The following is a 72,089-nucleotide window of genomic DNA, read 5'->3' as shown; positions in this document are numbered from 1 at the left end:
TAAACTTGACTAAAACGGTAAGCAACATTTTTTTTCACATCATTCTCATTACTTTATTGTCGCACCTCGTATGTCATCCACGTAGAAAAAAATAAGGACTGGGTAAAGGAAAATAAAATGAAAAGGAAAAAATAAATAAATAAAACCCGCGCATTTAGGGTGCGCTCTCCCATCCGCGAAGGCTGGAAGTAGAATCAATCATAGGCGGCTTAAACTCAGACACGGCCGGCCGAGGGGTAGGTGCCCTCAGCTCCAGGCACACACAACTTAGTGGACGTCTAACGAAGAACCCTCGAAGATACTTGGTGAGTAATGTTCGGTAACGTGGCGTGTGTTCGAGCATTGCATGGGCTGTTCGTAAATAGGTTCAGAAGTCGAGGCGGGATTTAGGACCCTCACGGAATAGGTAAGCGACCGCCCACTCATTGACCCACGTAACTGCACGATATTCGGCGGCTGGAAAATGTTTGTCCTCCAGTGATTTGCTGCACGAATCGCCAGACGTCTTGCGATAAGGCGCGGGTCAGACAGTGGTCATCACTGCCGAGTTGCTGGCAAAGGAGACAGAGAGGGGAATCCGACAAAACAATGTTGCGCAGTCACTGTTTTGTGACAAATTTCCTGTTGACTACGTGATTGCCCGGACATCTTTAGAGAGGAAGGGCTGGTGGATGGTATTCCACACTATAGACCACTGGATGGAGGGATATTTGGTCTCCATCACATTAAGAGGAAATGGCGCAATAGTAGGTTGTGAACCGAGCGTATCTGGCAGATTGGTATGTGTGTAACTAGTCGACGAAAAAGGTAGAAATGTGAGACACATGAGGCACGATGTGCCCCACAGACATCGGTGGTAAGATGGACGCAGGAGGACCTCAAGCAAGCTGCATGTTAGGGATGTGCCCCATCCGGTCCACTGCCTTCCCATGGTGCTCATATACAACGTCGCAGCTCGCGTGCGGACGTCGACAAGTCCGAGGTCACCATCCCGCGGGAACAGGGTAAGTATTTCATAACGGACTTTAAACATGGAACCAGCCGTGAGACAACAGCCAAAGGCAGCCTGAAGGTTGCACCCAATCGCCGTCGGCAGAGGGAGAATGTGCGCGACGTGGACCAATTTTGATGCCACGTAATGATTAAGACACTCGATGCGTTGAGGTGTGTCCAGGCCGCGCATGAGGTACTGGCGAACACCGTTACGGATGACATACAACAGGCGACGGAAATTCGTTGCCTCTATGGGTGTGATAGTGGGGGTAAACGTAAAGCCCAGGTACCGTAAAGCCTGCACGAACGGCACGGGTGCCACTTCACCTTCATGGAGGCCTCGTCCAATGTACATCGCAGGAGATTCGGCAACATTCATGGCACTGCTAGCAGCAGCTCCATAAAGTGTAATCAGTTCGAAGACTGTTCAAATCTCAGAGCCGGAGCCGATGAGGAGGAGGATGTCATGAGAGTATGCCCGACAGCGAAAAGTGTGTTGGCTAAGTGTGAGGCCAGAGGGCTCGGTCGTCAGGCCCCCAATGAGAGGCTCTAGGGCAATGGAATACAGGAGGGTAAGAGGGAGTACCCTAGCGGAATTGAACGGCGGATGGGTAGCGGACCTGCTAAACGTCCATTGACAAGTACTCGTGAACTGGGACTGCTGTAAAGTCGCCGGAGAACGTCGATGAAAGCAGGCGGGATGCCCATCCGGGCTGCCACCAAAAACAGGAAACGGTGGCGCACTTTATCGAAGCCGCTATCGAAATCTATAGCTACGACCACTGCACGGAGTCTGCAGGCCGCCGGAATCGCAGTTAAGTCGCGGCGTTCCCCCGTGGCACTTAGCTACCCATGCACGCCTCACCGCCGGTCGCCACAGTTTCAACTCCGCCACTCCCTCGTCTCCTACCTTCCAAACTTCACAGAAGCTCTCCTGCGAAGGAAGTTTCATATAAGTGCACATTCCGCGGCAAAGTGAAAATTTCATTCTGGAAACATCCCACAGGATGTGGTTAAACCATGTTTCCACAATAGCCTTTCTTCCAGGAGTGCTAGTTCTGCAAGGTTCGCAGGAGGGCTTCTGTGAAACTTGAAAGGTTCTGACGGAATTGAAGCTGTGGCGACGGGTCGTGAGTCATGCGTGGGTAGCTCAGTGGGTAGAGCGCTTGCCCATGAAAGTCAAAAGATCCGAGTTCGAGTCTCGGTTCGGCACACAATTTTAACCTGCCAGGAAGTTTCATATCAGCCCACACTCCAATGTAGAGCGAAAATTTCATTCTGTCCAGTTGATATGTTTATCCACTATGTTAACCAGTATTTAATGTAGCCACATCACGTATCCTGAAGGAGGATATTGGTTTGTTGGGAGCGAGAAAAGAATCCACAGGTAACTGAGAAGATGTCTAGATCACCAGTTACTGTCAGTATGGTTAACTGTCGGACTTCCTTTGATAGGGCAGCCGTAGCAGGTGTGGTGACATTGGGGCATCAAAGGAGTGGCTAGAGGAGTGACATCACTTTGTCTTTTCAGTCGAGCCTTGGTTTTACGTACGGAATCACGATGCATCTATCGGTATGTGGAGGCTCCGAGGAGTACGAAGATTGCCAGATTCCATTCATCGTCGTGTTACGGTCCAAGGTTCTGTTGTGGTGCTATTGGATACATCGGGTAAACAACAAACCGGTATACAACTCGCATAGCCAATGAATTGGAGAGCAGGACTCACATTTCCGACGCGTTAAGGCCGGTGGCTACGCCAAACCTTCGACGGCACCGTGACGTTGTCTTTTAACAAGATAACGCAAGACCAGATTTACGTCGATACACAGGGTCCTCGTAGGGTGCCCCCAATCAGCCTCTTCTCCAGCTCTTTTGCCCACAGAGAACATACACTGAGGAGCCAAAGAAAATGGTACACCTGCCTAATATTGTGTAGGGCCCCCGGGAGCATGCAGAAGTGCCTCAACACGACGTGGCATGGACTCGACTAATGTCTGAAGAACTGCTGGAGGGAATTGACACCATGCATCCTGCAGGGCTGTCCATAAATACGTAAGAGTACGTGGGGGTGGAGATTTCTTCTGAACAGCTCGTTTCAAGGCATCATAGATATGCTCACTAATGCTCATGCCTGGGCAATTTGGTGGCCAGTGGAAGTGTTTAAATTCAGAAAACTGCTCTGAACCAATTCTGGACGTATGGTGTGTCGCATTGTCCTGCTGGAATAGCCCACGTCCGTCGGAATGCACAATGGACATGCATGGATGCAGTTGATAGGTGATTAGACAGGATGCTTACGTACGTGTCACCTGTATCTTATCTAGACGTATCACAGGTCCTATGTTACTCCAACGGCATACGTCCCACAACACTACAGAGGCTCCATCAGCATGAACAGTCCTTTGCTGACATGCAGTGTCCATGGATTCATGAGGTTATCTCCATGCTCATACACGTCCATCTGATCGATATAATTTGAAATGACACTCGTCCGACAAGTCAACATGTTTCCAGTCGTCAACAGTCCAATGTTCGTGTTGACGGGCCCAGGCGAGGCGTAAAGCTTTGTGTCGTGCAGTCGTCAGGGGTACACGAGTGTTCCTTTGGTCCGAAAGCTCATGTTGATGATGTTTCGTTGAATGATTCGCAAACCGACATTTTTTGAAGGCCCAGCATTAAAATCTGCAGCAATTTGCGGACATTCTGACATGTTGAACGGTTGTCTTCAGACGTTGTTGGTCCCGTTCTTGCAGGATCTTTTTTCGGCCGCAGCGATTTCGGAGATTTGATGTTTTACCGGCATCCTAATTTTCAAGGTATACTCGTGAGATCGTCGTATGGGAAAATACCCACTTCATCGCTACCTCTAAGATGCTGCGTCTCATCGTTCGTGCGCCTACTATAACACCACGTTCAAACTCACTTAAATCTCTATGAGTTGCCATTGTAGCAGCAATGACCGATGTAACAACTGCGCCAGACAGTTGTTGTCTTATATAGGCATTGCCGACCGCAGCGCCGTATTCTGCCTGTTTACATATCTCTGTATTTGAATAAGTGTGCGTATACCAGTTTTTTTGGAGCTTCAGTGTACAACCATGTGTAGCCGAGGCACGGACGCGCCATCACTTGGTGGCCACCTTGATCGATGAACTGTGGCGAATGATTGAAGCAGTTAGAAATAAAGTACTCGTATCTATCGATAAAGTTTAGTTCCACTCGATACCCAGAGTCATTTCTCGTACCGATGATATCAGCTCTATCTACTAAATTTCGGACCATGTGTAGTTTCAAATCACCTACAAATTTGAACATGTGTTCTTTCTACTGTCCCACTACCCAATGTCCAGTTTATGTACTTGACAGCCTTCCTAGTTTTGTGTTTCTAATAACCTGCAGCGTATTTTATACAAGCGAAATGTGTTCTTAGTTCAACCGTAATTCCTTTCACCAACGTTGGTTAAATGTTTCTCTTCGTGTCATGTCATATGTCACGTACGAGTACTTTAGTTGGTATTCGTCATATTCGACATGTAATACGATACATTATATTCGTATTTCCATTCTTGCACTCTGGAAAACGATCTGCAGTTTTTCGAAAGTTTCTGCAGGCTAGAATGATGACACATTACTTCACCAATGGACTCCATAACAGCTACAACACATACTTTCCTTAAGCGTAAAAGTTTCGTTGCGCAATGGTTCTACATCTGCAGTTGTGACTGCTGGCACTGCCAGCCATATTGCATTTGTGAGTGTACTCCTTAAAACCGTGTTAGAAAGGGCTAAACGTTTGTCCATTTGTACATTTGTGGAGGTACATGGAATCATCAGTGCTCACGTTGCCTGAATATTAAATAATAAGCCGTTGAGAAAAGAAGGCGTCGAGATGCGTACTACTGGCAGAATAACAAAATTGTGAATATGTAATATAAGCAAATATCGTCAATGATTACATGCTTCTCACCTTAGTTACAAAAATTGACTGAAGGATCTTCGAAATACTTTTAACCTCTCGTAGCCAGGTAGGTAAGTTCTTCCAGGCGCTTTATAGCGTTACAGTAATATATCTGCCGTATTCCATTACTAATAAGTATACTACACTTCACTCAGTATAGATCCTTGTTGCGCAAATAACTCATTGGTCTCAGTTGTCGAAAATGTCTTACTTTTAATAACTCACTAACTAATAAAGCCAGAATTTCCCGGATATACATTTCACCAATTTTGTGTTAGTGACGAAAACAAAAATGAACTGTGTCTGTCGTGTCGAAGAAATTTCATTTCCTATTCATTTCCTAGTAACTGTGAAAACACCTTTGAAATTATGAAAAAGTCGCACAAACAAATATGCGTAATGTACAAATGTGTAAGTACAGTATCCAAGTTAAGAAATATGATCCCCGGCAGTTTCTTTAATCTGGACGCAGCCGCTACGCTTGTGGCCAACGTGATATTGTAAACTTGTCTTGGGAATGCCTCTTCATAGCTCTATAGACAGCTGCTGCTTTCGCCTACCGCCGTTTCATCTTCGCTGTTGAAAGCTGTCAAAAGAGCTATCAAGTGTCAGGGATTTCGTGAGTTTGACTCGATTATTCTATCAAAATTTCATGCATGAAGCGGCAATACTTCACCAATCTCAGCGTTAATGACATTATGTCTCCCGAACTATGTGTCGTAAAATGATTAATTTGTGTAGATACATTCATCGGTATATCTGTATACTGTCTGCAGAACATGTTGCGAATAGAGTTAGCAGCAAAGGACTAGTAAATGTAAACGTCTACCAGTAGAGCAGTACCATTCGGGCATACAGATCCTTTCAGGAAGCTAGTGTAAGGCCTTCGCAGTGAACAGAGCTTATGTTGAAAAATAGGGTTTCGTAGCGAACAGAGAGGGGCATACTATTGCGTATTGGAATTCTGAGTAAACCCAACAGCTTTCAGAAAAAAACTGTGTTGGATTACTTATTGAACGCCTGTCGTAATACGTGTAGATTAAAATATACGGAGCTTAGCATTTGTCAGTTCATGGATTTCAGTTGCTATTACGTGGATATTCAAAGAGCCTCTAGCGTTTCTCTGTTATAGCTAATGGTCGTACCACTCACATCGCCCCGCACTCCACGAAACTCTCCATCGCATCATATCACCACGGCCATTACTGCTGGTATATACGTTAGTGTCTATCATTTGTCATTTGGTAGACAAACAGAAACTGTAAGAATGAGATTGTGTTATTCCTATACTGATAGTTCTCCATGCGTATTCGGAATTATGCCGAATGCGATGCTTACTGCATGTGTTCCAGAATGTGCTGCTGCGGTTTCATCCATAGAACACCCACTGCAATGTAGATCTCATTACCAGTTGAATTAAGACGGGAGAATGTGGAGCCAATGAACTATTTTGAAGTGTTGACCGTTCTCTAGAAATTTTTAACCATTTGTATTAAGTGTGGTAAGAATGATTAACTTTCTGAGTGTTTCCCTAACAAGGCTATCATCATATGTGAAAAAAACACTATCTGTATGTTGTAATTCCATACAAATGGCTCAGCAACATCTCCGCATAGAATAATGTCTATAGATAAGGTTTCGAACATCCTGCAGACCATGAAATTGCCCCAACGCCTCGTGTTCCACCAGTACTAGCTGCAGAATATTTGACATTTCGCATTGAAAGTGGTAACATCCACGACATGATACAGATAGCTATTTTCCGAAATATCCAAAGGTTGAAAAAAATTGTTGACCGTCTAGCTATAGGTAACATAAATTTAGTTCCTACTCGTACCTAACGCGATTCTTTGCACAAATGTGGTAGTCAATAATTTGAATCGGCCGTTAATTCTTTACAGTCGTCGACTTCCAACTCTGACATAAACTTGCCATCTGTATTAGTCGTCACGATTAGAAAACATACTGAGGATCAAGGAGGAAGATTGTAAATTGAATCCGCAAGAATTAAAAAAAAGGTATAGGTGACACATTTTTAGCATGAGATTGAAAACCATATGCGTGGTATATTAAGTCAATTTGTAACAATTTCCAAAAACCAAAAATGGAAATTAGTGCTATCATATTCAAAATCATGATGATCAGTGAATAAAACAAGATAATATGACACCAAAATTTGAATAAATAAAATTCATGTAGAGAATTTTTATGGAAATACCGTCTCCAGAGCTACGAATCATTGTCTTTATATTATTTATTCGTATTTCGTTATCGGTGACCAGTATCGGGGTCGCAGCTGCTATATAAAAATAGTAACTGAAGAGTGAGTCTCAGAGTAAAGACGCAAAGTTTGATAAATTACTTTATTATAGCTTTACACTACTTTCAGTGTAGATAAAACATCAGATTAAATAAGGTTTAGGTTATGAAGAGTTACGTAAACTGCAAATATTCGCAAAACGTAATATAGCTATTTGCTCGCAGATTACGTGGCTGTTTGTTGCTAAACTACATTTTTCATGGATTAATCTCCTACTGTGTATTACAGTTTATTGCTGTAATAATGTAATTTGCTAGTAACTGTAGCGTTATTCTGAGATACTCACTCTATACACAGAGAGTTAAAAAGAGATATTCCATATCTTGAGAGGTGGTGATGTGGACCAAAACAAGATAAAAGTCAAGTAAACGTGTTTACTTGTTTACTTTCGCTACAGTGAACAACAATACACGAAGAAACTCGACTTAAAATATTATTTGTATAAAAGTTATATTTTAATTGTGTAAGATAGCTTTAAATTTCGGATAAGTATTGTTAGCAGTAAATTCCATTACATTGTTCCTGCACGTCGGGGTACTTCACACGTATTTTTCAGTGAGATGCTAAAAACTGCTGTTTCTTGACTTCATCACTTTTCTTTCCGGGTACGAAATGAGGACACGTTCCCTGTTATTGTCCCGTTCACGGCCTGCAGTAAACGTCTTTTAGCTTTGTTAATGTAAACCGTATTAACAGTTTTGAGTAAGTACAGTGCGTACAGTAGTTCCAATGGAATCATTTTGTGTTTTGATAATTTTTTTTTATTTTTTACATTTTATTCTTCTATTAGCGCTTCCATATGCTATGGGAGCCTATTATTCCGTACGGAAATAGCGGAGATGATCATCTTTGTGTATACAAGCCCCATTGAAGGTAGGCAAACTCGTTATCAATGCTACCAGCACTAGTCGTATGAATGGAGACCATACTGAGCCCCTCTTTTAGTGACTGCTTACAAGTGCAAGTCGTATGATTACATCAGAAACTGCTGTCTTGTACTTTACCGACACACAAAAATTCTTCTTCGTAAATGTAGATCTATTACTAACATATATATATATATTACAGAATGAGTGCATAGAGACAACAGACATAGCAGCGAAGGATAGTAACGTAGTTCTAGATGGGTAAAAATGCCATTGAAAGAGCTTTTGAAAGAACTTAATAAAACTCGAGACTACTATTCATGGTAAGAAAAGAACGCCTTTTAGAAACAAAAGGAAAAATATTCGATGACGAGGATCAAAATAAATTACAATTGAAGATACAGAACTTGAAGGTAATAATAACGCTATATCACCAGTAACTTAATACAGCGATACGGAATAGAAAGCAACGGTTCCAGTGACAAAGTGTGACCACTAGAAAATAATGACGATATGACGACAGAATGTTAAAAAATTAAACTAGGGACCACCCATCACTCGTATTTACTGATTACGCGTGTTTTAGAAGTATTGATAGAGAACATTTCGACGATAAACACCGCTGTTACGATTACTGAAACCCATATGAACTCCTGCTACAATTACTGGGACTCCGTTAAATTTTCCGACCAGATGCGGACTAAACTGCCTGTTGTCATCGTAGTGGAGAGAGAAGTACGGACGAAACAGCTGTGTCCCCAATCAATAGCGCGGAAAGCGATTTCCCGGAATTGTGCTTACTTATTAATCTGCCGGCATCCGACCGCTCGGCGCCGCTTTTCATTGGCCAAATCAGACACAAACTGTGAGCGCGGCGCAACGCCGCGTCCTTGCGCGCCTGGCTGGCTGGACGTTACCGTCCACGCTGCCAGTTCTGTTCTATTTCTTTTTTTTTTAGTAACATCGCGCCAGTTTGACACGTTGCAGCAGAGAACTAGGTCAGCACTACTGTGTTAGCTACACTAAGCCTGCAGCGAATCGGAACCTACTACTGCGGCGGTAGAAATTGCTACCAAACTATGAGACTGATGGAAACCAATGGAGGCATCCTCAGGAATTTTCCAAGTTTTGCAATTTTTCTGGCAAAAGTTGTTGAAACAATTCATTCACATAATTACTAATTTTCATTGTTTTGGAAGACAAATTTTTGATATGCGATTTTGTCGAGAATTGAAATAATCTACAGTTAACCACCTATATAAATTACCACTGAAACCAGTTTAATAGAAAATGCGCCCAGTATTATCAAATCCATTGTATTAAACAGAGGATAGAAGCTTTCTATGATAGACAAACGGTCACAAAAATTATATCGTCAACAGACAGCCAAGCTTGACGCCTGACACACATGCAGTCAGCACCAGAGGCAGTACAAGACAGTAAAAAAATCTTGCCATTCCTTTTTAAGGAGCTTATCCTATAAAATAAGCGATCTGTTTAAAAGTACGCAATAAAAAGCTTTCAGATATACAATAAATTTCAATGACTAGCCATTTATAACTTAATTAATAATAATCCCGTATGTAAAAAATCAGGCTTACACAAACGAAGCTGCCAAATATTCCCAGCTTTTTGTACAGGTGGACTCGGGAGAAGTTTCGGGACTCGATTCAAAGAAGGCGTAGATGGCATACGTCTAACTAACGCATCAAAATACACCTTTGCAATGCACACAGATCAATAGGCACAGAGTAAAACTATTGAAAGTAACCTCCAAATATTACACATCACATCTTCTTCTTAATGAGCAGGCTGTTACCCACTTTAGCCATTCTACAAAATCTTATCTGTCTGCTTTGAAACGTAAGGAATCACGGGTCACAGTGACATTGACCACATTCAGAAACTTCCACGTCCAACAAGGAAAAAAATGCTGGTAATGTATCTTTAATAATTTACTGTAATAGTTAAATTAGTTTAAACTTGCAGCAAGCTTTCAAAATGTTACATTTGGATTCAGTGTCATAACATACTCGTGTGTGTACGTAAAATTGGAACTCCTGCATTGTTTTCTGTTAAGCATGCAATAATTAGCACAGTGTAAATCGTCAGCAAGTCATCATAACATCTACTGCAATAATATTTGTGCATATATGCCCTGAAAAATTTATGTTATAACTCATTTATGCATGTTGTAACTTCCCCGGCAGACATATTCTTTTTGTCTTTGTAGGTAAACTTTTACGAGGCTGATATATTTAGATGTGTGTGGGTAGTGCTCTGCATGGTCTATGTCTTTAAAGATCAAAGACTTACTTATTATTCAGTGAAATACCTGCCTCTTCGAAACCAGGCAATAGCTGCTATGAAGTGACGTATGATTTTCGTTGTAAATAACACAAAACTAATTAAAAGGTGAAACTTAAGCAGATGTCCTATACAGATTAAAAGACATGGAGGTGTTTCACATACTGAAATACTGGATGTTCAGAAATTCCCATCACAAACTTTTAGGAGTTGTAGAAGGGTGAGAGCACATATTATTTTGCATAGGAAGCCATAATCGGAAATGTACCGTTTACTTGCCACAGCCGTAGGAAAACATGTTTGATAGGTAGGTGTGTAGCACGCTTTGTATGGTGGCAGGTTACGTCGGATCCGCTGAGTTCATTTAATGTCTATCCTACCTCTCCCACCTGGTTAGAGTCTCATTCATGTGTCTGTGAGTGTTGGAGCACCTACATCTACATCTACATCTACATCTACATCCATACTCCGCAATCCACCATACGGTGCGTGGCGGAGGGTACCTCGTACCACAACTAGCATCTTCTATCCCTGTTCGACTCCCAAACAGAACGAGGGGAAAATGACTGCCTATATGCCCCTGTACGAGCCCTAATCTCTCTTATCGTATCTTTGTGGTCGTTCCGCGAAATATAAGCTGGCGGCAGTAAAATTGTACTGCAGTCAGCCTCAAATGCTGGTTCTCTAAATTTCCTCAGTAGCGATTCAGGAAAAGAACGCCTCCTTTCCTCCAGAGACTCCCACCCGAGTTCCTGAAGCATTTCCGTAACACTCGCGTGATGATCAAACCTACCAGTAACAAATCTAACAGCCCGCCTCTGAATTGCTTCTATGTCCTCCCTCAATCCGACCTGATAGGGATCCCAAACGCTCGATCAGTACTCAAGAATAGGTCGTATTAGTGTTTTATAAGCGGTCTCCTTTACAGATGAACCACATCTTCCCAAAATTCTACCAATGAACCGAAGACGAGTATTCGCCTTCCCCACAACTGCCACTTCATGCTTGTCCCACTTCATGTCGCTCTGCAATATTACGCCCAAATATTTAATCGACGTGACTGTGTCGAGCACTACACTACTAATGGAGTATTCAAACATTACGGGATCCTTTTCTTTTTATTCGTCTGCATTAATATACATTTATCTATATTTAGGGTTAGCTGCCATTCTTTACACCAATCACAAATCATGTGCAAGTCATCTTGTACCCTCCTACAGTCACTCAACGACGACACCTTCCCGTACACTACAGCATCATCAGCAAGCAGCCGCACATTGCTATCCACCCTATCCAAAAGATGATTTATGTAGATAGAAAACAACAGCGGACCTGCCACAATTCCCTGGGGCACTCCAGATGATACCCTCACCTCCGATTAACACTCACCATCGAGTACAACGTACTGGGTTCTATTACTTAAGAAGTCTTCGAGCCACTCACAAATTTGGGAACCAATCCCATATGCTCGTACATTAGTTAGGGGTCTGCAATGGGGCACCGAGTCAAACGCTTTCCGGAAGTCAAGGAATATGGCATCCGTCTGATACCCTTCATCCATGGTTCGCAAGATATCATATGAAAAAAGGGCAAGGTGCGTTTCGCAGGAGTGATGTTTTCTAAAGCCGTGCTGATGCATCTACAGCAACTTCTCTATCTCAAGGAAATTCATTATATTCGAACTGAGAGTATGTTCAAGAATCCTGCAACAAACTGATGTTAAGGATATTGATCTGTAATTTTGAGGATCCGTCCTTCTACCCTTCTTGTATACAGGCGTCACCTGCGCTTTTCTCTAGTCGCTCGGGACTTTACGTTGGGCAAGAGATCCGCAATAAATGCAAGCTAAGTAAGGAGCCAATGCAGTAGAGTACTCTCTGTAAAACCGAATTGGAATCCCAACAGGACCTGGCGATTTATTTATTTTCAACCCATTCAGCTGCTTCACAACCCCAGAGATGTCTATCACTATGTCCTCCATACGGGAATTTGTACGAGACTCAAACGGCGGCATGTTTGTACGATTCTCCTGCCTGAAAGATTTCTCAAATGCTAAATTTAAAATTTCAGCTTCCGTTTTGCTGTTTTCCGTTGCCAGGCCAGACTGATCAGTGAGTGACTGGATGGAAGCCTTCGACCCGCTTACCGATTTTACGTAAGGCCAGATTTTTCCTTGGGTTTTCAGCAAGATCTTTTGCTAAGGTATGACGGTGGTAGTGGTTGTATGCTTCGCGCATCACTCTTTTTACAGCAGCACGAATCTCTACTAACTTTTGCCTATTCTCATTCTCCCGATCTTTCTTGTACCGAGAGCGCAGCTATCTTTGCTTCCTGAGCATTCTCCGAATTGCGCTGTTAAACCACGGTGGGTCTTTTCCGTCAGTAACCCACTTTTTCGGCACATACTTCTCCAATGCGTGATTTACAATGTGTTTAAAATTTGCCCATAATTCTTCCACTTCCATCGTACCGGAAGTAAATGAAGTCGATTCATTTACTAAGTGGGATGCTAACAACTGCTTACGTGCTCTTTCGAGTAAGAATACTCACCTAGCCTTCTTGACCGACTTTTTAACTTTCGTAACCATAGTCGTAATGACAACATCATGATCACTAATCCCTGTCTCAACACTGACACCGTCGGTGAGGTCTGATCTGTTTGTGTCTACCACATGTAATATATTTCCATTACGCGTTGGCTGTCGATTTGGCTGCTCAAGAAAATTTTCGGATAATGTGTTCAAAAGTAATTCACGGCTTGTCTGTACCACCTGTAATGAATCCATAGACATCCCAGTCTATACTAGGTAGGTTGAAGTTGCCCCGACTAATATAGCATGATCCGGGTTCTTCTGCGATACAGAGTGTAGACTCCCTTTGAATGACTCTAGAACTGTCACGGTGGATCCGTTGGTCGGTAATAACACCCAACAATTAACTCGGAAAATTTACTGCTAATATCTTCATAGCTGAACTGTCTTTACACTGAGCGCGTCCTGATTTTCCTGCCTGCACGTCGACTGGCGAGTGTTCATCAGAACACCTCGCACTGCTGCCTAGCCTACAAAAACCCGCTATGCACGCCACAAGTACTCTGCTACCCGAGTAGCCGCCTCCTGACCTACGTAGGGGCGTCCTACAATTCCCCACCCGATAGCGCAATTCGAGAAATCTGCAGCCAAGACCGTCACAGACTCGACGAAGCCTCTGGTTGAGATACTCCACTCGGCTCCAAACCAAATGACCCCGATCCACTCTGGGAACGATGCTGCAAATAGGTAGCTCTGCTCGCACCCTGAGTGCGAGGCCAGCGGTCTTCACCAAATCCGCCAGACACCTGTACGAACCCAAACGACAGGCATCATTGTTGCCGACGTGGGCAAATACTTGCAGACGACTGCACCCCGTACGCTCGACAGCCACTGGCAAGACCGCCTCCACATCTTGGATGAGGCAAACCGAGTGCACGTTGGAATTCTTTCCAGCCCGGTACGCTACTTCCCTAAGGGGCTCCATCACCCGCCTAATGTTGGATCTCCCAGTAACCAGCAAGCCTTTGCCGCCGTGTGCCTGCTCGGGCCCTGCTGAAGGAGCGGCCACCTGCCCACTGACAGGATGAGCCGGCGAGACAAGCCGGCCAGCCTCCACATTGATGCGATGCGAACGCATTGGAGTCCGCCACTCACCCTGAGCTGAGGGCGGCCCCAACTTAGTATACATTTGCAGAGGACACGGGCATGATCCTTCTAAATCGTGAAGCTCACGAAATGGAAGAGCTGCTCGTCGCCTTTATGAAGATCGTTCTCCACAACGTCTGATTCCATCTCATACACTTTCCGCTACAGTTATACAACGGCTTCGAGAAAGGGCATCATCTCTGCCAGCAGGCATGACTGCGGTGCTCCAAGGAGATGCTGCACAACCAAACTGGAAGACGCCGTACTGTATCACGTTGAAGAGAACTCATCAACGAGTACACGAGCACTTGTTATGGCTATTGATAAGTGGACATGCAAAAGAAGTGATGTACTGGGTCACACCTAATGAGTTATTTTTGAAAGTGGACACTTTAGCAACATGTTTTCAAATGGCTGTAGCGCGGATACGGAACGTTTCCGGACATGGGTTACAGGTCAAAATATTGTCTGCTCACTTCCCTCTACAAGTCCCAGAAGTTTTTAGTGGGGATTTGCACCCTCTGTAGACAAGAAAAGTACAGGATGTTTCCGTAAGAGCGTTCGAAAATTTAACAGGTCATAGCGGATGCTCCACTGAACAATTTGAGGCAGGGAACCTGGGGTCGGAGAAGCCAGCTTAAGGAGATAATGGGAATAAAATCACAGTATTCTGTACTTTCTTATTTACCTTAGTTACAGTTAACTGCAAATACAATTATTAATACAATCAACATACCATTTGTACTGTATCTTACAAAATGTGCTGAAACTGACAGCCATCAACTTCATTGTAAGCATGGCATCGGCGAAGAAGATTTTGACGTACCCCGACAAATATCGCTGGTGTGTTTCGAATTCCATCACAGGCAGCTACAATTCTGGCAACTAATTCCATATCTGTATCCACTGCGGTTTCATACACAAGACTTCAGATACCCCCCAGGAAGTAATCATGGAAATTAAGATCAGGTGACCTGGCAGGCCACGGAATAGGACCTCCCCCCCGCCAATCCAGTGACCAGGAAGTACTTGCTAGTAATTAGGCTCGTCTTCCTCGTTTCCTTGCAGGCAGTAAAGAATTAACATGTAAATAAACAGTATGTACGTGTAAACTCTTACGCATGTAATTGTACGTAAGCTGGAAAACAATGATGCTAGACAATGCAGTAGATAAGTTTACTTCCATACCTCATTAAGCTTACGGGAACACCCTGTACGTACTACAATAAAATGTACAAATCACCACACCGTGCGCTGGAAATATTGTAAGGACATTATGCGATATAAGTGACGGCATTTGGTAATGACAGATGTTGACTGATTACATAAGCTAGCGGAATCAATAACAGAAATGCATGCGATAGATGTTATCATGGAGCTACTTCCAGCAAGATGCACGACAGCTCAATTAAATATAAGGGGTAGTCAAATGAAAACGAGACAGATGGATAAAAGTAAACTCTTCATTGTTTCGAAAGTAATCACCATAATTGTTAATACGTTTATCCCACTGTGAGACAAGTCGTTCAGTGCCTTCCTGGAAAAGTGTTTATGGTTGCTTACGGAACCTATGGGCCCGTCCTCGTATTTCCGAGATTGTTTCGACGCCGCAACAGAAGTTTCTCTGTGAACCCCTCACATATCCTCCATACAGTCTCGACCTCTCCCATGTGATTGTCATATTTCTGGAGCCCTGAAGAGGGACATCATTCGCTGTCGATTTGCTTCGGACGAAGACGTGCACATCTGGGTACAATCATTGCTCCGTAGGCAACCACAAACATTTTTCCATGAACGCAATGGCCGTCTTGTCTCTCAGTGGGATAAACAGTTATAGCGATTACTCTGGATACAATAAACAGTTTAATTACGTCTTTCGTCAGTCTTGTTTTCACTTGACTGCTCCTTCAGTAAAAATGTGCTGTATCATATAACGGTAAAGTGAAAATGATTGTAAGCTATGCTCTTGGATCCCAGCACACTGCAGCGTATTCCGAACAAAGTGCCAAATTTGATGATTGTAGAAGTTAATGTTGCTCGTTTCATTTGCAAGAGTTTAACCTTTACTGTTAGGACCTAGCCAAAATGTAATCTGGGGAATCACAATATATATTGTGAAAAAAATACCAGACCTATGGGACAGTGATGAATCCCGGCACCATCCATCATTTAACAACGTTCGTTTGTAGTTCTACCAATATAAAAGTTCTAAATTAAATAATGATTGCTCTATACTGATCGGAATTACAGAATCGAAGACAGGTTGTCACTCAGCGTGAATAAATAACGCATTGAAACAATAAAAACGTTATTATGAAGTAATACGTTATCGTACTATATTTTCAAATGAAAAAAAAAACAGTAAGTGCAACTGTGTAAAACATATCACTAATTTCTGAAAATGGTCAAACAGAAACTTAATACAAAATGCAGTTAATACTCATATGGAGCACAAAGGAAAACTAGATCGAATCGAGATTAACATAACTATTTTTGAGATATATCGCTGTTAGTTCTCGAATACACGCTCGCAGTGAGACAAAAAGCACACTCTGAATAGATCAGCTCTGACTAGTTCGTACATAATCCAAAAGAGACACTACGACAGCTCCCAGTAAACTAAATTTATTCGGGTGAAATTTGTGTTTAATAAATATCATTGCTAACACTAGTTGCTTACTGTTTCTACTTTATTGTTTAGAGTAAACCGTAAACTTTTTCGAGATTAAGCAAGTTTGTTTTTCTTCCTCTACATATTTAGCACGAAGATACATGAAATCTCTAAAAATCAACGATACCGTAAGACAAACCACATTCGGTCACACATACCGAAGACTTGTACGCTTTCAACTTCTTAGAGCTGCCTAACGGCTGGCGTGAGTGTCGAGTATTTTCGTTTCGCGGAACGAAAATGCATTTTGAGGATTAAGATTGTGATTGTATTGGAAGAAATAGCTATCCGTGTTCATACTGTACGATCGACATACAAGGCATGAGAGCGTTACGTATTATGTTGCAGTTAGCATCTGACGAGTTTTGTATTTCCACTGACGTAAGCCGTTTTTCACAAGGACCAAGTCTCATGAATTATTGTGGGTAGAGGAAGAGAGATAGAGATAGACAGATCTGTCGAATCTAATCCAAATTTGAATGAGACATGTGCACAAAACAGTAATAGACTTGACATTTGGGTTTATTTGAACGTATTGGATAGAAATTTGCTAGCGCGACCGCAACCGAATTAGCCTGTTTCGAGAACCAAGCTTAATTTCTATTAATCCAAAAGAACAGCCTACTTTATTTCTCTAGTAGTACTCTCATCTGTGAGAAATATATAACTATTATATAAAACTGAGTGAGTATGAGTTCAACGAGTTATAAGTATTGTGTTGTGTATAAACGAAGAAAAAACTTAATTTAACCCAGGATAGTATTTCTTCTAAGATTTTTAGGTGCAATCGTATATGTTTAGGACACATAAATCAGATGCAAGTACGATTAGCCGATACGGACCTCACTACCAGTTAAAAGCAAAGTGCTGAAATCTGAGAAGGTCTAATAGCTCTTCCGGAGTGGACCCACACTTAATTTTGGTTCAGTCTGACCTGGAATTTTTAAACTCCTTGCTTTCCGCAGGTCCTAAAAATATGATTTTCAGCAGAGATAGTTGTGGTTAATACTTTGAAGCTGTAAAAGCTGTTGCTTTCGGCAGCTCTGTAGGTCCGCACTCGCGTTATTCACTTATGCTCAGTTCGGATGTAATCTTTTCTAACTTTACCTCCTAGTCAATCCAGTAGTAAAAAACTCATTTTTTAAATTTTGCATTCTTATTTATTTTTTCTCTTGGTGTATATGTTTTACTGTCATAAAACAAAGTGTATTTTATTACATATTGTAATTTTAAGTAATTTCTTTCGTGGCGTAACTAATGCACCGTCGCTGCTGCGATAGTTCCGCAGGGTGCCCATCTTGCAGTGTTCACGTACACAAGGAGCCGCCTTCTTTTACTACCTCCAGCAGCAACGCCAGCCATGACAGGCCTACGTCATCGAGCTCACGATTGGAAGAAAACAGTGAATAGGGTGAGACTAGACATCCATCTCATCACTTCCCTTTCTTATTGTTCATTACATATGCAGCTATACTACGTCTTCTGCTGATACTTTGGGTTAATCCGCAGAACTTTCATCGCCAGACTAGGGAGTGTCACATTCCCTCCCATGGCCTGTTTCTGTTTTGTTGCGATAGCAACAGACAGCTTCTGTATTGAATCTGGTTTGCCGTGTTAGCGTTTGTTACGAACTTGCGTCTAGCCCAAAGACTGCTATTGTACTCGGCCTGCGTCGAGAAGTTCCACTTCGTTCCATTACTGTGTTGTTATTTTTTGTCAAATTGCGCTGTTGCTTCGGCAAAACATTGTTCTTATGTTTGTCCCGAATTGCTTTTTTATACTCTTATGCGTATGTTGTATTTCTGGACTTCATCTTCCACGTATGTGTCAAATTTCTTTGGAATGTTCGATGAGGATATTTAAAGGCGTTCGACTCAGTTCCGCACTGTCGCTTGCTCCAAAAAGTTCGTGCTTACGGTCTCTCCGATGATATATTCGGCTGGATAGAAAGTTTTCTAAAAGACGGGGAGCAGTATGTCGTCCTGAAAGGGGTGACTTCAACAAAAGCGTAACAGGGTGTGCCCCAGGACAGCGTAATAGATCCACTGCTTTTTACGATTTACATAAACGATGTGGTATTGACAGTGTCATTAGACTGTTTGCCGATGATGCTGTAGTCTACAGGAAAGTAGTATCAAACGAAAGTTGTGAACAAATCAATGAGGATTTGCAGAAAATTAATGCGTGATGTGGCCGGCCGAAGTGGCCGTGCGGTTAAAGGCGCTGCAGTCTGGAACCGCAAGACCGCTACGGTCGCAGGTTCGAATCCTGCCTCGGGCATGGATGTTTGTGATGTCCTTAGGTTAGTTAGGTTTAACTAGTTCTAAGTTCTAGGGGACTAATGACCTCAGCAGTTGAGTCCCATAGTGCTCAGAGCCATTTGAACCAATGCGTGATGTAATGACTGGCAGTCATATCTATCCCCATTAATGTACGAGTACAAAATAAATGCCCAGTCTTTGGAAGCGGTAACATCCGGCAAGTATCTTGGTGTGACTATTCAAAATGATCTCAAATGGAATGATCAGATTACACAAGTAACGGGTAAGGCAAACTCTAGATTGCGGTTTATTGGTAGAATCCTGAAGCGATGCAGTCCTTCAACAAAGAAAATAGCTTACAATACGTTACTTCGTCCAGTCTTAGAGTATTGTTCGTCTGAATCGGACCCTTACCAGTTAGGTCTGATTCAAGAGCTTGAGAAGGTCCAAAGAAGAGCGGCAAGATTCGTGACTGGTACATTTAGCCATCTCGATAGCGTTACAAATCTCATAGAAAGTTTGAAGTGGGACACACTTGCAGAAAGACGGCGCGCTAAACGGAAAGGGCTGCTCACTAAATTCCGAAATCGTATCTTCACCGAGTATGTAGAGCATATATTATTACCACCAACTTTGAAATCGCGCAATGATCACCATTCAAAGAAAAGAGAAATTAGAGCTCGTACTGAGGCGTACAGACAGTCGTTTTTCCCTCGAGCGATCCTCGAGTGGAACAGAGGGGAGGAAATATGACTTTGGTGCTAACTGTGCCCTCCGCCACACACCGCTTGGTGGCTAGCGGAGTATATATGTAGATGTAGATGTAGAAAAGAGTTTATCTTCTCTGCCAATTTCTTATTGAGCCTAATGTCAATCCTCCTCAAGTATTTTTCAGTTAACATGATAAATGCGTTATCTGGTATTTCTAAGAATGTTCTGAACAGTTAGTCTGAAGCGTGTCTCCCCGTACCTCTAAGCAACTGCCTGCATCACAATTTTTGGTAAAAACAACATACAGCAGCTTATATTTAACATCTCCCTGCTGCTAAATTACCTTTTGTTGATTATAGTGCGCAGTTCACAGCCTTCGCTGTCACCGGCTGCCCCAAAAGTCGCTCATTGGGTTAAATTATTCGGATTTAATGAAATGGAAGAAGAGGGCGGAGGAGCTGATGGATATCCTGAGCTAACTGATGGTGATGAAAAATCAACGACTAAAAGTTGCATTGCATAACATTTGACATTAATCGTAAAGTATCGAGCAGTTCACTCACCCTCATCGATTTTGAACGAATATAACATTCATGGACATTTTTCTAAAATTAAATTGATTACGAAATACAGTTGTTATAACGAAGAAATTCGCAACATTGGAGTAATGTTCTACAATATTTATTATTTATCGAATCAGTTTATGGCTGTTACGCCGTCGTCAGGTACAAAGATAAATACGTGCGTGGCTGTCAAATTTTTGAGATTCAACATTTTAAACTAGTGCATCTATAGAGGTTATTTCAGTTAGTTTCTAAACATGACAACTGCAAATATTTGATTTAGGACTACAGCAAGAGGAATTTATCTCATAATGAAAGATATGATAAATGGGTCACCGATTTTGCTGAAGTTTTGCAAGAACGTTCTATATTTAAAATATAAAGACACGTGTTTGGGCGATTTGCTAGACATTACCTACCTTTCTAAAAAATCGAAATCAAAATTGATGACGGAAAATCTTATTTTCAATGGTGCACATCGAAAGAATGACTAAAAATAAACGTTTCTTCTTAATGTAGTATTGGGTCCAAAGTTAGTAATGCTAGAGTTATTAATATTTTTGTGTTATCGTGGATTGTTCGACGTGTCTAGAAAAGCGAGACCGGCGGTCGAGCAGTCATGACATTACAGAACCAAATTACTGGTCTGTGTTCAATTCTTGGTCGTGACATCTTTTTCATTTGATATTTTTTCGGTGTATCTGATAATATTGTGATAATCGAAATAGAAAACATCGAGAGTTGTTATTAATTATCAAGTGAGTATATGTGATGTATTAACAATTATTTTCATCGTGATACACAGTAAAAAAATACACGTAAAATATATTACTGCATTATCCTAACTGACCGTTTAATCTCGAGCGTTTTCGCGTTACAATAGTGGCAGGCAAAACAATAAATATTTCTTGCATCATGCGCTAGACACGAACGGACTCCCGCCTCTTTGACATGTTTTGCGGAGCATTGTTCTTTGAAACACAATTATGATTCACGTTGATAAAAACAGATCTGTCAGATGTCAATTTGGGTGTGTAACAAGCATATGAAGGCATATCTTTAAAGACAGATATGAACTAATGGTTATGGACTAACGCATGAATTTTAATACCTTCAGTCCTATCCTGTAACTCTCTACTCTGTCATGATGTCGCATGATTTTAAAGTCATGTGATGAAATTATTTTCGTGTCAGAGGAAGCAAATGTCACACGGTTGAAAAAGAGAGGTACAGTTCTGTGGTCTCAATTTCACAGAGTAGGTCGGCTGAACATCATAATCTACGGAAATACAATCGTAGCGCGGCATGTACCACGATGGAAATAACCGTCAGTATATTATGTATACTTGATTCATTACCAGTCACCTCTCCCGATGCTTTACTTGAAAAAAAGGAAAGAAAGGTTTTCCGGTTTTGAGAATATTATCAGATACACCGAAAAAAAAAAACGAAAGAAGAAAACGCCACAGCCAGGAATCGAAGACGGACCAGCAGTTTGGTAGTCAATGCCTTGACTGCTCAACCGCCGATATCGTTCTGCTAGAACCTTGAATGATGGGTACAGAAGCGACAGCATGAAATCACAAAAAACATTCAAACCTCGAACATTTTTGGATCCCACATTATAATAATAAAAAATTGTTTTGTTTTTAAACGGTCCTTGGATGTATAGCATTGAAAGTACGATTTTACGTCATCAACTTTGAGTTCAAATTTTTAAAAAAGAACAGAGAGTCTGTCAAAATGTCGAAACACGTATCTCTTTATTTTGAATACAGAACGTCCTTGCAAAACTTTATCAAAATCGGTGACCCACGTATCAGACCCTCCCCTTATCAGTAAAAATGCAATGTAAAAGTGTTAACTTAGATAAAATATATGACACATTAAGTGAGGAATTTCATAACAAATTACAACAACTTTTCAAATGAGGATTTGTACTATAGGTGTCCAATTCTTTGCAGATTCTTAGATTTATACTAGAAGTGTGTAATTGTTTTCAGATTTTCGATTTTTTAAATTTTATTTTTGTTATTTAACGTACAAGGCTCCCGGACAATATCTTGACAACGTGATGGCAGGGTTCCGACCTCGATTACAGTTGGTCCATCAGCTTCAGAATTTCAGGAAATTATATGGCTTGTTTTTCCCACGTAGGATGAAAACGAGCCATTTCTGGATATAGGTTTTTATATAAGAATGCATCTACATCTACGTGATTACTGTGCTATTCACAATTAAGTGCCTGGCAGAGAGTTCAATGAACCACCTTCAAGCTGTCTCTCTACCGTTCCACTCTCGAACGGCCCCCGGGAAAAACGAGCACTTAAATTTTTCTGTGCGAGCCCTAATTTTCTTATTTTATCGTGATGATCATTTCTCCCTATGTAGGTGGGTGCCAGCAGAATGTTTTCGCAATCGGAGGAGAAAACAGGTGACAGAAATTTCATGAGAAGATCCCGTCGCAATGAAAAACGCCTTTCTTTTAATGACTGCCACTCCAATTCATGTATCATGTCTGTGGCACTCTCTTCCTATTTCACGATAATACAAAACGAGGCGCCCTTCTTTCAGTCCGTCCCACCTCATACGGATTCCACACCGCACAGCAATACTCCAGAGAAGAGCGGACAAGTGTAGTGTAAGCAGTCTCTTTAATAGATCTGTTGCACTTCTATGTGTTCTGCCAATGAATCGCAGTCCTTGGTTTGCTCTATCCACAAAATTATCTATGTGATCGTGGTTATTTGTAATTATAATCCCTAATTATTTAGTTAAATTTACAGCCTTCAGATTTGTGTGACTTATCACGTAATCGAAATTTAGTGGATTTCTTTTAGTACTCATGTGAATAACTTGACACTTTTCTTTATTCAGTGTCAATTGCCACTTTTCGCACCACACAGATATCTTATCTAAATCATTTGGCAATTCATTTTGGTCATCTGATGACTTCACAAGACGGTAAATGTCAGCATCATCTGCAAATGATCTAAGAGGGCTACTCAGATTGTCTCCTGTGTCGTTAATATAGGTCAGGAACAATAGAGGGCCTATAACACTTCCTTGGGGAAGTTTTACTCGGTGACTTTCCGTCTATTACTACAAACTGTGACCTTTCTCACAGGAAATCACGAATCTAGTTGCGCAACTGAGATAGTATTCCGTAGGCACTCCGTTTGGTTAGAAGACGCTTGTGAGGAATGGTGTCGAAAGCCTTCATAAATTCAAAAAATATGGAGTCAATTTGACATCCCCTGTCGATAACATCCATTACTTTATGAGTATAAAGAGCTAGTTGCGTCCTGCAAGAACGATATTTTCTGAATCCGTACTGAGTGTGTGTCAGTAAATCGTTTTTTTCGAGGTACTTCATAATGTTCGAATACAGTATACGTTCCAAAACCCTACTGCAAATCCACGTTCGTGATATGGGCCTGTAATTCAGCGGATTACTGCTATTCCCATTTTAGGGTATTGGTGTGACTTGAGCAACTTTCCAGTCTTTAGGTACGGAACTTTCTGTGAGCGAGTGGTTGTATATAAAAGCTAAATATGGAGCTATTGCATCTGCATACTCTGAAAGGAAGCTGACAGGTATACCATCTCGACCGGAAGCCATGCCTTCGTTAAGTGATATAAGCTGCTTTGCTACACCGAGGGTATCTACTTCTATGTTTCTCATCTTTGCAGTTGTTCTTGATTCGAATTCTGGGTTCGATTCCCGGCGGGGTCAGGGATTTTCTCTGCCTCGTGATGGCTGGGTGTTGTGTGATGTCCTTAGGTTCGTTAGGTTTAAGTAGTTCTAAGTTCTAGGGGACTGATGACCATAGATGTTAAGTCCCATAGTGCTCAGAGCCATTTGAACCATTTTTTTGGAATTCGGGAATGTTTATTTCGTCTTCTTTGGTGAAGGAGTTTCGGAAAACCATGTTTAATAACTCTGCTTTTGGTGGCACTACCATCAGTGACTTCACCGTTGTTATCGCGCAGTGAAGATATTGATTGCGTCTTGCCACTGGTGTGCTTTATGTATGACCAGAATCTCTTTGGGTTTTCTGCCAGATTCCGATACAGAGTTTCGTTGTCGAAATTATTAAAAGCATCTCGCATTGAAGCACGCGCTATATTTCTAACTTCTGCAAAACTATGCCAATCTTCGGGATTTTGCGTTCTTTTAAATTTGGCAAGCTCTTATGATTGCTTCTGTAACAGTGATCTGACCCGTTTTGTGTACCATGGGGAATCAGTACCATCACTTATTAATTTATGTGGTATATATCTCTCAACTGCCGTCGATACCATCCCTTTTAAATCATTCCACATCTTTTCTACGCTTACGTGATCAGATCGGAAGGAGTGGAGACTGTCTCTTAAAATGGCGTTTAGAGCAGTTTTATCAGCTTTTTAAAATAGATGTACTTTGCGTTTCTTTTTGATGGTTGTGGGTGTTAGGGTATTCAGCATAGCAGCAACTGCCTTGTGGTCGCTAATCCCTGTATTCATCATGATACTCACTATTTGTCCAGGATTATTTGTTGCTAATGGGTCAAGAATGCTTTCGCGACCATTTACGCTTCGAGTGGGCTCATGAACTAATTGTTCAAAATCAGTCTCTGAGAAAGCATTCAGTACAATGTCGGATGACACTTTATGCCTGCCGCCGGTTTTAAATATAATTTTTCCAGCATATCGATGGTAGATAGAAGTCGCCACCGACTATAATTGTATGAGTGGGGTACCTATTAGAAATGAGACTCAAGTTTTCTTTGAACAGTTTACCAACTATATCTTCTGAATCAGGGGGTAGGTAAAACAATCCAATTAATAGTTTAGTCCGATTGTCAGGTATAACCTCTACCCATTCTATTCCGCAGGAACTATCTACTTCAATTTCACTAAAAAGAAAACTATTTCTGAGAGCAATAAATACTCTACCATCAACTGTATTTAATCTATCGTTTCAGAACACTGTTAGACAGTTTGAAAAAATTTCAGCTGAACTTATTTCCGGCTTTAGCCGGCTTTCTGTACCTACAGCTATTTGAGCTTCAGTGCTTTCTATTCGGGCTTGGAGCTCCGGTTCTTTCCCAACACAGCTGCGACAATTTACAATACCAATCATTTCCACCACTACCTTCCTGTGTTTTACCTGCCCCTTTTTAGACGGACGCCCTTTCTGTGGTCTCCTGAATCCCTCTAACCCAAAAAAACCTGCAGATACTAAATCGGAACAATCACGACTAGAAATGTGTTTGAAGTATGTATATTGGTGTGTTGCACGCTGCGCCACCAAACTCCCTCGCAGGTGCGTTTCCCTCTGAGATTGCAGCAAGCTAAGCGGCGCACGGCTGATGCTGCTGGGGCTTTACAGATAAACAGCGTAGGTGATGACCCTGTGCGGAGGCCGTCACACCGGTAAACAGTATCGTGTGAAGAGGCTCCTGTGGTGGCCAGAAATTACACCACACAGGCCACGCTGTATAACGATCCCCTTGTGGACGGATCCCCACTGCAGCGTACGTAGCGATCTCGCTGCCTGTGTCTTGTCACTCAAGATGAAGAGTCGATGTGAATCAACGGCGCACTTCGTGATGTACTCGGGCGTCCAGAATTAAAATTCAAAACAGCAGTTACAAAATGTAGCTCTAAAAGGGAATGACGATAATGAGTACACTCCTGGAAATGGAAAAAAGAACACATTGACACCGGTGTGTCAGACCCACCATACTTGCTCCGGACACTGCGAGAGGGCTGTACAAGCAATGATCACACGCGCGGCACAGTGGACACACCAGGAACCGCGGTGTTGGCCGTCGAATGGCGCTAGCTGCGCAGCATTTGTGCACCGCCGCCGTCAGTGTCAGCCAGTTTGCCGTGGCATACGGAGCTCCATCGCAGTCTTTAACACTGGTAGCATGCCGCGACAGCGTGGACGTGAACCGTATGTGCAGTTGACGGACTTTGAGCGAGGGCGTATAGTGGGCATGCGGGAGACCGGGTGGACGTACCGCCGAATTGCTCAACACGTGGGGCGTGAGGTCTCCACAGTACATCGATGTTGTCGCCAGTGGTCGGCGGAAGGTGCACGTGCCCGTCGACCTGGGACCGGACCGCAGCGACGCACGGATGCACGCCAAGACCGTAGGATCCTACGCAGTGCCGTAGGGGACCGCACCGCCACTTCCCAGCAAATTAGGGACACTGTTGCTCCTGGGGTATCGGCGAGGACCATTCGCAACCGTCTCCATGAAGCTGGGCTACGGTCCCGCACACCGTTACGCCGTCTTCCGCTCACGCCCCAACATCGTGCAGCCCGCCTCCACTGGTGTCGCGACAGGCGTGAATGGAGGGACGAATGGAGACGTGTCGTCTTCAGCGATGAGAGTCGCTTCTGCCTTGGTGCCAATGATGGTCGTATGCGTGTTTGGCGCCGTGCAGGTGAGCGCCACAATCAGGACTGCATACGACCGAGGCACACAGGGCCAACACCCGGCATCATGGTGTGGGGAGCGGTCTCCTACACTGGCCGTACACCACGGGTGATCGTCGAGGGGACACTGAATAGTGCACGGTACATCCAAACCGTCATCGAACCCATCGTTCTACCATTCCTAGACCGGCAAGGGAACTTGCTGTTCCAACAGGACAATGCGCGTCGTCATGTATCCCGTGCCACCCAACGTGCTCTAGAAGGTGTAAGTCAACTACCCTGGCCAGCAAGTTCTCCGGATCTGTCCCCCATTGAGCATGTTTGGGACTGGATGAAGCGTCGTCTCACGCGGTCTGCACGTCCAGCACGAACGCTGGTCCAACTGAAGCGCCAGGTGGAAATGGCATGGCAAGCCGTTCCACAGGACTACATCCAGCATTTCTACGATCGTCTCCATGGGAGAATAGCAGCCTGCATTGCTGCGAAAGGTGGATATACACTGTACTAGTGCCGACATTGTGCATGCTCTGTTGCCTGTGTCTATGTGCCTGTGGTTCTGTCAGTGTGATCATGTGATGTATCTGACCCCAGGAATGTGTCAATAAAGTTTCCCCTTCCTGGGACAATGAATTCACGGTGTTCTTATTTCAATTTCCAGGAGCGTATTTACCCGAACCGGGACTCGAAATCGAATTTCCCGATTTACGCGAGCAGTCGCCTTAAGCGCTTTGGCTGTCCGTGGAGGACGCAAGGGCAGTCTCAAGCTTCCATGTGTCGTTGTTTCTGCGTCACAACCTCAACTCGTAGACTGGGAATACGTTGCATGTCTTCTTTTTAACGCCTGTAATCACCGCAGTGGCTGTTCCTTCGGACATGTATGCGTGCCCGAAGGAATAATGCGTCTTTCTTCTTAACAACACAGGCACTGCAATATCCTGTTTATCCGCCGATGGCAGCGACTTTCTATTAAAATGTCCTCCCCTGTACAGAAATTAACGTAATGTGTGTACGAGTATAGGTTGTGACGCAGGAACGACGAATAATGGAAATTTGGCCAAAGCGGTTAGGACGACCGCGGAAAGTGGGAAATCCGTGTTCCACCTCCGGTCCAGCACAAAGTTTCACTGTCATCATTCCGTTATACAGCTGACGGTTGTCCGTATTCGCAACTGCGTAGTTCGAAGGTGCCGCCCTGCATAATTGATTTTTATCTATAAACATATACAAAGATAATACTTACGTTAGCTAGGCTAAACATCCCACGGAAGGGAGCCTTCCAGGCCACGTTTAGAATCCTGCAACTTGTATACGTTTTCATTATAGTAACATATTACCAGCAGGCACAGTTTTACGTAAATCAGAAACAGTTACGACACGAAGGCAAATTCTGCTGGGATAGATTCTGTTGACTGGCATTATCATATTAGTCCCGGTATACGGATAAACTAGAAATCAAACGACAAATTTTGGAAGCTCTTCATGATATTTTCTGTGACTTTCGGTACAAACGACCAGTGGTATCTGGTGTCTCGTTACAGAGACGGAGCGAGGTGGCGCAGTGATTAGCACACTGGACTCGTATTTGTGAGAACAATGGTTCAAACCCGCAGCCAGCCACCCTGATTTAGGTTTTCCGTCATTTCCCTAGTTCGCTTCAGGCGCCGGGATAGCACCTTTGGAAAGGCACAGCCAACTTCCCTCCCCGTCCTTCCCTAATCCGATGGGACCGATGACGTCGCAGTTTGGTCCCCTCCTCCAAATCAACTAACCAACCTCGTTACAGAGAACTTTCATTTTGTCTGATTTATTATCATCATTTATCTTTATATTTGTATAGCACTGAAAATATCTGCACAACAGTGCTTATCTTGTTTAGAAACAAACTTGTTTCTCCAACTCATGTTGTTTGCTGTTGGCAACGATAAAGTCTACTATATTCCTCGCTCTCAAGCTTTCATGCACTACTGCTCTCTTCTCTCGAGCTTATTTTTCTGTCGCTGTTGGCTGTAAGTAAAGCAGCGTGCATAGATTTACTTTTAAGACTTGGACGACGTGCACCTCGTGTACTACGACGGTCACTCAGTAATTAAGGAGACAAATTGGTCTGGAGAAAAGAGGGTTTATTTTTACAAAATAATACTTTTTCTAGTTTTCAACATAATCCCCTTCAACATTTATGCACTTGTTCCAACGATCTACAAGATTTTTATCCCGGCTGCAAGAACTCTTTATCTTGATGTTTGAACCCATTTGCCACGAACTTTTTCACGTCTTCGTTGTCCTGGAACCTCTTCCCACGTAATGCCTCTTTCAGTGCACCGAACAAATGGAAATCACTAGGTGCTAAATCAGGACTGGAAGGGGGATGAGGCAGTACTTCTCAGCTCATTTTGTCGATGGTTTCACGGGTTAGTTGAGCAATATGAGGACGTGCGTTGTCTTGCTGGAGAATCAAACATCTAGTCTGAGATCCACGACGTCTCTCTCTCATGGCAGGCTTCACCTTGTTTAAAAGCCAATCCGAGTAGCATTGGCTGTGCATTGCACGCTGCTCTTCGAGATAAGCACAAAAAAACTTGACCTTCAGCATCCCAAAACACGGTCAACATGACTTTTCCTACTGATGCTTTTTATTGGCAGATGTTGGTGTGCTTCCACTCCATACTTTGTGTTTTTGATTCTGGCTCATAATAGTTAACACAAGTTTCATCACAAGTTAAAATTTTGTTGCGGAAGTGCTCACCTTCTCTTTCATAATGTTCCTTTATCTCTGTGCACACTCTCAACCTTGTTCCCCAATTGTATGCAGCGTCAACTCCTTTGCGACCCATCTTGCACATATTTTGCGGTACTTCAGCTTGTTACAGATAATGTCATGAACTGTACCAGTACTAACTTGAACCTTATCAACTATCATCTCCACAGTCACATTGGCGGTCGACACGAATAATGTCTTCAATTCGACTTTCAAGTGAGGGAGTTGAAACTGCAACTGTTCGGCCAGAGCGATGTTCGTCAGTCACTGAGTCGCGACCATTTTTGAACTGATCGACACACTTGTAAAAATTTCCACGATTTATAGAACCTGCACTATAAACTTCAGACATTCTACAGTATATATTCACTGGTTTCTCGCCTTCAGCAAGTAAAAAACGAATAACAGAACGTTGTTCAACTAATGTGGACGTTTCAAGCGGACTCGCCATCTTGAAATGTATTTTTGAAGTTATAAACAAAACAATATTGATACACCAGCTGGCCAGGGCTCATCCCAGTGATGCCAACTTAACGCCAAACTTGCACTACTAACAGTTTTTCTCCCCAGACCAATTTGTCTCTTTAATTATTGAGTGACCCTCGTAATTCACTGACTGCATTGAAAAACCAAGCATAACGACGCTTTGCTGAGCTGTTCCCGCCATGAATGTAACCATATCACAGTACTTTGGGCATTTATAAGTAGGTGCCTACGAGAAACGGGACTGTTATTCGCTATTCTGATTGAAAATCACAGGCTTTCTCACAACTGTGAAGATATTTTTACAGAAACAAAAGTAATTCAGGTAACAAACCTAGCAGTTCATAATTACGTTACTGCCATGAAATGAGCAACCGGACAACACCTGTCCTTCAAACCAATGTACACAGAAAATATTCCTCAACAGCCATCTGAATTTTGTCACTGTAGCTCAGGTTCTCCCTGTACTTACAATAGACGACCAAATGTCCCCATTATAAGACCGAACAGTCGAAAATTGGTATCCCAATCAGGCAAAATCACCGTGAGCATTGCGGCAACCACCAGGTTGGAGATACCCGTTTGGCAAAACACAGTGTCGTGCTGCGCGAAAAATTCCGCAACTGCCTGTTGCACATCCTCGTCCGATTGGAAACGTCGACCCTTCTTTTTTAGAGTCCGAAGATGTGATAAAAGCGTATGGGGAGATCAAGTCTTTAGAGCGTGTGCCCGAGTGTCTCCCACTTGAGTTGTAATGAATGAGGCTGGCCTCCGTATTCGACCAGCGTCTTGCGTCGAATCGCAACCAGCACAGAACTTGACGCACAATTCCACAATAGTGGTTTTCAACAGACATTCTTCATCCGCCGATGGACGTCTACCAGAATTTGTCCTTCCGCAGCACGAATGCCATACTAATCCCTTGCATAGACGGCGGTGTTGGATGCCTAGATGTTGCAACGGAGTCGAGCTACTTTGCGTATACACTGATGAGCCAAAACATTATGACCATCTACTTATTAGCATATTGGTCCGTCTTTGGAACGAAATACATCACTGATTCTGCTTATCAGCTATCCGACAGTTTTTTGGTAGGTTTGTGGAGGTATGTGGCATTAGATATCTACGCACACGTCGTGTAATTCGCGTAAATAATGCGTCTCTGATTTGCGTACGCGGTGATGGTGTCCTATCGCGACCCAGATGCGTTCAGTAGAATTTACATCAGGTGAATTTCGTCGCCGAGGCATCAACAGGAGTTCACTGCCACCTTAAACCACTTTAGTACCGTTGTGGTTCCAAGACACGGTCAGTTATGGTGCTGAAAGAAGACATCGCCGGCTGAAAGAAGACATCGCCGTTGGGCAAAACATGATGCATGAAGGCATGCAGATGGTTCGCAGCTGTCACCGGGTCATAAACTACTACATGTCCCATGAAAGCACAGGAAAATGTCTCCCCTGCATAGTACTGCTCCCACCATCCTGCGTCCTCGCACGCTGCTCGTTTCGAGCTGCGGTTCACCTCGATGACGGCGTTTGTGGAGACGACCAGCGACCTAGTGTAGCAAAAATGTGATTCGCCGAAGAGCCGAAACGTTTCCATTGATCTACGGTCGAATCACGATTGTCCCGTGCCCAATGCAGACGTAATTGACGATATCGTTGGGTCAACATGTGAACAAATAGGTATGGTCCGCTGCGGAGTTTCATGTTCAGCAATGTACGATGACCGATGTGCTCCGAAACATTTACGCGTGCACCAGCATTGTGCTCTTTCGTCGAAGATGCCACTTTACAGGGCAGAGAAGCCTCCGAACCCCACGTTTTGTGAAGAGTTTTGGACGTCCAACCATTTAGGCCTAGTGATAGTTTCACTGTCCTAACTTTTTACGTAGTTTCTCACGATAGTAGCAAGTGAGCATTCGACCTGCTTCGACTAGTTCACAGACTCTGCAACATAATAATCTCCACTTTGTGAAAGTCTTTTATCTCAGTTGATTTCCCCATTTGCAGCCCATATCTTCCCTAGGATGATCCCCCGTCAGTGTATGCTCCGACTACATACTTTTATTATCGCATCTCGAGCCCGCAAGGCCACCAGGCGACATCCAACGTCACTGTGGGCAGTGGCCGAAATGTTTTGGCCCATTAATGTACGTTGGATATACGCTGCAGCAACGCCCTCAAGCAGAGACCCTTTGATCGCCTTTATACACCCGATTCCAGCGAGGGCACAGAGTTTACAAAAATGGTTCAAATGGCTCTGAGCGCTATGGGACTTAACTTCTGATGTCATCAGTCCCCTAGAACTTAGAAATACTTAAACGTAACTAACCTAAGCACATCACACATATCCATACCCGAGGCAGGATTCGAACCTGCGATCGTAGCAGTCGCGTGGTTCCAGACTGCAGCGCCTAGAACAGCTCGGCCACTCCGACCGGCCACAGAGTTTATAAATCATGACACATTTACCCTAAGTATTCTGATGGCTAATGAACGCACTTGAAAATGTCTGTACCCTGCATCTGAGAAATTTCAGTACTTGAACCAAGCTCCTAATCGGTATAAGACAGTGTAACTTCAGACAGAAATGAAAGAGAGTTCAAAATTTATTTTTGTTCTATTTTTGCGACTTCTTTACTTGATTTTTCGTCAATTCTTCATGAATTCTCTTACACACTTCAGTTCGAGAAACACAGAAACGGTTAGGTTCTGCGAATGAGAAGAAATCAAGTCTCTGTAGAGCCAATTAAATACTTCCGCCAAACGCTGCTACGGATATCCTGCGGAGACAGTCACCTCCCATCGTTGCCTTCTCGAGGAAGGAGTCTATTTATAACTACCCGGTAACACAAAAATTCCCATTTTTACGGCAGAAAACTGGTAAGTTACTATGTAAACAGCAGTGTAGATGGGAATTAGAATATCTCACGTTTGTTAAAGAAGTGTGCTAACAATTAACAAGTCTTACAACATGTAGAACCTATGGAGGATTTGGCAGCGTGGAGGATACGGCAACAGAAATGATTGTTAACACACACTTCGACGAACATAACAAAAATTGCCCTTTAAGTGAAATCAAAACGTAAACACCTCGAAATATACACTCCTGGAAATTGAAATAAGAACACCGTGAATTCATTGTCCCAGGAAGGGGAAACTTTATTGACACATTCCTGGGGTCAGATACATCACATGATCACACTGACAGAACCACAGGCACATAGACACAGGCAACAGAGCATGCACAATGTCGGCACTAGTACAGTGTATATCCACCTTTCGCAGCAATGCAGGCTGCTATTCTCCCATGGAGACGATCGTAGAAATGCTGGATGTAGTCCTGTGGAACGGCTTGCCATGCCATTTACACCTGGCGCCTCAGTTGAAACAGCGTTCGTGCTGGACGTGCAGACCGCGTGAGACGACGCTTCATCCAGTCCCAAACATGCTCAATGGGGGACAGATCCGGAGATCTTGCTGGCCAGGTTAGTTGACTTACACCTTCTAGAGCACGTTGGGTGGCACGGGATACATGACGACGTGCATTGTCCTGTTGGAACAGCAAGTTCCCTTGCCGGTCTAGGAATGGTAGAACGATGGGTTCGATGACGGTTTGGATGTACCGTGCACTATTCAGTGTCCCCTCGACGATCACCAGTGGTGTACGGCCAGTGTAGGAGATCGCTCCCCACACCATGATGCCGGGTGTTGGCCCTGTGTGCCTCGGTCGTATGCAGTCCTGATTGTGGCGCTCACCTGCACGGCGCCAAACACGCATACGACCATCATTGGCACCAAGGCAGAAGCGACTCTCATCGCTGAAGACGACACGTCTCCATTCGTCCCTCCATTCACGCCTGTCGCGACACCACTGGAGGCGGGCTGCACGATGTTGGGGCGTGAGCGGAAGACGGCCTAACGGTGTGCGGGACCGTAGTCCAGCTTCATGGAGACGGTTGCGAATGGTCCTCGCCGATACCCCAGGAGCAACAGTGTCCCTAATTTGCTGGGAAGTGGCGGTGCGGTCCCCTACGGCACTGCGTAGGATCCTACGGTCTTGGCGTGCATCCGTGCGTCGCTGCGGTCCGGTCCCAGGTCGACGGGCACGTGCACCTTCCGCCGACCACTGGCGACAACATCGATGTACTGTGGAGACCTCACGCCCCACGTGTTGAGCAATTCGGCGGTACGTCCACCCGGCCTCCCGCATGCCCACTATACGCCCTCGCTCAAAGTCCGTCAACTGCACATACGGTTCACGTCCACGCTGTCGCGGCATGCTACCAGTGTTAAAGACTGCGCTGGAGCTCCGTATGCCACGGCAAACTGGCTGACACTGACGGCGGCGGTGCACAAATGCTGCGCAGCTAGCGCCATTCGACGGCCAACACCGCGGTTCCTGGTGTGTCCGCTGTGCCGTGCGTGTGATCATTGCTTGTACAGCCCTCTCGCAGTGTCCGGAGCAAGTATGGTGGGTCTGACACACCGGTGTCAATGTGTTCTTTTTTCCATTTCCAGGAGTGTATTTCTGAAGATGATGACAACTGTTACTTCGAACACTAAATACTCCGTGAGTACTTGAAACTATTATTCACGAATGTACTGAACCTCAGCATGAAGACAGCATATCTTCTCTTGTGTGTATGTTTTAGTTGTCCCTCAACGTTATGCTGTCTTTCAAATAATAGTCCCTGATCAAGAGCTATTAATAGTTGGCACGATATTCCCAGGCTCTCATGCTGTGTTTTTAAGACCTAATACACTACTGGCCATTAAAATTGCTACACCACGAAAATGACGTGCTACAGACGCGAAATTTATCCGACAGGAAGAAAATGCTGTGATATGCAAATGATTAGCTTTTCAGAGCACTCACACAAGGTTGGCGCAGGTGGCGATACATACAACGTGCTGACATGAGGAAAGTTTCCAACCGATTTCTCAGCGATCCTGGTGAAACGTTGTTGTGATGCCTCGTGTAAGGAGGAGAAATGCGTACCACACCGTTTATCGTATAGTGACATTGCTGCTCGGGTTGGTCGAGATCCAATGACTGTTAGCAGAATATGGAATCGGTGGCTTCAGGAGGGTAATACGGAATGCCGTGCTGGATCCCAACGGCCTCGTATCACTAGCAGTCGAGATGAAAGGAATCTTGTCCGCATGGCTGTAACGGATCGTGCAGCCACGTCTCGATCCCTGAGTCCACAGATGGGGACGTTTGCAAGACAACAACCATCTGCGCGAATAGTTCGACGACGTTTGCAGCAGCATGGAGTATCAGCTCGGAGACCATGGCTGCGGTTACCCTTGACGCTTCATCACAGACAGCTGCATGGGCAGCTGTACCTGTACACGTCATCCAAGCTCTGTTTGACTCAAGGCCCAGGCGCATCAAGGCCGTTATTACGGCCAGAGGTGGTTGTACTGATTTGTCAGGATCTATGCACCCAACTGCGTGAAAATGTAATCACATGTCAGTTCTAGTATAATATATTTTTCCAATGAATACCCGTTTATCATCTGCATTTCTTCTTGGTGTAGTAATTTTAATGGCCACTTGTGTACAACTGTCAAGGAAGTCTGGAAAGAAAGTTGTGCGAGTGTTATAATGGCCAAGCGGCAAAAGATCACGAAAGGGAGAGATTACGTGACATATCAAAATTTTCTTAAAGTGAGTGGCTGTAGCCGGTAACACAGAAATAAAAGACACGATTGCAAAGCTACTTTCCAAGAGGAACGAATAAAGTGTTCAAAGAATGATATAGGGAATTATGTAGTTGATAGACGGAGAACGATCGATATAGACTACGGTTTGTAGACAGTAAAACACCAAGACCGAGAGATCTGACCAGAATGAAATTTATTATACCAACTAGGAACATAACTGAACATAAATGTTAAGCATTATACACCTGTACTTGTATTGTGACTGTGGAAATTCAGTACGGAGTAACACTACCATGTGCTGTAATGAGAGCCGCTAGACTTTGTGGCATGGAATACTCTACCACGCGGTATATAGGCTGCGTCTACAAAGCATCACCTGTTTCTGCAGGAGAACCTGAAAGAAATCACTGCCTACCGACAATATGTCAGACATGTTCCATGGGTGACACATCAGGCGAACGGACAGGTGAGGGAAGCAGCGGTACGCGTCGTTGTTCCAGGGAGGTTTACGCATTACTCGACAGTTGCGGCCGGGCGTTGTCCTGCTGAAGTATTGCATGTGGAACGACCTGCTGGAGGGGCAGTGCTTCGTGCTGTGAAACCTCCCTGATGCAGTGGTAGCCCTTCACATTGCCCTCAAGAGGCAGGAGGCGAGATGGCGTGTTACAGGCAATAGCGCTCCAAACCTTCACACTTGGCGTTAGTCCGCGATGCCGCTCAACAATACAGTCTGCCCGATTGAACTCAGCATGGCCGCATCGAAAATGTATGCGGCCTTCACTGTAGGACAAGTTGAAACGGGATTCGTCCGAAAACACTACATTTTATCACTCAGCACGGCAGTGCCGGCTTTCATTTGCCCATTGCAGTCTGCGGCTTCGGTGGCTTCTAAACAATGGAAGCCGACGCAATGGCAGGAGTGCCACTGCCCTCGCTCGCAGAAGAGGCGTTGAACCATCAACGCAGACATGTCCGCACGCGTTGCAGTGCTCTAACGTCGCGCCAACACTGTGGACGAAAGAGTGTTGCCCGTTACGGCCAAGCGGATAAGATGGCTCTGTATCGTCCAGTAACCTGTCGGCGCTAAGTACGGCACTCTCCTGGTTCCACATACGCCTGACTGCAGCGAGCTCTGTACGATTCACAGGGTCACGGAACGACAGACCCGGCTCCCAGAGACCAATCACTCTGTCCTGTTCGAATGCACTCTGATACCGATGTTCCATCCTGTTATGTTGGCGAGGCACAGTGGCACTTCGTTACACATTTGCGCTTCATACGACGGCTCGACACTGACTGAGCGTTGCATAACATTAATTTGGCCGGTCACACAAGAGAGGGAGCTTCTGAGACTCCGTGCAAAATCACCTCTCTGCCATTTAAATCACTTACTACGGTCTCGCTGTTCTACATGTCCTTTTATGGTGGCGGGTTGCAGACCATTACTTCTGAGTGTTTCACTTTTTACAAACATTAGTGTACACTGTAGAGGCAAAGAAATTAGTACTCCTGTCTAATATCATGCAGGCCCCCCACGAGCACGCAAAAGGGCATAGACTCGATTAATGTCTGAAGTTGTGCTGAAGGGAACAGACACCACGAATCCTGCAGGGCTCTTCATAAATGCGTAAGAGTACGAGAGGGTGAAGATGTCTTCCGAACAACACATTGCAAGGCATTCCAGAAATGTTCAATAATGTCCAGGTGTGGGGGGTTTGTGGTCAGCGGAAGTGTTTTAACTCAGAAGAGTGCTCCTGGAGCTATTCTGTAGCAATCCTGGACTTTTGAGATGCCACATTGTCCTGCTGGAATTGCCCAAGTCCGTCGGAATGCACAATGGACACGAATGGATGCAGGTGATCAGGTAGGATGCTTACGCTCGTGTCACCTGTCAGAATCGTATTTAGACGCATCAGTGGTCCCATATCAGTGCAACTGCACGCGCCCCACACCATTAAGGTGTCCGCCACCTTGAACATTCCACTGCTGACATGCAGGGTCCATGGATTCATGAGATTGTCTCTATACCCGTACAAGTCCATCCGCTAGATACAATTTGAAGCGATACTCTTCCGACCAGGCCACAAGTTTCCAATCATCAACAGTCCAATGTCGGTGTTGACGGGCCAAGGCGAGGTGTACGGCTTCGTATCGTGCAGTCATCAAGGGTACAAGAGAATCCCTTCGGCTCCGAAAGCCCATATCGATGATGTTTCGTAGGACTGTTCGCACGCTGACACTTGCTGATGGCCCAGCACTGATATCATCAGTAGACTGCAGAAGTGTTGCAGTTCTGTCACGTTGAACGATTCTCTTTAGTCGCTGTCGGTCCCGATCTTGCAGGAACTTTTTCTGGCCGCAGAATTGTCGGAGATTTGATGTTTTACCGGATTCCTGATATCCACGGTACACTCGTGAAATGGTCGTACGGGAAAATTCCCACTTCATCGCTACCTCGGAGATACTGTGACCCAATCCTCGTGGGTCCACTGTATCAACACGTTCAAACTCACTTAATACTTGATGAGCTGCCATTGTAGCAGCAATAACCAATCTAACAACTGCACCAGACACTTGTTGTCTTATATAGGCGTTGCCGATCGCAACGCCGTTTCCTGCCTGTTGACATATCTGTGCATTTGAATACCCATGCCTACACTAGTTCCTTTGGCGTTCAGTGTAGTATAGCACAAATTCCGCATATGAATGAAAAATTGAGGTCAGAGTAAGCAGATCAACATTTCTGCGACAGTGAAATATCCAAGTGTTATGTGGATTAGAGAAGGACGAGTGAAATTGGAAGGAGCTATGGGCTGTGGGCAATCAACGAAGAACAATGGCGTAGGTGGACACGTACCTATTTATGGGTATTGCAACGGGGAAACGAGGTAGAGATCCGGGAAGAGTAGCTGTGTGGAATGCAGTCAGCTGCTGGTACTCCGTGGCCACGTGGCGGGTTGCCCTTCCTGGCGGGAGTCTCCATCATTTAGCGGCGACTCGTAAAAAGCAGTATTTACGAGCGCTCGCAGCGATTCGCTTTTAATCCGCTCTTTACTGCCCTCCTGTATTAATGTCCAGTGAACACCCTTAAAGCGCTGTAATTTAAAACACACTCGACTGGAATTATTTGAGCCTTCCGACAGACTGAAAAAGTTGATTTTGCTTAAAAACGAAACTCCATAAATGTTGGCGAACGTCGTAAAAATGACAAGTAATTGCGGAAAACGGTACGGTTTTGCCAGCTAAACACGCAACAGAGATTAATACTCGCGTTTTGTAGAGAGAAAAGAGACGAATTACGGGCTCGGGAGTGGTTCTGTTTATGGTACTGAGGGCGCACGCTACATACTGCATCGAATGTAGTGCCTTGGGAAATATGATTAGGGAAAAAGAGAACTGAAAGGACTCTATCGACGTGAATAATATTAGAGATGTGTATTTTCAACAACACGACATAAAATCAGTAATGGCCTTTTGATGAATTTTCCAAAAATCTAGTGAAGTGGTTAATGTAAATTGCAGTAAAAGATAGTCTTAATCACAGACGTTCTCCCAAATACAAGTAAAATCTCCGAAACACTTCACCACCTCATTTGTCAAGAGAGATTTTAGTCATTTTGCTTATATATGTTTTAATTTGCACGTTTATTTTTTCTAACATCATCCCACTGAAACAGCCAAAGACTCCTTCGTTGCTTGTAGCATGTCAATTTTAGGCCGTTGTGACTTTTAACTAGGTTTGACAGTGGACGTGGAGCTAAAGATTGTCTTCGAGAGGGCTTGTGGAAAACTTGTGGAAAATGTTCAGAGTATACGATTTTCCCTATAGAACTACAGCAATGTAAGCGGGACATTTTAGATGTCCTGAAAGTGTTCAGAGGTGATGGTAAATGCTAAAGAATTATATACTGAACAGTACTTTCATCTTTTTCTGAAAATGAGAAACATTCTTTCTTTTTGTAGTCGCCTGGTTTGCAGTTATAACTGCCTGATGTTTCAGATGGCCACAGTGTAAGAGAACGGGCTACTAAAACCTGTGTAGAGATATATTATTGATCTTAGTGTATGGCAAATTATCTGAATAATTAGATGAAAGCTTATGCAAATTGTGGCAATTTTTGGTTTCTATATTTTAGTGCTGCTCACATATGTTTTGTACCTTCTCTCTCATTTCAGTAAGATTTTTCTGGGTGTGTTATCGCGTCATATTCTGATAGAAATAACGACTTTTCGGTTACTATTGGAGCGATCTTTCGTCAGACAGTACTACTTAGTGGTTGGTGCTTGCTGATTTATGTATGCTATTGTCTGTCCACCCTTCCTGTTTGACTGTGTGTACTACTGCATTGCATGGAAAGTGGATCAAATATCAAGAGGGAGTGTTCTCAAATGTACACTATTACGATTATTATACACCGTCCGTCAAAAAAAAAAAAAAAAAAAAGAATCCGAGGCTGATTGTATTCCTAGCTTACAAACGATGTCAACCCAGAAACTACGGTTGCCGCTTGAACTATCAACAGTAAACAATAGGTATGCATTCGACCAATTAGTTATGAGCAGTGTTACATAGTGGACGTGCGGCCGTAGCCTGTCAACGTTATTTTACAAATCTCTGTGTAGTATATCTAAGCTATTGGGAAGCTTCTAAAGAATGTTTCGAAGAAGAGAAGAGCATGTACGGAGTTTCTCCTGTACACCTTGACTCCCGAACAAAGACAACGTCTGTGTACCTGTCGCTACTTGATTGAAATGCAAACCACGGACATTTTTTTCCTCGAAAACCCCTTCATGGGTGACTTAGTGTTATTTAGTATGAACATACCACCAATACAGAGTGCGGAAATTCACACGAGGGGTCAATGCTTTAAAGACATAACCAACGCTATAAAAAAAGACAATGTGACGTGCGAGTTGAACATCATTCCAAGTAAGAACTCTTCTTACAGTTTCACATGGTTGTATGAACTTTCTGAGCGTTGTACGCAAGTTAGGAGAGAGTATTTAGACCACCTGAAGCATTAAAAACACCATCTTAATATTTATATATTTACTATCAAACATGCCTCGAAATTTTTCGGAATGATAATATAGTCCATCCTTCTCCCTTACTCTTACGCTAGTACGTCTTGGCCCCATACTGACTAAACAGACTCGAGAATTACCCGAACGAGTGTTTTACAAGCGATCAGTGTCATGGGTGAATTTCGCTTCTTTGCTATTCTTACCACAAAACTGTCTGGAAACTGCCTTCCCAACAGGGCCGTAGAGATGTACCTACTAAACGGTTGCGATTTAGTCTGATGTCAGATCATAGTCCACCGTGTTACGAACCGTCCCAAGAAACCACGTGCCGTGATGAGAGCTTATGCAACCACGCAAGGCAGGAGAAAATGATGAGTCGAGAAGTAACTAAAAGATAACAATTCAGGCGACAGATTCGGAATCTTCCGATGACGAACAAGCAGTTGCTCTACCTATAATTTTCATATCAGTTTTATTTCGAAGTAGCTAAAGATTCAACTGACAGAAACAAAGAAACCTTGAAATAGCAAGCCCCCACGTACAGAAGAACTGAATTTTGGCTGCCCTCATACTGAGAGAAATTAAGAAATTGTAAAATATGGTGGCGGTCGTTGATTCAACTTCAGACCGAACATCTTGGTTTTGAGACGCGCACGAACACAGAAAGGCCCGTCGTGCCAACGTCGAGGCTCCGGCCAGGTTAGGAAACATCTGGGAAAAAAAGAAGTGGCCAGGTCTAGGGCCTGACGGGCTAAGCCAGCACGTTGGCACCGAAGCAACTTTTTTCATTCCTAGGCATGCTAGTGTGAGGTGCCGACCAGCTAACAAAAGCTCTGGGCATGCCCGATCCAGCCTATTCTGGAACGTCTTAGAAGGCCCATCAGCGGCAGTCTCGAATGCGTCAGTCCCTTTTCCGTAGGTACACTCCGTTGCTTCCGACAAAATCTTATAATGATGCTCGGATTTGATCGCCGTTTTGGTCGTTTGGCGAGTGTTTCCCAATACTACGGGAGAGCAGCAGCGCCAGGCATGTGGTAAGGTACACCGAATTTTGCGACTCCTTCTTTTGTTGACGGAATCTAGTTCTCATGGCTCGGCTCCTCTCTCCGAAGAGAGTTAAACTTGGTAGCTACAGGTGAAAGGTATTTCTACATGTCATTCTGTGAATATGTCTAATTCAGTGGAGGCTGGCCTCGGTTAAGAGTACGTTGTCCTTTTTCTAGTTTATAAATTTTTTATTTCCACCACCTTCCCTTCTGTCTTTCTTTCTGCAAGTATGATCATAGACCATACTTTAACATAATTTGATACTGGTTAGAACGATAACATGCCGATGGTCTATCAGTATTTATCTCGACCACTAGTTGGGGCACGCTCTTTTCATTCAGGCCACCTGGGATACGAAAACTGTGCCAATCAGTTTAGGTGAGATAGCGCAAGATCGCCTATATGACATTCAGGAATCTTTATTTACGCGCATTATAGTCTTTCTGCATTTCGTAACATTTGTAAATTATTGCATCTGGATCGCCTGCCCACAATATCTGAGATAAAATCGTTTGTAGAGGATGACTTTTCAGTGTACACGGAATCAGCAAATATCCTGTGTGATTGCTTGTTCTGACATCCTGTTTTGGCCACAAGTGTTTTCTGATGGTCGTTTCAACAAGCAAAAATCTTTGACGTTAATTATTGAATAAATCGCTGACCATCACGAGAGTAAAGGAGAATTTTCGATTACAAAGTACGTGTCCACTACTGTGGTCTGTTCGGTTACAAGCCGGCAGTTCAGTCAAGTGCTTCTTCTGAAGTTCGTAAGGACGTGTTTTACTGTTCAGGAGCGAGCGTAACTTGCTACAAACTGAAGTTACCAGGCAGCTTGGAACAACTGCAAGTTTATTACGACTAATTAACAGAATATAAGAACACAGTCTCTTGAGATATAAGTAAGTACTACTTGGTTCAGTCTGTAAGTCAGTCGCTGACGTTGCACTGGAACTTTCTTACGAAGGCGAAGTCAGTGATGCTATCGTCGGCGGTGAGCACTAAGCTGCTCAAATACAGACTAAGTCCGCGAGGCGTCGCCGGCACAATGAGCAGAAGTGTACTCAAGGATAGATAAGTCCGAGAGGCCAAAGTCGGCACTGAACACAGAGTGCTTGAGGATGGACGAAGTCTGTGTAAGGTTTGGTGAGATATTGCGCCACTCAGCACTGTGGTGGTTCATGAGCGGCGACGCACAGATGGAGTAAGCCGGAAGTGTGAAGTGGCTGTAGAGCGGCCATGTGGCGATCTAAATACCTGCTCGGAAGGTTATCCACGGAGTCATGTAGAATGACAGAAGCGAGGTAGTGCTATAATTGTTATACGTCTGGTAACGTGGCTCACATGACAAGTTACCGTGTTGGCTGCTGGAGGTCGGGTTGAAAACAACCCAATGCATGTCTGTTGATACGAACTGTTTCGGTATAATCTCCAAAGAAGTGTTACTAGCCGGACGACGCTGTAGCAACCCATGCTACACAACTAATTGGCTGGTGGCTGTGATGTAGGCAACAGCCAGGGTCCACGGCAGATATCACGGCGACTAACAACGAAATCTTCCGGACAAGTCCTTATCGCTTCGCTTTGTGTGTGGAGGATTTTAAAGCCAGTCCTGAAAATAGTTTCAGTGTGAAACGACTCTCAACACAGTCAAAAAATATTATTTGTCGATTGGAAGATAGCCAACTGATGTTAAATATAGAATATATTTGATTTGTTATAGTATTTACCCATAGTAAAATTAAATTACCATAATGGACACACCTAGAGGAAGTGAAATGCGCCGTCTGAAGCTCGTGATAGGAGTGTTAGTGCTTCAGCAGATGTCTGGCGAACAGGGGTCCACCTAAATCCATCAACAAAAACAAGAATTTAAATTTGTATAATTCTAAAATTGTATTGTTTTTAGGATGCAAAAAGAAACAAAACATGACGAAGAAGTCATGACGAGAAAGAGGAGATGATCACTTTGCTTGGAAGTTGAGTTCCGTTACTTCTTTTTTCAAATTAGTAGTAGCATTTGTGCCGGCCGGAGTGACCAAGCGGTTCTAGGCGCTGCAGTCAGGAACCGCGCGACCGCTACTGTCGCAGGTTCCAATCCTGCCTCGGGCATGGATGTGTGTGATGTCCTTAGGTTAGTGAGGTTTAACTAATTCTAAGTTCTAGGGGACTGATGACCTCAGAAATTAAGTCCCATAGTGCTCAGAGCCAGTTGAACCATTTTTTGAAGTAGCATTTGTGTTACACCCACGGCTCATAAAAACAAGGAAAAGTGATTTATACCTGCGGAAGATGCAACATTATGCTGATCACGAACTTAGTACAATCACATCTGCACTATCTCGGTATCTACCTCCTAGCATACTGCTTAACTAACCCAAGAACGTTTATTTCAAGTGTGTGTGGCGGTTTTATCACTACAGAAGAGTTTTTAAGACCCATCATTCAGTTTTCCGTGCTTTGTTCAGGAAAGAAGGTTTCTAAATTTTTATTTCATGATTTTAGAATTTAACCTTTTACTTTCAGGTTTTAGAGAAGAACATTAAAGGAATTACAGCCAGCCTGAGAAGCCAGATTATTGGCCATCGGAAGTAGAAATAAAGGCCTAAGTGGGGGCAGGAGGCCCTTTTTTTTGAGTCATCAGTCTTCTGTTTAGTGCAGCCTGCCACGAATTCCTCTCCTGTGCCAGCCTGTTCATTTCAGAGTAGCACTTGCAACCTACGTCCTCAATTATTTGCTGGAAGTACTCCAGTTTCTGTCTACCTCTGCAGTTTTTGGCCTCTACAGCTCCCTCTAGTACCATGGAAGTTATTCCCTGATGTCTGAACAGACGTCCTATCATCCTTCCCTTCTCCTTGTTAGTGTTTTCCGTACATTCCCTTCCTCTCCGTTTCTGCGTGAATCTGTTCATTTCTTACCTTATCATTCCACCTTATACTCTAAATTCGTCTGTAGCACAACATCTGAAATGCTTCGGCTACCTTCTGTCCCCTTTTCTCACAGTCCATGTTTCACTACCAAACAATGCTGTGCTCCAAACGTACATTCTTAGAAATTTCTTCCTCAGATTAAGGTCTATGTTTGATACTAGTAGATTTCTCTTGGCGAGGAATGCTCTTTTTACCAGAGCTAGTCTGCTTTTGATGTTCTCCTTCCTCCGTCCATCTTAGGTTATTTTGTTGCTTAGGTGGAAGTTTCTTAACTTCATCTACTTCGTGACCATCAACCCTGATGTTAAGTCCCTTGATTTTATCATTTCTGATACTTGTCATTACTTCCGTCTTTCTTCGATTTACTCTCAATGCATACTCTATACTCATTAGCCTGTTCAATCCATTCAACGGATCATGTAATACTTCTTCACTTTCATTCAGGATAGCAATGTCATCAGCTAATCTTATCATTGATATCCTTTCACCTTGAATTTTAATTCTACTGCCGAACCTTTCTTTTATTTCCATCATTGCTTTTCCAATGTACAGACTGAACAGTAGGGGCGAAACACTACGGCCCTTTCTTATACCCTTTTCAATCCGAGCCCTTACTTCTTGGTCATCCACTCTTATTATTCCCTCTTGGCTCTTCTACATATTGTATATTACCCGTCTCTCCCTATAGTTTATCCCTACTTTTTTCAAAATTTCGAACGTCTTGCAGCATTTTACACTGTCGAACGCTTTTTCCAGATCGACAAATAGCATGAACACGTCTTGATTATTCTTTAGTCTTGCCTCCATTATCAATCGCAACGTCAAATAGCCTTTGTAGTGGCTTTACCTTTTCTAAAGCCAAACTGATCGTAATCTGACACATCCCCAATTTTCTTTTCCATTCTTCTGTATACTATTCTTGTCACCTGCAATTTTCCGAATATTGTAAATAATATTTTTCCCAAAGTCAGACGGTATGTCGCCAGATTCATTCATTCTACACACCAACGTGAGTAGTCGTTTTGTTGCCACTTCACCCAACGATTTTAGAAATTTTGATGGAATCTTATCTAACTCTTCTGCCTTATTTGATCTTAAGTCCTCCAAATCTCTCTTAAATTTTGTTTCTCATACTGGATCCCTTAACTCTTCCCTATCAACTCCTGTTTCTTCCTCTATCACATCAGAAAAATCTTCCCCCTGATAGAGGCTTTCTGTGTACTCTTTCCATCTATCCGCTCTCTCCTCTGCATTTAACAGTGGAATTCCCGTTGCACTCTTAATGTTACCAGCCTCGGTTTTAATTTCACCGAAAGTTGTTTTGACTTTCCTATATGCAGCGTCAATTCTTTCAACAATCGTTTCTTTTTCGATTTCTTCACATTTTTCATACAGCCATTTCGTCTTAGCTTCCTTGCACTGCGTATTTATTTCATTCCTCAGCGACTTCTGTTGTTGTATTCCTGAATTTCCCCGAACATTTTTGTACTTTCTTCTTTCATCGGTAAACTGAAGTCTTTCTTCTTTTTCCGTGTTTTCTGCGCAGTTTCTTTCTTTGAGCTATGTTTTTTTTCGACTTCTGTGATTCCCCTTTTCAGAAATGTTCATTCCTCTTCTACTGTATTGCCTACCAATTCCTCATTGCCGTGTCTATAGCCTTAGAGAACTTCAAGCGTATCTCATCATTGCTTAGAACTTCCGTATCCCATATATTTGCGTATTGATTCTTCCTGACTAATTTCTTAAACTTCAGCCTCTCTTCATCTCTACTACATTGTAGTCTGAGTCTATATCTGCTCCTGGGTATGCCTTACAATCCTGTATCTGATTTCGGAATCTCTATGTGTCCATGATGTAATCTAACTGAAATCTTCCCGTATCACCCAGCCTTTTCCAAGTATACCTTCTCCTTTTGTGATTCTCGAACAGAGTATTCGTTATTACAATTGAAATTTGTCACAGAGCTCAATTAGACTTTTCCCCCTCTCGGCCCTTGTCCCGAAACCATGTCCTCCTGTAACCTTACTTCTACTCATTCACCTACAATTGCATTCCAGCCCCCCTGACTATTAAATTTTCATCTCCTTCTACATATTGTAGTACCCTTCCTACACCCTCATAGAATTTCTCGATCCGTTCATCTTCAGCTCGCAACGTCAGATTGTATACCTGAAGTAATTGTCGGTCTTGGTTTGCTGTCCTAAAAAAGAAAAAATGGTAGCTGAAAATGTAGCGCAAGAAATCTGCAGTCGTAAAACCGCTAGTTCAAATCACACAAATAGCATTTCTTTACTTTTTTTAAGAACATATAAAAAAGGTTTATTAAGACACGGAAATGTTACTTAACAAATACTGAATCATAATTTTTAATGAAAATAACATCTTTTTGTTTGTAATTACTAATGGCACGAAAATGGGAGTATTCATCGTTAACTGAAAATTAGTAAAAAAATAGAAAATGAAATACGTTCTTTTTTCTAGATACTGAACAGTTTTATTTACGTATATCATATATTTTTATTTAACAAATTTTGGTGTATTTTCAGATGTCCATTAGTTGAAAATGTTATTTTTATTAAAAAAATATGACTCAGAACGTCTAATTGAAACTTCCACTCGTTAATTAATATGGAACTTAAATAAAAGTAGAAAAAGTGGCTATCAGCTCGAAACAGTAACTTCGCAATTACAACCATGTAATGTCACGTTCTTGTCTACCGACGAATACGTCCGTAAGATGGAACAGCGCTCAGAAATCTAATCTTCAGTCTTCAAAAGTGACGTTTATGGGGTTATTTTGCCATTTGAGCCGTACATCTTTAGGAAACTGACTCCGTGCACATGCTTTCTATTCCCATAATCATGAAGAAAATTGAGACGGGGCAGTCCGTGAATTACCATAACAAATGACAGTGCAGAACTGTACCACACACATTCTTCAGGTGAAGATACACGGTACCTACCAGCTTCGACCACACTACAGTCAGCCTTCTGAATCTCTAGACCGGACAGCACAAGCTCTGAATCACACGATCGGTGTTTGCGGTATTTATTGTGATTGCTACAGAGGAATTTTCGATCTCAAAACCAGTCACCATACTAGTGCACCAGATACATTCCTTAATTCCTTGAGATGTTGACGTCAGTGAGGTAGGTCGGTGGCTCTGTGAATCTGTCGTCTGACTGTTCCTGGCGATCGTAACAACCTATAAATTTTTGCGGCAGTGTGATCGATACGAGATGCAGATGCCTTCAGTGTAACGGGGTATAGCATATAGGAAAGCCAAACAATCAGAAAACATTCCACACACATAGAGGAATAAAATGGAGTCGGAAACACTTAATCTCCTTGTTAAAGCTCATTTTCAAAAAAAAATGTTCAAATGTGTGTGAAATCTTAAGGGACTTAACTGCTAAGGTCATCAGTCCCTAAACTTACACACACCGAGCGAGGTGGCGCAGTGGTTAGCACACTGGACTCGCATTCGGGAGGACGGCGCTTCAATCCCGTCTCCGGCCATCCTGATTTAGGTTTTCCGTGATTTCGCTAAATCGCTTCAGGCAAATGCCGGGATGGTTCCTTTCAAAAGGGCACGGCCGATTCCTTCCCCATCCTTCCCTCACCCGAGCTTGCGCTCCGTCTCTAATGACCTCGTTGTCGACGGGACGTTAAACACTAATCTCCTCCTCCCCCCCCCCTAAACTTACACACTACTTAACCTAAATTATCCTAAGGACAAACACACACACCCATGCCCGAGGGAGGACTCGAATCTCCGCCGGGACCAGCCGCGCAGTCCATGACTGCAGCGCCTAAGACCGCTCGGCTAATCCCGCGCGGCGCTCATTTTCACAGTCACATTTATCGTGGGAAACATACAGAAACAGAACGGGCCAGAATTATACGAAACGTTTTATTACACGACATGTTCAAATACCCCTTGCTTATGTTTGGTTAGAATTTACAGTAAGTACATGAGCTCATTCTTAGGTTCCCCGCCATTGTCGTGTGACCCAGTGCATTGCTCCTGTGGACATTCTGTTATCATCAAGCTCGTAGCATCAACTGATTAGTAGTCATCATGGACTTGGTTTCCGGTTCAGTGGTAGTGTACTCAGATATGGATTCGGCAGATTCCCATTTGCTGTATGGATTGGCAGATGGTAATGGCCTTGGCGACCAGCGTACGTGTCAGGAGAGACTTCCAGAACGACAGTGCAGCAGTAGGAGGATCTTTCAAGCCATTGATCGTCGTCTTGCGGATCATGGGACTTCTAAGACTACTATTTGGGACTGAAGGGAGGCCTAGAAGGAGGAGGACACCGCTATCGAGGAGGAAGTTTCTCGTGCAGTTGACGACAGCCCTAGGGTCAGCGTCAATCAACTGCTACAAGTAATGTTGACAATATTTGTCTGAAAAGTGACGTATGTGAAACTGCTGTTTGAATATCATATGCAGCGTATGCAAGTACTGCCAGCAGCTGATTTTCTGGCACAGGTAAACTTCTGCGAATCGTTCATTCAACAACGAGTAAACCCTCACTTTATTGCAAATCTGCTGTTAACGGATGGGGTCTCGTTTCAAAGGAGATTATTAATAAGTTAAAGGGTTTAAGAAACTGGGCTCCAACATGGAAATAAAGCGTTTCTTCCTCTACGTGTGAACAATTTTCCGTAAAGTTTGGCCACACTATTTTTGTTACAGCCTTTAAAACCTTCAGTTGTTTTATAATTCAACATCAACGTATTTCTACTTCAGTCAATTTCGCATCCATAGGAAGTGTAACATTCCTCATACCTTTTTTCGAATAAAATTTAAGAGCTTCTTCCACGCAACCCATGTTGCTTCTGCGGGACTTCCTACGGTGAAGAGATGCGGACTGCCAGAAAGGCAGACGACAACTGCAGCGCACATAGCAGGCGACAGCTCGGTGCAATCTGTGCCAGAGTCCCCAGGAGGACACCGACCGCGGCGCTCCCTCTACGAGAGCTGTCAGCGGCGAACAGGTGGCCCAGTTATGAGCTGCTAGCGCAGCGCAGTGCTGGACCTCATATGGCGGGGCGTTCATCCTGCATGCGCTCCGCACTTGGCTGCCACGCTCCGATCTAAAGGTCAAGGTCACTACCAGTGCAGGTGCCTAGCTGTATAGGCAGTCTCCCCATCAAAATTGTCGCTACAGTACGGTACACGTTATTAGTAAGAAAACTACCAAAGTTTCTTCATTTCATTTCAGTCCAGTCACGGATTACAAATATTTATTAATGAGGTTATTTATGTTGAAAACGACAACAATCTTCAGACATGGTCATGGTCAACAGAAATATAACCTTATTAATAAACATTTGTAGTCTGTGACTGGATTTATAATAAAATAAATTTTTCCTGGGTCGCTGGAGAACGTTTCTGCGCCGGTGTCGCAACTTGTGTACCAAAATTTCTGATATCAGAGTTGCTTACTAGAGAAGGCTGCCTGCAATAGCAGATGAAATCTTAATAGTTTTATTACACTCAGGAGGATGTTATCGGACTATGACCACGAAAGCCTAAGCTCTTGTATGACGCTTTTTTTACCACATTGTTTCTGGACTGCTTCCTTGTTAGTCTGTTCAAATGTGTGTGAAACCTTATGGGACTTAACTGCTAAGGTCATCAGTCCCTAAGCTTACACGCTACTTAACCTAAATTATCCTAAGGACAAACACAGACACCCAAGCCCGAAGGAGGACTCGAACCTCCGCCGGGACCAGCCGCACAGTCCATGACTGCAGCGCCTAGACCGCTCGGTTAGTCTGTTCAGTTGATTTTAAACTAACTTTCTGATTAGCTACAGACTTGTAAACACAGCTCAGAACTGGAAATACTGCAATATCAACTCATTTAACTATTCGTCTGCTCGTCAGGATAGGGTTAAGTGTGAAAAAAGTCGGTAACACCTGCAGGGCTACCATGTTGTGCAGGTAGTACTGGAGTGTGTTACAGGCGTTACGCGGACAGGTAGACAGGGCAAAGGGGAGATTGGGCGGGGGGAGTGCAGGAAGAGTCGGTTCAGGCCAGATTTTGCAATTGATTTTAAAATGAGCTAGATACTTGAAACATTCAACGTAGGTCAAAAATGGATGACAACGCAATGTTAGTTCGCTTTCCTGTCTGGAGTATCGAAAATTGTGTACCAGTGATTTTTCTCACTTTTCCTGTTGCAGATGTGAATGCTTAATGGGAAGAACGATTGTGGGTAAGCCTCTGTGTGAGCTCTAATGTCTCAAATTTTTAACATCGCGGTATTTTAGCGAGATATACATATGAGAAGACAATATATTATTTGAGAGAGGTTAAGAGAAACTGAACTAAACCTAATGCCATATGTCTTTGCTGTAATCTCATAAAAATGTTTGAAATAGTTCGAAATTTTTAACACATACAAGAGGAAAGAAGAAGAATTTTTTTATTTGCGAATTGACCACTTATGATCAAATTACAATTTCATTTCTTCTTTGTCTGAAGTTTCCTCTTTCTCCAGTTCTCCTTCATATGGACGTTGTGCTGTTGCTTCCGTTCATTTGTCCAGGCTCTTTCAGTCTTCTTATTTCTTTTGACTTGAAATCCTTCCAAATCTTGAATAATAGGCCGAAATGTATTCCTATTTAACATCTGATCTTCCTGACGTTGAATCTTTCCAGATCTTTACGTGTTTCCTTAATCCATGTAGTTTTTGTCTTCTTTTTCCATAGCTAGTCGAATATCCTTCTGGTTAGTCTGGTGTCTATTCTATGCAGGTGTCCTACAAATGATAACCTCCTCTTTTTCATGGTCCGAGATTTTCTGCACCTTTTTCTGTATTTCATTGTTGTTCCAAGGTTTCCAACCAGTTTCAACCTGGGCTGGACCCATGATTTTCCGTAATACTCTCCTTTCTAGTATCTACAGCTTTTGCAACCTGTAATTCATTGAGAGGCATTCGCTGGTATACAGGCACTCTGTTTTTACCACAGCATTGTAGTGCTATATTTTAGCATTCCAAGAGATGCACTTTTCTTTGTAAATGTTTTTAGTTAATCCATAAGCTCTCTCAATTTTTGAGATGCTGTCCCCCAAAGTATCTTTCTCCAGCCCGTCCTCTTGCATGGCTTCACCGAGGTATTTGGATTTTTTTACCCCCTCAATCCCTTCAGTCGCTGTTTAAAGGAATTGGGGTCCATGTTTGTCATTCGTCATGAATTTGGTCTTTTCTTTCAAGATCGTAAGTCCTATCTTGTCAGCGATCCTTTCTAGCAGGTTGACCTATATGGCCGCTTCTTCTAAGTTATCTGAAAGTATTGCAAAATCATCAGCGAAAGCCAGCTTTGATTCCTCCCGATTTTCTTCCTAGATCGATTGGTCTAATCCCGTGATTTTCAAGTTCTTAATTCCAAATTCTCACTCTCTTCTTCAGAACACAGTTAAATAGTATTGGTTATAATCCATCGCCATGCCGCACACCTGTCTTCATTTCAAATGTTTGGGACAATTCTCCCACAAAAAACACTTTGGAAGGTTTGCCTGTTAAGGTTTCTCTAATACTGTTTGAAAGCTTGTTTTTGACGCCAAATTCTCTGATGATCCTATCTAGGGTCTCTCTATCCACTGATTCAAAGTCAATGGAAGAAACACTATATGTTTAGCATATTGTAGCCCCATCAGCAACTGTGATAGACATCTACATAATACTTATTTTGCCTACAATTACGGTTGTCAGCTCCCAACACGTGATATACAGACTGCCAATGATATACAGCCTTGACTCTCCGTATGCGCACGCGCACGCGCACGAGTTGCTATGTGCTCAGTGAAATTCCGCGTACAACGGTCAGTACCATCGTAGTTGCCGCTGACAACCGACCGCGTGGTGGAGAGTTGCCGGGGCTGGACTTCAGTTAAGTGGTTTTAATTCATTGTACCGCGGTAGTATAGGTTTTAATTTTAACGTTGACTGTGCCTTACTCTGTCACGTTATAGTAATTCTATGCTTCTGAAGAAGGCTGGATTAATTTAGCCGAAACCTGGTGAAGACCAGAAAATTTGCGCAACTGAAGCTGATTCTTCAAAACGTTAAACACTATAATTTGGCCATTCAGCATTCTGTGCCGGATTATCGATTTCAAATTAAAAATTTGTTCCTCACAGGAGTCGTCTTTTCGAAACCCACCCTGATATTGTCAAAGTTGTTTATCTAAAATTCTTTCACTTCCATTCAGCGGCATCTTTGAGAGGATTTTGCAGGTAGTTGAGAGTAATGATACGACTCTGTGGTTATTTAAATCTTGTTTGTCACCTTTCTTGTGGAGTAGGTGGATCAGTGCTGTTTTCCATTCATCTGGCAGTTTTTCAGTCTCGGTGAAGATTCGGTGTAGGTCGTCTAGGATTTTCGGTTCTGCCCATTTAAACATTTCTGTTAGATTTTTAATACATTCTATTTTAATTCGGACTAAAAAGTATAAGGTAGTATTTCCTACCCCTTTCCAGATTCTTAACCCCAAGACAGAGAGTTTTGAAAATTTGTGATTTTGAATTTTTAATAGCTTTGAAAATTCTTGTAACATCTAAAACGAAAACCATGGAACACAAGCAATGCGTAACTGATGCATGAACAGTCCTCCTTACTATTACAGTATGTACTATCTGAATAGTTCACATCCTTATCCTATTGCATGTGCCCCACATTTTCAGTATTAAATCTTGTCTTAGCCGTTAAAACTGCATGATCACAAATTTCAGGACAGTCTGAATGGGGCTAGGAATCTTCATCAGTCTACTAAAATAATTTTACACATTTTAAACCGATTTAAAAATGTGGCATATTAAAAATTCATTTTTATTTAAACGACTGTTCTTTGAGTCATCAGCCTACTGACTGGTTTGTTGCAGCCAGCCACGAATTCTCCTCTGCCGCCAACCTCTTTGTACGAATGAAACTTGCACCCTACATACTCAGTTATTTGTGGAATCTTATAGTCTCTGTATTCCGCTACAGGATTAAAGAAGTTATTCCTGATGTCTCAGTACACGTCCAGTCATTCTGTCCTTCTTCTTGCCAATATTTCCCATATGTTCCTTTCTTGAACGATTCCGTGGAGAACCTCCTCGTTCTTTATCAGTCTACCTAATTTTCGATATTTTTGTACAGCACCCCATCTGAAGCCTTGTTTTCTTTCTCAGATTTTTCACAATCCATGGTTTACAACAATACAGTGTTGTACACCAAATGTACTTTCTCAGAATTTGATACGGTTGATGTCTTTTGGCTAGAAATCACCACGCACATAGCACTGAGACTGACGAATAGAAGTTGTTCCATGGGATGGACCCGACCAGCCAAAATGGTCATATAATCCTTGGCAGCATTTCCCTCTTGAGAGGAATCATGGGGCTCTTGGAATACCATGAAGTGGCTGGGCGAATTGTCAGTCCCCACCACGTTTCACGCCAGGGACGTAAACTGGGCCGGAAGTTGGGAAAAGTGGGCAACAAGTGACTTTTTTTCCTTTGTTCTATAGTCACGCTTTTACGTCTTCGGCAACATGCTTTCCTGTTATGGGCATTTGAAACACTGGTGAATGGTTATGGAATGTGGAACAACCACGCGGAAAGCATTCTTGAACATAAATGCATATGCTAGGCAAGCCTACATGTTGGGCTGTTGTACATGACCACGAACAGTGTCCTGTGTAGTTGTGAGTGTGTCACGTCAGATATAAGTGGCTTCGAGTGGGGACAAATTGTTTGTACTCTTAAAGTAAATTGACGATTTATCCGGCCTACAGGGAAAGTGGAAAAACATCATCTACTAACTCACAACGCGGACGAATATGTGTTGAGTGGTCGAGACTTGCGGTAATTGAAGAGGATTGTGACGAACAATAAAAGACAGATAGCTCCGAAAGTCACAACAGAACTGGATGTGGTTACCCCTATCAGCGCAAGAAAGAAAGGAACAGGAGCTCCTTAAGCTGAGAATTGCAAAGTGTCGGGCTGGAAATTCAAATCACCCATCACTGATGCAGATGTCAATAACAGGATCGCCTGTTGCCGAAACTGTAAAAGGTGGACTATAGAACACTGGAAAAAAAGTCATTTGTACGGATTACCTTGTTTCAATTTCTAATTTCCAGCCAAATTTACGTCTGAAGAGTGAAACATGTCAGGGGGTTCGGTGATGATTTGGGCACCCATATCATAGCATTATATGTGTCTTATGGTTACTCTTCAGGGTCGCATTACTGCCAATGGTTATGTGACCGTTTTGGCTACTAATGGTACAATGTTTGTTCCCCAGTGGCGATGCTGCGTTCCGAGACAACAGGGCCCTGTTCACACAGCTCACATCGCCCAGGACTGATTTGAAAGCACGAGGATGAATTGTCGCATCTCCCCTGGCCATCACAGTCACCAGATCTACATCTACATCTACATCCATACTCCGCAAACCACCCGACGGTGTGTGGCGGAGGGTACTTTGAGTACCTCTATCGGTTCTCCCTTCTATTCCAGTCTCGTATTGTTCGTGGAAAGAAAGATTGTCGGTATGCCTCAGTGTGGGCTCTAATCTCTCTGATTTTATCCTCATGGTCTCTTCGCGAGATATACGTAGGAGGGAGCAATATACTGCTTGACTCCTCGGTGAAGGTAGGTTCTCGAAACTTCAACAAAAGCCCGTACCGAGCTACTGAGAGTCTCTCCTGCAAAGTCTTCCACTGGAGTTTATCTATCATCTCAGTAACGCTTTCGCGATTACTAAATGATCCTGTAAAGCTGCACGCTGCTCTCCGTTGGATCTTCTCTATCTCTTCTATCAACCCCATGTGGTACGGATCCCACACTGGTGAGCAATATTCAAGCAGTGGGCGAACAAGTGTACTGTAACCACTTCCATTGTTTTCGGATTGCATTTCCTTAGGATTCTTCCAATGAATCTCAGTCTGGTATCTGCTTTACCGACGATCGACTTTGTATGATCATTCCATTTTAAATCACTGCTAATGCGTACTCCCAGATAATTTATGGATTTAACTGCTTCCAGTTGCTGACCTGCTATATTGTAGCTAAATGATAAAGGATCTTTCTTTCTATGTATTCGCAGCACATTAAACTTGTCTACATTGAGATTCAGTTACCTTTCCCTGCACCATGCGTCAATTCGTTGCAGATCCTCCTGCATTTTATCCACAAGGTCAATTATGTATATTGTGAATAGCAACGGTCCTACGACACTCCCCTGCGGCACACCTGAAATTACTCTTACTTCGGAAGACTTCTCTCCATTGAGAATGACATGCTGCGTTCTGTTATCTAGGAACTCCTCAATCCAATCACACAGTTTGTCTGATACTCCATATACTCTTACTTTGTTCATTAAACGACTGTGGGGAACTGTATCGAACGCCTTGCGGAAGTCAAGAAACACAGCATTTACCTGTGAACCCGTGTCTATGGCCCTCTGAGTCTCGTGGACGAATAGCGCTAGCTCGGTTTCATACGATTCACTATCGTCTTTTTCGGAACCCATGCTGATTCCTACAGAGTAGATTTCTAGTCTCCAGAAAAGTCCTAATACTCTTACATAATACGTGTTCCAAAATTCTACAACTGATCGACGTTACAGATATAGGTCTATAGTTTTGCTCACCTGTTCGACGTCCCTTCTGTACCCTTTTCCAATCCTTTGGAACGCTACGATCTTCTAGAGACCTACGGTACACCGCTGCAAGAATGGGGGAAAGTTCCTTAGCGTACTCTGTGTAAAATCGGACTGGTATCCCATCAGGTCCAGCGGCCTTTCCTCTTTTGAGCGATTTCAATTGTTTCTCCATCCCTATGTCGTCTATTTCGATATCTACCATTTTGTCATCTGTACGACTATCTAGAGAAGGAACTACAGTGCAGTCTTCCTCTGTGAAACAGCTTTGGAAAAAGGCATTTAGTATTTCGGCCTTTAGTCTGTCATCCTCTGTTTCAGTACCATTTTGGTCACAGAGTGTCTGGACATTTTGTTTTGATCCACTTACCGCATTGACATAAGACCAAAATTTCTTAGGATTTTCTGCCAAGTCAGTACATAGAACTTTACTTTCGAATTCATTGAACGCTTCTCGCATAGCCCTCCTCACACTACGTTTCGTTTCGCGTAATTTTTGTTTGTCTGCAAGGCTTTGGCTATGTTTATGTTTGCTGTGAAGTTCCCTTTGCTTCCGCAGCAGTTTTCTAACCCGGTTGTTGTACCACGGTGGCTCTTTTCCATCTCTTATGATCTTGCTTGGCACATATTCATCTAATGCATATTGTACGATGGTTTTGAACTTTGTCCACTGATCCTCAACACTATCTGTACTTGAGACAAAACTTTTGTGTTGAGCCGTCAAGTACTCTGAAATCTGCTTTTTGTCACTTTTGCTAAACAGAAAAATCTTCCTACCTTTTTAATATTTCTATTTACGGCTGAAATAATCGATGCAGTAATCGCTTTACGATGGCTGATTCCCTGTTCTTGCATGATCGCAATCCATCTCCATAATCGTTACCTGAAGTTGACAGTATTTTGCACGAAGAATGGTATATTGTGTATTTATGCATTTAGAAACGGGTGGAAGCTCTTTCGATTGTCAGTGGTTTTCCTAAGCCATGGTAATGTGTTGCGTTTTTTATGTTTCCGTATTTTGGTCCTCCTTGTGTGCACTTGCCCGGGCCGGGTGTACCGTAACTCGATTCCGTCACGTGGCTGTCTGTAAAACGCTGCTTCATGTTTTACATATCCACCGTTACGGTTGACGACTGCGCTGCCTAACGCTAAAACAGCACCCACCTACAAAATTACTCATGTGGCTTTCCTGCATACCCCTTGGTTGGGTGCTGTAGCCTGCCTGAAACCGATGCTGCAACAGTACTGTGTAAACCATAAAAATATGTGTACGAGCAACGCTTGGTAATGAATTAATTCCCCATAAGTCGACTTCATGACTAGTGTAGATACACACATAAAAAAAGTTTTGCATCATCCCTTTAATACAAAGTTCATGACACAGTGAACAAAAATCAGCTAAGAGGCACGCGTTTATATCGACTTTCAGTGTATCAAGATCTCCAAATAAAAAACAAGCACTTTTATAATGACGACGTCATCTATTTACCATGGGGTGTTTTTCACAGCTGTCCTGACCAATGTCAATACGTTACGAAACGCCCCATTTCTCATATGAAGGGCTTGAATCCGTCGAGGAATAATATCGATTAGATCATAGAAGCAGCGATGGTTTGCGCAGAATACGTGGTCATGATCGACATCCAAAAATAGCTCGTTCCGAGTGAACCCACATATGCTCGATTGGGTTCATTTCCGGGGAACAGGCAGGTCACTCCATTTTCGTGATTGTAGCATCCTGAAGGAACGTGTTTACGAATAGAGCACAATGAGCACCTGAGTTATCATCCATGAAGATGAAACTGTCACCAAAATTTTGGCGATACGATCCCGTTAAATGTCATATGACTAGGGCCTCCCGTCGGGTAGATCGTTCGCCGGGTGCAAGTCTTTCGATTTGAAGCCACTTCTGCGACTTGCGCGTCGATGGGGATGAAATGATGATTAGGACAACACAACGACCACTCCCTGAGCGGAGAAAATCTCCGACCCAGCGGGGAATCGAACCTGGGACCTTAGAATTGACATTCTGTCGCGCTGACCACTCAGCTATCGGGGGCGGACACGATCCCGTTATTGACTGTAGAATCTCATCCCTGTACCATAGAGCAGTGAGATTGCCCTCAGTAAATTCAAAAGATTTACCTAGCCCCATACAATGCCTGCCACCTCTGAACGTCAGTCCACAGCCACTTTGTTGCACGGTTGGGAGTTAGCCCTGGAGGCATTCGATATTATCTCGTTATCTCCAATACCGTTGCCTGCGATTATGAGGGCACAACAGGTCTGAATTTTGTCAGTAAACGACACTCGACGCCAATCCTGGGGCGTCCATTCTGCATGTTTTCTTGCCCGTCTATAACGAAGTCCATGCTACGGTGGCGTACAAAGAATTGCTCGCCATGGTCGTCGGAAATGAACATTCGCATCATACAATCATCTAGTAAGAGGTTGATGCGATTCATGACGTCTTCTAGCTTCTTCGAATGCCGAATTCTGTTCTGGTACTCTCAGCTCAAGGTTGACTCAAAAGCCTCAGATAACGTTCCTGTTGTAAATGTCGAAGGTGGACGGCCTGTGCTTTGCATCTCTTCAATACTACCTGTCAGCTGGAACCGATTTCACGTCTGCGCCACACCACTTAACTGTAGCGTACACGTCGAGAAACTTTCTGTGCGTGGTTGTAATTCGGACTCGCTCACTGGTTGCTATTGTCCTTCGTTTGGTAATGGATGTTCACTCTACTGTTCGAAAAACTTCTCTAATGCGTCGCTAATGGTGCTTCAGTTTCAAATGAAATGCAACATTAAATTCGAGTCTGGCTTTTAACGCGAAGGTAGTGCTTATTGTAACTGCGTGTATGTTTCCAAAGGAAAGAGGATACCTTCCGATCGGTATAGGAACAGTCACGATAGCAACACACGTGCATTACATATTGAGATGGTGTAATGCTTGGATTTAAATATAAAGTTGACCTCTTTAATTCTGTCTGCGAAACGACGGAGCTTTGCTGGAGCAAAAAAATGCAGGATCACGAGTGGGCGGTGCGCGTCTGTCCCGCGCGAGGCGAGGCGCACGCGGACCTCTCGAGGCGGCTGATTACGTGTGCGACGGCCATTCATCCGGAGACAATGGCGACCGATACGCAACGCGCTGTCACACCGTGCCGCGGCGCGCAGCTGCTGCTGCCTCTGGTGGGGGACTCTTTGTAAGGACGGGGACGGCCCGCGGACGTCGCCGCCGGCACACGACTTCGACGGCTCGCTCGATGTGCACCGCACTCACACGGCACGCAGTATAACGCCACTGCCTGCCTCAGGTAGCGTGCGCCCCCTCCGCCCCCCCCCCCCCCCCCACACACACACACACGCTGTTTGTCCGACCCGCCCACGTAGCACGCATCACAGTATCGACACGCCAATGTGGTCGACACCAAAGGCATAGACAGGCAGTATGCTACTGTTTTCAACAGATGTTCCAGCTGCACGTAGGGAGCATGCGTGTGTCAAGCAAGAATTGGGCATATTAACCACAGCTTCTCAGTATATGTATTCCTTAATGAAGTTTGTTGAAAATAATACATCTCTTTTTCCAACTAACTGCTTAGTACACAGTATCAATACTAGAAATAAGGACAATATACATAAAGATTAAAAATCACTTACTATCGCACAGAAAGGAGTCCAGTATTCAGCAACGCATATTTTAAATAAGTTACTAGCAACCATTAAGAGTTTAGTTTCAGACGAGACACAATTTAAACATAATTTAAAAGAATTTTTGGTGGCCAACTCCTTCTGTTCCATCCATGAGTTTCTCAACAAGTGCAGTAGACCATTTTAATGAAAATTTAATATACTTTAATTTTTGACAATACTTTGTTGTAACAGCCAAGTAACTACCTGCTGTGTGAATGATGGATGTATGGAAAGCAGATGTAAGTCTTAAGTCTGTAAATAGTGGAAGTTTTATTTTAGATCTTGTACCTAATCTGACTGTTCTTAACTGAGGATCACTGAAATGAATAATTTACTTTAATTTTTGACAATACTTGGTTGTAATAGCCAAGAAACTAGCAAATTTCTGAATGATGGATTTAATGAAAGCAGATGTTAGTATTAAACCTGTAAATATTAGAAGTTTACATTTAATTCATGTACATAATTTTACTGTTTATTGACTGAGGATCATTAAAATTAATGAAGCTCAAGTTTTTCTAATTACATTTTTGTAATGTGTTTATCTGACATGTTCCACACCCAGGAGGATTCCCTCTTTTATGGGTCTATGGAATGAATAATTAATCTAATGTAATCTAATCATCTAAGCAAAGTGCAGGGTTCTGTCACGATATGACGTTCAGCTGATATCAGCTGTAATAACTACAACGGCTAAGTGAATAGTTACCAATATAGTGCAGTTTATGATCTCGGATAGCATACTACAGGGCGTCTAGACATGAATTATAAATAATTCACCAAAATATGTCGATGTTCTGACAATTTATGCCAGTAATTTATATTAGAGTAATAATAACTGGTACTGCAGACTTCGGTCTTGCATTTTTTTTTTTTTTTTTTTTTTTTTTAACTGCTGCTTGTAACAATTATAAAAGCAGATTTTTCTATCAGTGACGGAGGACGGAGTACTGAACAACACTACATCAGTATTTACGTCATTTGAAAACTAGCAATTACATTTATTTGGAGTAGTATGTTTTTATGTTGGTTAGTATCTCAAAGCACATATGACAACAGCAAGTCATATGGTATTTTCCTCTGGACACCAGCTTAGATGTTGAAGTGTGAACACGTGCACGCAAAATTTTCCGTCCATACTGAGAGGCATGGTCCACTTAAGTGGTGCAGTTACGACAGTGCAGAAAAGAAATCGGGAAGTAAAATTTGTGACGTGTTTGTCGGAAGACTGTTCGACGCAGATAGAAACCAATAGTCGCAGTGCTTCGTGTAGATGTTCACCTACCACATATAAAAATATCTGCATTTATGTCTATTACACCATCTGCAGCTTAATGCAATTAAGTTATCCTATATTACTAAACTGAACAACACTTGTTTATGTAAATGAAATGATATCCTATAAAAAGAGACAGAAAGCTTGTAATTATTGTTACTAATTAGTCGAAATGAGTTGGACAAATGTTTTCGTCACATAGATCATTTGGGAAAATTTAATAACATCCATACGGTGTATTTAGAATATGCGTAGTGAAAACACTGTCGGAAAGATAGGTGATAGTTTAATACTATTAAGTTTTCCATTTATTCCACTGGTTCGATTTTGCCAAGAACAGTCAATACGACTAAATGAAATTCCTAATGTCTGGTCACACAGTTAAGATAATTTTTCACACACAAAAATGTTAACCTGAAGTTACTTAAAACCATTATAGGCACTTTAGGAATGTTACTGAGTAAACAACTGACTAATTGCATGGTTAAGTTATTTATTTCAATACCTAGGTTTTGTTAAGAATTGCCACTATGGCTATCATTGAAGGAGGGGTGGCAGCAAAGCGGCTATTGACATGGTTTTGTAGAATGTATGAGACTGACGATATACTACCAGACTTTTCGGAAAACCATTATCCACACATTTTTGAAGATAGCTGGAAATTTTGAGAATGATCAGCTTATCAGCTCATGCATCCAAGTTGCTAACGAGAATAATATGCATAAGAATTGGAAAGGAAACTGAGGTTGTGTTAGATGATCATCAGTTCGGCTTTAGGAAATGCAAAGGAATCAGAGAACCGGTTCTACCGTTGTTGCTGATAACGGAAAGAAGGCTGAAGAAAAATCTCGACACGTTCATAGAATTCGTCCACCTGGAAAAAGCGTTCGACAATGTAAAATGAGCAAGATGATCGAAGTTAAGAGAAAAATAGGGGTACGCTATATGAAAAATAGAGTAATATACGGAATGTACAAGAACCAATAAGGAGCAATAACACTGGAAGACCGAGAAGGAAATGCTCATATTGAAAAGGTTGAAAAGGGTATAAGACAGGGATGCAGTCTTTCTCCCCCACTGTTCAATGTATACATCGAAGAAACAATGTTGGATGTAAAAGAGCGATTCAAGGGTGGAATAAAATTTCAGAATGAGAGGATATCAATGATAAGCTTCGCTTATGGTGTTACTATTCGCATTGAAAGTGAAGAAGAATTACTGGTTCTGTCGAATGGAATGGTCTACTGAGTAAGAATATGAACTTAGAGCAAATCGAAGAAAGACGAAAGCAATGAAAAGTAGCAAAAATGAGAACAGTAAGGAACTTGACATTATGATTGGTGATCACGGACGGAATTAAGGAACTCTGATGAGTAGGCAGCAAAACAACCCATGATGGACGGAGCAAGGTGGTCATAAAAATCGTAGTACCATTGGCAAAAAGGGCATTCCTGGTCAAGAAAAGTCTAGTAGTATGAAACATAGGCCGTAAGTTGAAAAAAAAATCTGAGAATGTACGTTTGAAGGAAGGCTTTGTGCGATAGTGAAACATGAACCGTGGGAAAACTGGAACGGAAGAGAATCGAAGCGTTTTGGATGTGGTGCTGCATAGAAATGTAGAAAATCAGGTGGACTTACAAAGTAAGGAATGGGAGGTTCTGCGGAGAATCAGCGAGGAAAGGAATATGTGGAAAACGCTGTCAAGAAGACGGACAGGATGGTAGAGCATCTCTCAAGACATCACGAAATAACTTCCACCATACCAGGGGGAGCTGTAGAAGTTAAAACTGTAAAGGAAGACACAGATTGGACCATACTCAGCAAATAATTGAAGACATAGTAGAAGTTACAACCCTTCGGACTTGCCTCCTCCCATTTACACCAAATTTATTTGCACCTTGTCACGACCGGCGATAGGTAGGACACTTCAGTCGAACGTACTTAAAGTCTCATTACGTTGAATTATTACGGGAAAATGTATTTTATAAAGTTTCAGCGGTCATCGGTAAAGGGGATAATAGTTCCAGTCCATGCACATGTGAGAAAAGCACAGCACATAGACTGCTCTGAATGTGGCCGGTATGCCACGGTTAACGGGAGCTTTGGGCTGGCTTGTGCTTATCAAGTGGCCACCAACGGAAGCTCAAGGAACCTACCAGCCTTTTCCAGTAAGTCGGGGAACGACTCGCCTCTTGAGATGGCGGAGGGCAACAGTTTCAAGAACTTGCTGGGACACCACAATTTATGGCAGAAAAGTATACGTCTTAGAATATTGGACCAAAGTGCGAACAGCGACCTCATACATGGCACTTCACATTGGTTTGGCCTCGGGAAATTCGGAAGTGTTAAACAAAGTTCTGATTTGCCCACCGTCGGCCGACGTCAGATGGGAATTTCTAACACAAACTGGGGAGGAAGATGTGAGCTAATTGGCCCGTAACTGACGACATTCACGGGTGAAAATTTGTTCAAATTCAAATGCCTCTGAGCACTACGGGACTTAACATCTGAGGTCAAAAAAAATGGCTCTGAGCACTATAGGACTTGACATCTGAGGTCATCAGTCCCCTAGAACTTAGAACTACTTAAACCTAACTAATCTAAGGACATCACACACGTCTATGCCCGAGGCAGGATTAGAACCTGCGACCGTAGCGGTCACGCGGTTCCAGACTGAAGCGCCTAGAACCGCTCGGCCACACCGGCAGGCTGAAAATTTGTTAAACATGGCATTGACATGTTATTGGCGGAAAAGAGTAGCATTGTACCTGATTGGCGTTTGCGGCCAGATTGGCGCAATCCACCTAGTCGTGAGCTGGATGAAGAAAAAGGGACACTCTTGGTCTGATTGTGAATGGAGACAGGTAACTCGCTTGAGACGTCGTCGTGCTTGGAGGTGTCCGAGTCTTGACGAGCGAGATTCTGATTATCAACTAGGACCACGGCCCTCCCACTTACCACCGCGGCAGACTGGTGAGAGTATACAGCATCACGGTTTACTAGACGGGACTTTAGACAGCTAGCGTACTGTTGCAACAGCTCCGCTAAACCCGATTCATGTCTTAGTATACCACTTGTCATCCACACCTGGTATGATTTGAGGTCACGACTGGTCGTCAATGAGGAAATTCTGACGGCACAACAGTACGTGACGAACATCTTACACCGTCGTGTATTACGTCTCATGTAACTATACCTGGTACCATTTTCAAACACGACAATACTTTAAAGAGACATGTTCCATGTGTGGACGTTTACTGACCTGTTGAGAAATGGCACCACGATCCCGACGCGTGAAAGGTAATACGAGGGTGCAAAATGTCATTCATGTACAGTGGTGCGATGTTGTGTAATGCTGAGGTACTCCCTTGGCTAGCAAGAACCTCAGATCTCTCCCCAGTGCAACGTGTGAGACCAACTCGGACGCCAAATTCGTCCTAGTACCAGTGACTAACGTATCGAGACCAGTTATAGTACTCGAGGGACGGTTTTCTCAACTACATTGTGGCCTCTTTCACAAACAAATAAGTGTATGCTTTGAGATCAGATGAGTGCAACGTCGTATCAGTAAGTAGAATTTTACTATCAATATGTTTGTATCTTTGACACTATTCTTCAGACACTGAGAAAATTCCACTAACCGCCTCAGTCTTTGATACATGAGTTCGTTTCCTCATCCTCTGCAGGGTGCATCGCTTTCTTTGCCAGAAGTGTACATTGCCTGTCTATGATGAATAAGCATGACTAGCGTCAGCACTGAACGCTGTTGGTTTCGCTTCGAGCTCCCGTTTCTATGACCAAGTATCTGAAACTAAATTCTCGGTAGTAGCCTCAATCTGACTGCAAAACCCAATGCTGCGTAACCTATCATTTTTTAATCGACATGCATATAAACAAAAGACGATCATTTGGTGCTAATGTGACATGTACAGTCGTGCTCAAAAGTATCCGAACGACCTGAATTGCATTTCGCCTGATTAAAATGCAACCCACATAGCGCAGCTGTCTAGCAGGTCCTCTAATCGCCCCTCGGTACAGTCGTTTGGCTATTGAAATTGGTTCCAACAAGTCACCTCTAGAAAACACTGCTCTGTATCGCAATCACGCAAGATGTAAAGTAATACCAAGGTACTACAAATATCAGGGAACATCTTATCACAGATAAGACGCTTCTTCAGGCTTATAAGTTCACATTTATTATAATAAATGACATACATGACATGTTACCACTCTTATTATTACGTCAGATAGGTAATTCACGTAGTAAGTTTCGTCGTATTCATGATTTCCTCTTCAAAATAACATACCGTAGTTATTATTTAAGACAAAATGACATTAAAACTTTAAGTTATTCACGAGCAGCTAGTTGAGAATATGTATGAACTTCAAGTGACACGACGAACCGTCTCGTTCTGCATATGGATTCAAACCCAGGTCATGCAGACTAAGCAAAGACTTTCGTGACCGACGGAAACTAACAGTCATTCCTGAATAGGCATACAGAGAGCGATATACCTCCATTTCAGACAGTATCAGTTAGCAAATATCAACTATAAATTACATAACGAAAACATTGTTAACGGACGCGAAATCCTAACCAGCATCTATTGTCCTTGTTAACGAACTACGAAAGATGTTAAATATTGCTTCTTCACAAGTAACTTACTAGAAATGCCGTGAGGTGAAGGTTTGTTTTGGACAGGGATTCGTACCCAGAACCTAATGGGATTGTCGTCGAAGCACAATCAACTGTGACATATGGGATTTTCTCGGCAGTAGCTAGATGTTTTAACTGAAATGACGAGACGAAACATTAACTTTTTCTTTCCCAGGACTCCAACCTGGCACCTATCGCTGTTATATTCTAGAGCAAACGAACGTTAAAAATGAGTTTGTTACACCAGCAGCGACATGTGAGCATGTTTGAACTAGAAATAATATGACGAAGAGTTCAGTGCTGACTGGGAATCGAGCCCCACACGAAACGTTGTTGAATGCACACGAATGAACCAAATTCCGCGTAAAGGGCGGTCTGAGTTGTATTCCCAGGTCAGAACAAATTTTATCGACATACAGAAGCTCAAATAAAAGATGGCATAAGTGTCCTGTGACCCTACATAGCGTTTGTTTCGTCACTAGAAATAAATAACTAGTATAAGAAAGGCTACTGTTGATAGAGTTTCTACGTGTCGCGACTTCTGACTTTATTGTGGTTCAACCTAAAGTCTACTTGGTAGAGAAGGAATATCATGTTTAACATGAATGTCAGACCACAATTCCATTATACCTTCTTCACTTGGCGTAGCCAGAAGAGAACAGAATCTGTCTCTCCTTATCAAACATCATCAGCAGAATTTGGAATCGAACCCAGAACAGAAGTATATCAACCTAGTATCAATCCAAGAGACCACCAATTTCTCTTTTCTATCACTCCTTTTCTATCATTACGATGTTGCGCCACACTGGATGAGAATTCTGACACACAGACTCCCTGTAGTGGTTTGCAGCATGTTCAATCCATTCAATTACTTGGTTGACCGAATCGCCATGAACTAGCTGCCTCGGCTATCCAGTGCATATATTCGACTCTATTTTGTAATTATCAAAATAAAATCACGTAACTGACACCTACACAGAACTGCCAACCGTATGGGATGCAGAAATTTAAACAGGAAGTGTTCCTTTCGACTTGACCTACTCTATTGCGCTAACTGTTTGTTAAAAGCGTTGCTGTGCTAAAGAAAAGCTGTAACTGTCTGTCTCTCAGAAGTCTAGATCCAACCATATGGATTACCTCACAGCACTGTGCAATGCGCAAGTTCTGGAGGAATTGTTGTTGAGTTCTGGAGGTGTTGTAGCTATGTGTCAGCTAGTAGCGTAACGGTAAGCGTCGCGCACTGTTGATAAGCCGTGGCGAGTTTGGGTACGTTCGCTGCAACATTTTTTAAAACGCCATACTGCTGTCTGCTGAAGTTATCGATCAAATGGAACTTTGAACATAATTCCCTTCACTTCTCAAACCAAAATCGTCGCATGTGGAAAAAGGGCTAACTTCTGTGACATTTTGTTCTTTTCAGGTTTAATAGATGGCCAGGCTGCAGATGCATCTCGAAACTTTTGTATTATGTATGGGGGGAGCGCATAGTGCCAAAATACGTCAGAAAAGTATTTTCTACATTAGCTGTCATGTGGCAGTGGCATTTTATTCTTCATAAAACCTTGTTTGACAGCTTTAACTCAGAACAAGTTTTCTACTTGCATGTAATGAGTAAACTGCATGTGCATTGTCAGACTGTTATAGATAGCATCAGAGAATTCTCATATATCGTTGATGATTAATTTCTCTCTCATGTTAACTAATGTTTTAACAACACTAAAAGAAACCGTACGAAAATTTTGCACTGTATTATAAGAAATGAAATAAAACTACCCACGATAACCTTACGATGAAAGTATGTTTCAATAAAACAGTATCTGTACACAAGCGTGCCTCTATCGTCACGAATTAGTTAAATACTAATCACTTAGATATCGATTGGGTCTGTGTTTTATTGGTATGCTGTGTCATACTCAAGTGGTATGCAAATGTGGCATTTCATAAATAAAGTTATGTATTCCTAGAAACCCAAAATTTGTTTGTGAGCATCGGAAAGAGGCGTTACCTGTTGTGCAGCATTGTTTGTTTTCACCATTGCACTATGAGCCGAAAGTATTTTCTTGCGATTTCCTTATCGATGTGTGATCTGACTGCTTGTAGCTCTTTCACAGAAGGGATAAAAACGTTACAGTCAGCAGGATTGGAACCGCAAACCATAACAGACGTTTTTTCTCAGGTTAGCACGTTTCCACAGAGCTAGAGAAGAGATATGCGGCAAGGTTTCCTCTTACGAGACCAGTAGTGGCTAGAACTCGTAAACCGCTATTTAAAGGACGAGATTAGATGCGATTTTCACGTGCAACGACTTTCCTTGGCTGAAAACCGTAAATTTACAATCTTTTGTTACAGCTCAAGCGTTAATAATAACTCAGATTAATCAATGGAAATGACAGGAAAAATCAAGTAAAGTTTGAGGATTAATTCCGTGCACACCAGGATGTAATCGTCGATCACAGAGTTGCCAAATATACCTTGCCTCGTTGCCAAATCTCAGTTGCATTACCAGCAGGAAGAAGACGAACCGATGTGATCCTACAGTGGGCTGGGAAGTGACGTTCTACATCATTACGAAATATCGTATTCATGATCTATGGAACAAGTATTAATCTAATCTAATCATATCATATTGCTGACTATTCATGAAGAGGCACGAATTACAGAAATTTTCGCCATTATCAGTAACCAAATCTAAACTTGAAAAAGACAGATTTGTAATAAACCGGAACTCCTGTAAAGACCCTTTCGTCCCTATTAACTAACCACGAAAGATGTGTGATATACCTCCATTCAGGGGGAACAAGGTGTTCATGCATTTAAAGATGAAGCGCATGATGTGAAGTTCTGTGACGGAGATACGAACCCAGCACGCAATCGGATTGTTAACTAAGCAAAATCAAATATTACGTATCGGTTTTTCTTACCAGCTGCTGGATGTTTGAATCTAAAGTAAGGATACAAATTTTTGTGCCTGAGCGACAATCTGACCGCACATCTACCGTCCACGACCATAGCTTAAGTAACACTTGCTTACTCACCAACAGTAAAATACGTGCGTGTTTAATCAGAAATAACGACACCTATTGCTATTGTTGGCAACACGTGAACAGACATTAAAAATGCACGTTAATGTTCACTAGTAGACTGGTATGCGCGTGATGTGTTTGAAATGAAATTATGAATATTTTTGTACTCGATCAGGATTCGGACCCACATACGTACCTTTGGAGGAGACCTAGAGATGATTGCAGTCTTGGGAAAAGGAACGAAACGATTGAACTATACTGTTCCGAGAGATTCAGATCCTCGAAAGATGAGATACCACTTCGAATCACAGTCCAGCATCATATTTTTCAACGTCTCTAGTTCAACCAAGTACAAGAAAAATAAGAGCCCTGTTCCTTTAAATGGCTATCGTTTCATCAAATAAAATAAAATTTTCTAATGTAAGTAAGTTTACTGGAGACAGTATTTCTGTTTACCATGACTTCCGCCTATGTTATTTCCCAACGTAAACCGGCTCTGCCCAGTTGGTAATGAAGGAACGTGATGTTTAATGCAGATTCTGGATTATAACGTCTTTCTCTTGAGGTTACCAGAGGTAAAGGAAATCTGTTTGTGCCTCTTAAAAGTAAATGCCTGAAACCACGCATTGCACCTGCGATAGTTCGTTCCACCAGACCGTAGTGGCCACATTTCCCAGCGCCAGGAGTGTGCTGTAACGGATGATGTGCTTAGCTTTGCTTACAAAGAAGAAAAAGCCCAGATCTGCACAGTGCCCGCATCTGCCCTTTAGTTTCTGTCCACACCCATGAGTCTGATTGTTTCTTTGTATCCTCCCATCTACTAAAATTAGATTTGAGAGCACCGATAGCTACAGCGTTCGAAGTATTCATAGTGTTGTATACGTGTGTGTAAATGTCTTCCAATGCCCACTCAAAGAAGACATATTGCCGGACATAGAATTCTGATGGCAGCACGATTGTATTGTCCACCTTACGGACAATTTTTTTGTTTAAGACTGTATTTACAACACATATTGTACGCTGAACACTCAGAAAAATTAACAAAACAAAATTATTTTATGACAGCAACGTTAGCTACAGCGTTCGAAGTATTTATAGTATTGTATACGTGTGTGTAATGCCCACTCAAGGAAGTCAAGGATACACAGTCTACCTACCGTATTATAAATACGCCTCTTTTTGTGGATGAACTCATACTGGTTGAAAATCATGTTGAATATTTAGCAGTACTGTACCATTGGCGTTAAACTCGTTTTCAACCAATGATTCCCACACCTACAGGCACATTACATGTGATACCTCTTAGGCAAAATACTTATGCAGTGCTATAAGACGAAAAGATCGACCAAACTGTGGGAAGTTTGTTTTACAACTTTCGTACCTGGATAAAGAGCTTTTCCTATTTGAGATATCTGTGAATGTTGCTGCGTAAGACGGTTTAAGAGGAAACTAAATTCCTTCACCTACGACAATGTTTAATGAAATTGTCTTAACGGCACTAAATCGTGATTTGTGAATCGTTTATTGGCTGTACTCTGCCAAATTTCGGTGGCTGGAAGGCAAAAAGCTTACTGACAAATTTCATACAAGCAAAAGGGGCACGAAATGTCTCCCACTGGAAGGTCATGTTGTTTTATTTAAATGACTACAAAATCAGCTAAAACGAACAGTGAGGCTGTCAGTATAAGCACATTACTGTTGTCAGAATGATGTTGCACCGCCCAGGGCCTGTAATGATAAAGGACCCGTTTAGGTCAGGCATATTGTATACAGAAGTGGAAGAGAGAGCACCACTAAATTCCACAATCCGCATGCATTGCATACACACAGAAATTACTGTTACAGTGTACTATTGGAGCCCAATGAGTGAATTGAATATTTTCCGGTGAAAAAGAGCACTGGCAAACAGTTTTCGCTACATTAGGTTACAGGTGTCACTCTGAGCTAGAATTTATGGTCAGCGACTAAGTCTAAGGTCAATGAGTCGAATGCGGGTCTTGCAACTGTGAAATACTTTCCTACATTGTAGAAGTGAATACTACATCTGAATTAATAATGCGAAAATTTTGAACTTGGATAGCTTATAATGAAAATCTTTCTGTTTATTGCAAAGGAAAACAATTGATTTTCTATAACATTCTCTGCCATACACAACTTGAAACAGGTCACGTCGACCAAATCTTGTGGAAGAACTGACAGCGACGTATAACGGAAGGCAGTGAGATCCCTTGGCTTTTGGTTTGGCAGTATTTGACAGCCATTTCTAGGCGCAAATAAATTAAGAAAGGCAGCGCGTTTTTGTTATCAAGTAACGTCTTCATCAATTACTTTAGTTTTAATGTAATCAGCGAGTAATTGTTGATGTTTGATAGACAGGGAAAGAACCTCTTCTTGGGCAACTACTTCTATAATGACCAAAAGACATTAAATGATCTTCAAGCACATGTGTTCCAGCAACAGTATGAAGAAAATGATAATAACAATGACGGTGATAATCGAATTATCCGTTAACTTCACACTTCACAGTGAATTTTCTCGAACTAAGAAATTTGCGGAATTAGTGAATATTTCAAAATGGCTTTACATCGAGGCTATGATGCCTAGAAGAGTCTTTAAATCCTGCTGACATGAGAATAGCATAATCTCCACGTCAGAAGATTCCTTATACTTAACCATTTAATAGACTCGCATTTTTTCCACCGTGACTAATTCTGTAAGCTAAGCACATCATCCATTACAACACACTCCTGGGCCTGGGAAATGTGGCCACAATGGTCTGGCGGAACGAACTATCACAGGTGCAACGCGTGGGTTCAGGCTTTTACTTTTAAGAGGCACAAACAGATTTCCTTTACCTCTGGTAACCTCAAGAGAAAGACGTTATAATCCAAAATCTGCATTAAACATCACGTTCCTTCATTACCAACTGGGCAGAGCCGGTTTACGTTGGCAAATGACATAGGCGGAAGTCATGGTAAACAGAAATACTGTCTCCAGTAAACTTACCTACATTAGAAAATTTTATTTTATTTGATGAAACGATAGCCATTTAAAGGAACAGGGCTCTTATTTTTCTTGTACTTGATTGA

This window comes from Schistocerca serialis, chromosome 4 (assembly GCF_023864345.2).
Source record: "Schistocerca serialis cubense isolate TAMUIC-IGC-003099 chromosome 4, iqSchSeri2.2, whole genome shotgun sequence".
In the NCBI taxonomy this organism is placed as follows: domain Eukaryota; kingdom Metazoa; phylum Arthropoda; class Insecta; order Orthoptera; family Acrididae; genus Schistocerca; species Schistocerca serialis.
The sequence above is the reverse complement of the archived record's forward strand: the minus strand, read 5'-3'. Positions refer to the sequence as shown.